The sequence below is a fragment of the Rattus norvegicus genome, chromosome 2 (assembly GCF_021556685.1).
Source record: "Rattus norvegicus strain SHRSP/BbbUtx chromosome 2, alternate assembly SHRSP_T2T, whole genome shotgun sequence".
Lineage (NCBI taxonomy): Eukaryota > Metazoa > Chordata > Mammalia > Rodentia > Muridae > Rattus > Rattus norvegicus.
Genome location: NC_141535.1, coordinates 58526285 through 58598373, shown reverse-complemented (window position 1 = coordinate 58598373; position 72089 = coordinate 58526285).

Here is a 72089-nt window from a genome sequence, read left to right as displayed (position 1 = left end):
GCATGTGTCTGTAACTTATTCATTTCACTACTTCGGCATCTGCTGACTCATTCACTCAGTACCCCTTCCCCCCACCCATTCACTCATTCTCTGCTTTATTCATCTAACAATGTTCTGTTGGAGGCCAACTGGGCATCAGGAATACAATAATAAATCGCACAAAGTTCTTACCCTCACGTAGCTTTTATGTCACGGTACGCAACGCCCTTCCGTGCTTTCTTGACTCAGCAGTCATTACTTGATAACTTACTCTTATACAGAGATCGTCAGTTCAACAGAATGCAAGAGGGAACAGCCCAGAGCACGTCTGTAGCCTTTCTCTGTCTTTTTCAGCAAAAATGTCTTCTCAGGCATTTGAAACATTTACACTGAAATCTGAAGAAAAGGACTTAACATTGTGAACGCTGCATAAAACTTACATCAAAATCAGGTGTTCAGCTGTGGATTCACCTCGGTGGGTGAACCCCCTTCAAGCAGACTTTTCCCAGTGGAGGGATGCTCTGCAAAGAGGCTCTAGTAATGCTGTGCTTGCGGCAAACAGCTGCCCAGATGAGCAACTGTCTGGGCTGGCTTCTGCCTTCTCTCTAATTCAGACACCATTTTTGTTACATTATGTTCCTATTGGGGACTCTTAACATATATCTTACCTTCTGAAAGACAAAACAGAACAGGGAGACGATGGATTTGTCAAACTTGGAGGTGTCACCAAAACAGAAGGGTTTGGAAGAAGATACTGTATTTAGTTTATGCTGCTTAATCATGCCACCATGTTTGGGGACATTTCTGACATCGTCAATAAGAGTCTACTGTGTTTGCTGGCCTTTGTCGGGAGGTGGAAGCAGTAAGCAAATGCTTATTGTCTGTTCTCTCTCACTTCACTGGTGAATTTTGCTGCCATGCACTGTAGGAAGAAGGAGAAGAAATAACAAATATTAGCTCACAAGGTGAAACTGTTAGACCTACCATTGTAGAATATTCACGGTTCTGAAGAAGCATTCACTGGAGCAGGCTATAGGAACAAGGGATTTTCAGAAAATTCAATAAACGAACAAGGCACTAAAACAGCAATTAGAGGGGGCTCTGGGCATAGAAACTGACATTGCTGGACTCTTGACTACCAGCCACTCTATTGTGTGTCATCAAATAGGTTATGGCCCTGAGTACTCAGAATGATCCTTCTAGAATTCAGTGTAGATGGTATTCCTCAAAGTTCTATTGTCCCAGGAGAGAGTGGGCTAGATTATCTCTCCCACATGAGTGCGGGATATTATCTATGTCACATGAGTGTGACAGTGGGCTCTGGAGTGCCCAGGATGTCTTACAGAAGACATGCTGGTACTGGCAGTTAGCAAGTGGGCTACTCAGTGCTGATGTGTCAAGAGCCCAGGTAGGGTAACACCATCAGCATTTACCATAGAGGTAGAGGACATTTGGCAATGTTGAGGAGGGCAAAAGAAGGATCATGAAGTGTTTTCCTCTCTGCATAAAGCAAACGCCTTCCTGAGGATTCTGCTTGTTATTTTCTTATGCCAACCTGACACAAGCTAGGGTCACTTGGGAAGAAGTGAACTCTTTTTGTTTGCTGATACAGCATCTCACTATTTAGCTCTGGGGGCCTGGTGTTCACTATGTAGGCCTCAAACTCACAGAGATCCACCCACCTTTCCCTTCCAAGTGCTAGGATTAAAGGCCTGCATCACCTCACCATACTCTGCAAGAAGAAACATTTATCGAGAATATGCCTTCATAGGTTGACCTTTAGGAAAAGTATATAGGACATTTTGTTTTGATTGATGATTGATATGGGAGGGTCCAGAACTACCATGGGTGGTTCTGCCTGTGATCAGGTGGCTCGGGTGGTCTAGTAAAGCAGACTGAACAAGCCCTGGAAAGCAGTACAGTAGGCAGCACCTCTCCATGGCTTCTGTTTTAGCTCCCAAGTTCCTGCCCTGATTTCCCTCGGGGTTGAACCTTAAGGTGGAGCTGTGATACAGACCTGGAATAAACTCTTTCCTCTCCAGGCCGACTTTAGTTATGGTGATTTATCACAGCCGTGGAAACCTTAAGGATGAACTGAATTGATGCTCAGTGAACAAGACTGGGCAGGTGGAGAACAGACCGAAGGTGGTACTTTACTAGCAGTTAAGGGATACAGAAAATGTGGTACATCTATACAATGGAATATTACTCAGCTATCAAAAACAATGACTTTATGAAATTCATAGGCAAATGGTTGGAACTGGAAAATATCATCCTGAGTGAGGTAACCCAATCACAGAAAGACATACATGGTATGCACTCATTGATAAGTGGCTATTAGCCCAAATGCTTGAATTACCCTAGATGCCTAGAACAAATGAAACTCAAGATGGATGATCAAAATGTGAATGCTTCACTCCTTCTTTAAAAGGGGAACAAGAATACCCTTGGCAGGGAAGAGAGAGGCAAAGATTAAAACAGAGACTGAAGGAACACCCATTCAGAGCCTGCCCCACATGTGGCCCATACATATACAGCTACCCATATAGACAAGGTGGATGAAGCAAAGAAGTGCAGACTGACAGGAGCCGGATGTAGATCGCTCCTGAGAGACACAGCCAGAATACAGCAAATACAGAGGCGAATGCCAGCAGCAAACCACTGAACTGAGAATAGGACCCCCGTTGAAGGAATCTGAGAAAGAACTGGAAGAGCTTGAAGGGGCTCGAGACCCCATATGTACAACAATGCCAAGCAACCAGAGCTTCCAGGGACTAAGCCACTACCTAAAGACTATACATGGACTGACCCTGGACTCTGACCCCATAGGTAGCAATGAATATCCTAGTAAGAGCACCAGTGGAAGGGGAAGCCCTGGGTCCTGCTAAGACTGAACCCCCAGTGAACTAGACTGGTGGGGGGAGGGTGGCAAGGGGGGAGGAGGGGGAGGGGAACACCCATAAGGAAGGGGAGGGGGGAGGGGGATGTTTGCCCGAAACCGGGAAAGGGAATAACACTCGAAATGTATATAAGAAATACTCAAGTTAATAAAAAAAAAAAAAGAGTTGTTCTCACTCTGGGGGCGGCCTTCCTGTCTGCTACACTGATGCTGAATAGCTCACATGAATGATAAGGCACAGGATTTGAGATTTTTGCTTTGGGACTGGATGTCACAAACTTTCCAGGATGAAAAGAACTTACTATAAACTCCTTCTCTCCATCTCTGCTCCATCCCTCCCTGCTTTTCTCTTCCTCTCTCTCTCCCTCTCCTCCCTTTCCCCCTTTCCTTTTGGAATACTTACTGTGTTGCTAGTCACTAGTTCTATTAATTTATACATTAATTACCTAATTGCTCTGTAGGTGATGGAACCTGGGAACTTACACAATGCTAAGCAAGTATTCTAAGATTTACCTGGATTGCCTCTCTATTTGTGTTTTATTTTTGGAGCAGTCTTCACCCTGTCTCTCAGATAAACACCAGATCCTGCCTCAGCCCCTTCCACCCTCACCGCCCCAGTGCTGGGATTACAGGCATGCACCATCAAGCCAGGCTAGTACTTCATTTTTAAGACAATAGGAAACTTTCCTCCTAAACTTACTCTATTGCCAGATGCTGACAGCCAAAGATAGTTACTCTCACAGCTCTACAGCCCTCGATTACCTGGAAAATCTGTTTACATTAATTCCATGAACAACAACAACCATCTTTCGTAGAACAAGTGTGCGAATGGCCTTAACAACTATCAATATTGATATTGATATTAAACTTACCAATATTTCCCCTTTTGAAATCTATTTTTTCTGTTGCATTAGGGAGGGAATGGAGGAACGGAGGAATACCAGTTTTGGTTTTGGGATGGCGTATTAGTTACAAATAATAGGAGACAGGTTGGTACAGAGATTATTGCGAGAACTGGCTTTTGAGATCATGGAAGTTGAGACATTATTCTCATGTTATCTGTGAGCTAGAGAGCATGGAGGCCAGTAGAGGAACTCAACCTGAATCCAAAGAATAGAGAACCAGGGTAATCAGTGGTAAAACAGCCTAGACCAAAGGCCTGAACATTAGAGCTCTGATGACCAAGGGCAGAAAGATAAGTGTCCCATCTTCAGAAGAAGAATTCCCTTTCCTTTGCCCCTTTTCTTCTTTCCAGGGTTTCCAAGTTCCCTCATAGACATACTAGATATTGTTTTACTAGCTGTCCACGTATTCTTCAGCTCATCCAAATTGGCACCTACAGTGAACAGTATCATGTATGGTAAATGGGAATCATCTTTGCTTTCGTAATTCGATATGACTGCATAGAAAGGCTCAGTGTAGATGCTAAGAAGCAGAGTCAGTGGGTTCCAGTGTTAGGGAGCGCATCCCTCCTCTTTCCTTTTCTGGGTGGCTCTTACCTTCCTAGTTCACAAGGTACCACATGCTTCACAAGGCATCTCCCCAGTGTCTCCTCCCTTATTCACTACTTTATATTGTACGTTGGCTTCTTGCCCCCTTCAGCCCTTTTTCTCTCTATCCAGGGGTGCTTTCAAACAGGTTCCTGTGGGTTCACAGAGGCCTATGTTCAGTTCTTAGTGGTTTTGCAAGCCAATTACCCAATAAAGACATTATAAAAATTAATCACACGAACACGCGTGAGTTTCATCTTAAACAACAGCAGAATGCTAAGAATTCATCGTCATCTGCTTCTCTTATGACGTTACTGCTCTACAGGCCCTTAGGCTTGCTTAGATCTGTCGTGACTGTACAAGGAAGTGGGAAACACTCATGCCCTGCTGCATCCTCTTTTCTCAGCTCTGTGTTTCTGCCACCTGTGTAAGTTTGAAATCAGCTGCGGCTGGAGCATGAATACCATGGAAGTTGGTAAACATTGTGAATGGAGACTGTCTCCCTCCCCCAGAGATCCTGTTAATGTTTACTAGCACACCACTGTTTATAGTTCCCTGGTCTTCAACTCAGGGTTTCTCAATCTTAGCATTACTGACATTCTTAGCCAAATAAATGTTTGTTATTGGGGCATGTTTTATGCCTTGTAGGTTACTGATCAGCATCTCTGGCCACCACCCACTGGATGTCCATAAGACACCCTCACTGTGGCAACCAGAAACATCTTCAATGTTGCCAAATGTTTCCAGGAGAAAAATTATCCCTGGTTCAGAAACACTGGCTTTGATGACATGTTCTTTCAATGTAGAGAGCTTGCTTTTCTCTCTTTATTAAACTTTAACAGGTATTTGATAAATATTTGCCAATGTCACTTCATATGCAGATGGCATAGAACCATGGACCAGTTTTGCAGATGTTCTTTTCTCCTGGAGCCAACCATGGCAGCTTCTTCATCACCATCACCATCGATGACAAGTCCTTAGGCTACATCTCTTTCAGACCATTTGCCAGGAGTGGGGAAATCAGTGACTGCTAAATGTCTATGCTCTGACTACCAGAGAGAATTTTATACATGAGTACTGTGTTTACATCCCACCAACCCCAGCAAGGTCCTTCCTTTATCTTGTCTCTTGGTTTTACAGAATCACTTTGGGGATTTATGTGCTGGGTTGGTGACTTCCTATGCCAAAACCACCATAGCATATGGAGGAAATTTGAGTGAACTTTACTCTGAAGTGTCTAAGTCCTGGCATCTTATCCAGGGCAAATGTTGGACCTGACATAGACAGGTCCCAGGTTTTCACTTGCCCATTTGCACTATGAAGCATGAGTGTTCAGTACTACGTACACTTCGGAAAGGTGAGAGAAGGCTTGAATGTTGTAAGGGCCATGGCACACTTCCAAAATGGCCAGGCCAGCAAGGTCACCATTGATGTCCAATGACAACTCTAATTGTATGTCCAACTTGAGAATGTTGGGTGTCCCTCTGCTTATAGTAGCTGGTACTCTGTGTTCTCTATGCAGGTCTCGGGACTCTACATTTTCCTATGGTCCTTCAGGTAGAATTGGATTGCTAGTTATGATTTTGAAGTGATCATGGATTAAAAGATATTGAACTCCCACAAGTTCTAGAATACATGGCAATGTGCTCAGATAATGATCTTTATTAGCTCTGTTAGGATTAATTGCAGGATTATACAATAATGATTCTGTGTATAGTAGGTGTATTTACCCTTCAGGTGATTAGTGTCTCCTGAGCACAAAAAGCTGCCAAGAGATATGCCTCTCAGAGGATCACCGAAAGCTCCCGGATGACGATTTCAGTGTAGTGGCTGGTAGGGCTCTGCAGTGAGAAGTGTCCCTCACACCCAAACCCGCTCAGCAAGTGTGTTATGAGTGCCGTGGGCAGCTATGGCTGACAAATGCTCCAAGCAGCTGCCACTACAGGGACTGCCAGAATAGATATTAAATGGAAAACATAGGCCAGAGTTAATGAGAGTTCATGGGTGGCTGAGGTAGCAGATCCATGGCCATGCCAGAGAGCACCCAGAACATGTTGCTCAGCCATAGACTTCAGCATTGCAGGCTTCTTGAAGAGAGGGTAGAAACCAAGGGGTTGAATGCTGTAGGGGCCTGAGGGTAAGATGTGCAGACCCAGCCCTCTCTCCTGTCACCATTTATTCAGACCTTCTGTTGCTGAGACAAATGGACAAAAGAAACCATTTAAAAGGAAGGGTTTTTTTTTTTGTTTCTGTTTCTGTTTCTGTTTTTTTTTTTTTTTTTTTTTTTTTGCTATCAGAAGTCATGGTTCATGGTCTTCTGGCTCCATTGCTTTTGGGTCTGAAGTAGGTAGAGCATCGTAGCAGAAAGATGTTGAAGAGTGAAGTTGTTCATTTCATGGTGTCTGGAAAGGGTTGGAGAAGATAGATGAGAGAGAGAGAGAGAGAGAGAGAGAGAGAGAGAGAGAGAGAGAGAGAGAGAGGAAAAAGAAAAAAGGAAAGAAGGAGGAAGAGAGAGAGAGTAAAAGAGCAAGAGCAGGAGAGTGGGAGAGCGAGAGAACGAAAGAGAGAAAGAGAGAGAGAGGAGGAGGAGGAAGAGGAAAAGGAGGAGGAGGAGCACTAGGCAAGATGGCTCCCAAGGACTAGGATGTCTTCTTAGGAAACTACTTCCTTCAAGCTGGGCACCCCTCTGTAAAGAATGAAACAATCAGTGGACTATTCCATTGCTTGATTAGATCTATCATGGATGATCCAATGACCTCTTGGTGAGAGGATCTAGTGTCTGGGTACTTGTTCTAATAAAGAAGAATGAAGTTATGTTGCTTGCAGGAAAATGCATGCAACTAGAGACAATTAAGAAAATCAAACCAACTTCAGGAAGACAAGTGGCATGTTTTCTCTTATGTGTGATTCCTAGATTTGTATATGGAAATAGGAACAAAACTCTTAGGAAACAAAGAAGTGGAGAGGGCTGAGAAAGGGGAGACTAGAAGGGCTGGGCATGTGCTTAACATATACTATATGTATGAAAGTGTCCTTACATAACACAGTGCTGGGTACAATGGGTATATACAATGAAAAATTAAAGCCTCACATGAACTTTCTACAGTAAACACTCCACTGGTTTGGATGGAACTTTCTTTTCCTTGTTTATCTGATAGTGTCGAAGGCTCAGGAGGAAGGTTGGCTCCATGTCGACTTCCACCAACTGTTTGAGGCAGTTGCAATCTCTGTTGGCTGCTTTTCTTTCTGTTTCTTTTTGTTTTCTGATGACCTATGACCCGTGCCATCACACACGGCTGTCTGTTTAGCAAGTCCGACACATATTCACATTGTCAGTTTCAGTGTCTTCAGCTGTATGGTTCAGAGATTTAGCAGACTGATGACAAATTCTTTTCACTTCTCTTGTTCTCTCGTCTGATATCCAGAGAACAAATCCCCAAAGTCGCTCATTTTCCTGGTGTGGGATGTACAGAAGTGTGATGTGTGTAGTAATAGAAGTGTGGTATTGATAATCCATCCCTGTGGACCAGTGCAATACACAGGTGAGTAGTAAATGTCATTCTGCCCTTCGAAGGATGTCAATAATGGCTTGAACAGCTAAGGTTTGGTACATCATTTTGGGAGCATCATCTGTGAGGTCATCTGACTTTAATGTCATAGAACAAAGGAATGGGACAACAATGGACATCCAGAGAGAACTGGCAGGTTCTGATTCTGCAGTTCCTCCAGATCCTCTGTATGGGTCTGTCTTTTGCTTGGCTAGGCTAACACTTACACACAGGAGTTAATTATATCAATCCTGTATTGTAGGGGCTGGGGCAGCAAGAGGATCTAGAGAGAGGGCAGTCACGTTTGTGGACTCTGATCCGAAGGATCCTGAACTGCTGGGTCCAGCTGTTGGTGAAGGGGGTTGCCCTGCTAGAAAGGCTGCAGCAAAGATGGGGAAGGAGTGGTGGCTTCCAGGGCAGATGGATGGTTCCTGTGGGTTTTCACTGAGTGTCTTTGTTGTTTAGATATGATGCTTATTATATATAGAATCTAGCTATCTTTATGGTCATTTTACTCTCTGCAGAACTGAGATGACTCTCATACCCATGTTCTTTGTGTAACTAAAGGTAGGGCAAGTAAAAATACTGCCTAGTATTGTTTTTGCCCCGCAGCTGTCCACAGATGCACAAATACACACACACACACACACACACACACACACACACACACACACACAAATCACGGATCTTTCCTGCTGCTACCTCCCCTCAAGAATCTACATCTCTCCCCAAAGTGAGAACTGTCAACATTAGTGAAGATTTTCAAGGGGAGATGAGGAGGGCGTCATTATGGAGCAGCTCCCTAGTCAACTCCATCACCATTTCTATGCTGTGCCTTTTCGTACATGTGGCTAGTGTCTCACTGTGAGGTATCTCCTGTTTCCTTTCCTTGTGGTACACTAAAGATTGTAGCATCTTACCCCACCAGTTGCTTATTTTTGGTCACACCCTTGCAGTCTTTTGTCTGCTGTCTTCCATTGCCACAAGAGGCTGACATTTTAGGCAACCAAGTGGATCGGCTCCTGGCATTGATTCGAGAGTCAGCTTTTTTACCAGCTCCATTGGTTGGTTAGGTGGCAGGTAACCTTGGACAGGTACTAGCTTGGCCTGGAGCTTTGCTATTTTTATTTGTAAAATAGGGGTAACAGATTAGATAGAGTTACAGTAAGAGTTAAACAAGTTAATAAATGGAGATTGGAACAGTGAGAGACTTGTGAATGCTTGCAGATAATCAGTCCTTTTTTTTGTCAGTATTTCTTTAATTTCTTTATTGCTTTTGTAGTTGCTGAGGCAAAATGTCTGATGACAGCAACTTAAGGGCAAAAGGTTTATTCTGTCTCGACATTTGAGAGTACAGTCTATCATGGTGGGGAAGGCAGGGGAACAGGGGTATGAAACAGCTGTTTGGGTTGTGTCTGAAGGCAGGAGGCAGAGAGATGAATGCTCTTCCTGGGCTTACTATTTCTCTTTTGCTCATTCTGGGACTCTAGCTTGTGGAATGGTACTGCCTCAGAATGGATCTTCTCGCTTCAGCTGAACCTCTGTGGAAATGCTCTCATAGGTGTGCTGGGAAAGTGTATCTCCCAGGGGGTTCCAAACCTCGTCAGGTTGACAATGATGATGAACCAGGACAGTACTGCCAACAGTGGCCCACCCTCCTACTATCTAAGACTTCTCCCTCTCTTATTTATGAATACTAGTTCAATGGCCAGTGTTTGCCATCTGTGGGCATCTTTGAAATCACAGATCTCTTATCCATGTGGCTTGCCTAAATATTTCCTCCAAATTTATTCTCTTTGAGAAATTTTGGTAAGTAAACATTGCTATATAGGTTGATGTGTTTTTATCATTATTTCAGAGGTGCCGTTGATGGATGTGAGGGAGAGTAAGGGATGAGCTGATGGGACAGACCTGGTTTGTTGGGGGTGGGTGGGGGCACAGGGGTTTAGGGAAGAGTATGGGGACCATTTAAAGGACAATTAAGATGCTCTTCTTAGCCACACCCTTGTGTTTGTCCAGCAGTCTTCTGTGCTATGGATGCCCAACCACACCAATCCGCCTATCAAGACTTTCCCAATCTCTTTACCTCTCCCTGAGGAGTGGCAATGCTTCTTCCACATGTAAAACTGGCCCGAGAGACTATCAGTGGATGTGACTGAGAGAATACTGTGGGCTCACGTAGAGGGGGGAGATTCCAGAAACAACATTTCAAATGAAAAGCCTTAGAGAAAGCTAGACAAGAACCACATAGGGTCTGAGGGACAAGGGAAAATTTCTCCAGGAAAAACCAGCACCTCCAACTCCAGAAAGCAAACACCTGTAAGGTAAGTGTGGGTTGGCTTGTGACCCCAGCCCCCCAGTTAGTTGGTGTCCCAGCATTAGTGCATGAGGCAGTAGAGCTCTGGAAGCCAGGAGAAGCAGGTGGCTCCTCACAGGGGTGCAGCATGGCCCATCTCTGCCAACCCTGCTGTTGAGCAGGAATGCATGTCCCTGCTTTTCAGAGTTCATCCACTGCATTAGTCACTTTTCTGTTGCTATAAAATACCATGACCAAAAGCAAGTTCTGGAAGGAAGAGTTCCTTTTAGCTTACGGTTACAGAGGGAATGAGTTCTACATGATAGGGAAGCATGGCAACATCTGGCAGGCAAGACAATAGGAGTAGGAAGCGAAGAGAATCACATCAATATCAAGCGAGAAACCAAGAGAAAAATGAAAGTTGTGGTGTGGTTTTGAACTCCCACAGCTCTCCTCCAGGGTGTACTTCTTCCGACAAGGCCACACCTTCTAAAATGTTCCCAAATGAAACCACAGGGGACCAAATGTTCAAATGTCTGAGCCTATGGAAGATATTTCCCATTTAAACCACCAAGCACAGTTCGACATGCCTTTAATCTCGCCACTCACGAGGCAGAGCCAGGTGCTTCCCTGTGAGTTTAAGGCCAGCCTAGACTACGTAGTATATTTCAGGCAAGCCAGGTCTACATAATGAGATCATGTCTCAAGACCAAAGACAAAGAAACCAACACACGCACGCACGCACGCACACACACGCACACACACCACATTCTTAGTCCACATTGCAAAGAGCAAGGTGTAAGGTATAGTCGTGCTGGAAGAGTTATAGAAATGATGTAGTAAACAGTGACATGCCTCTGTGACGTGGGATTGTGGATTCTCCATGCTGGGCTTTGATGGACTCATTGTGACATCTCCATTCTCCCCTGTGCCCCTCAGAAATAAAAAGGCATAAAATTACATTATATCACAGACTTCTGTCTCACAGATGTGCTCCTACCAGCTGAGGAAGGAATGGTCTACCGAGGAGGGACAAGTTGCTTGTCATTCAGAGAACCAACAGTGGAGAACATCATTCATCTCTTTCTCTTACCTTCAGCAGCTGCTCTGGGTCTCATTGACAAAGCATCTCGGGCCACTTCCAAGATGAGCCAAGGAAATGATGTGTGTGGGAAACTGACTTTTCAGGAGAAAATTTGAGAGAACTTAGAAAGCTCTTCCTGGTTTGCACTGGAAATATGGTCTCTAATACTGGACTGTGGAGTTTTGCAGAGCACATAGGATTGTAAAAGAATATGAACAGACTCTGAGAGAAAATTGTAAGAAAGTAACACAAGCAGATGAAATCAGCAATTGCTAAAGTATACAGTTTCCTCCTTCTTCCACATAGAAAAAAAAACCTATGTTATAGTGGTAAATGCTTATAATACTTGGGAGATAAGGCAGGAGGATTACCATGAGTTCAGTGCCAGCAGACTTTGTCTCAAAAGAAAGAGATACAGGAAGGTCTTGCACCTTGGAATGAGACTTCTTACTTTGAACAATTAAGAGTCACTATTGATGTGAAGGAACATGCAGTTTGAATGTTGTGGGGTATCCAGCAAAAGGAAAAACTTACTGGGGGGATTCTTTCTAGATACAGAAGTCCTTGGCATGGGAAGTTGTGGGGCAACAAGGGCATTGCACCTTCAGGCCAACACCCTTCACATACCAGTCCCTTCATCAGACCTGCTTTTATCAGTGGCAGACCTGTAAAAGAAGTGCTTTGAATCACAGGCTGTAAGAATTTACTTAATGTACGTATATGAAGATGGCTTGGTGATTTAATGTGGGACAAGCTACTTCACCCAGGTTAGCTTTTCAGAGTCAAAAATACCAGCTTCTGAAGATATTTGACCTCACCAAGGTTATAGCCACAGCCTTATCTTTCTCATATGTCCTCTGCACTTGGTCTTCTGGAGTCATGTGGACCAACCTATACCTGCCCATTTCTTCTCCTCAGAGGTTAAATTGCTGACATTACAAGGTTTTCTGGGCAACGTGGGTCTTGTAGGTGCCCGAGTGTCTTCATCTAAATGAGAGTCAGGCAGGTATCAGGCTAGTGGGGAAGTATTTTGGGTTGTGGGGTCACAGAATACAACTCAGGACACTATGACTACAGAGTCCAACAAGGAAAGGCTCAAGGGAGTTGAAACAAAAAGAAAGCCTGTCTTCCTCAACATGGCTTTTGAACTTGCCTCTGTGATTTTGATTTTCCTCAGTGAGAAAAGGAAGGAGCAACAGCTTTGGGTTGAAAGAACAGGTCCCAGGTGCCATGAGCATTAGGAGCCAGATAGGAAAACTGAAGAGAAAATGGAGAATCCTCTCCATAGTTGGCCTTGAGGCCAACATCTGAGACTTCCAGAACTTATCATACGCTTTTACCCAAGCATAAAGCCAGGGCCAAGAGATGTGAAGACATGAGTGTGTTGGTCATTGGAAAGAGCAGATTCTGAACAGCTGCCCCTCTCACAATTCCTTCAGAGGATTCATTTATGCTGGCTACTTGTCTCTGTCATCTGATCCTTCCCGGCTCTGCAGCACAGATGTGAAATGTGAAGACAGCATGCCATTGCGTTTCATTTTTAAAAGTGGAAAATATACAGTTTACCATGGGATGTTTAAAATACGAATGCCCGTGTCCCCACAAGCACCCAGAGCTTCCTGTAGCATCAGCTCTGGGAAGCTGAGTGTGCCTGCAAATTACTCCTGGCCTTAAAACTCTTACACCTGGCTGGAGTTTGGGGCTGGCTTGAGGGAAGCAGCTTGTAGGTGCTTGGTTCAGTTCATTTCAGAGTTGCTTGGGATTAGTGGCCATGCCTCACCCCCTTTACACTAGAAACCCTGATTTATTCCTTAGGATAATTTGCTGACTTAGGGCAGATATATAGGAGTCTTGTTTTAAAGGTAACTTTGCGTCTTTATTGAAAAACAATTACAAAGAATCAACCACATATATTTCAAGAGTTCTAATTGATGGGTTTTGGTAAACACCGACACCCAGAAAGCCAGTACTCTGGTCAAGGTTGTGTACACACCACCACATTCAGGTGCTCTTAAGAACTTATGCTAGCCTTCCCTACCTCCTCCCACCATTCCCAGATAAACACTGGTTCAGTTCTGTCACTACAGGTGAGGTTTCATTTTCTAGAACTTTATATCAACACACACACACACACACACACACACACTCTCTCTCTCTCTCTCTCTCTCTCTCTCTCTCTCTAATTTTTGGCCTGCTGCTTTTTATTGAGCATGTTTTCCTCGAGACTCATGTGTTATAGATTAATAGTTTCTTTTTTACCGCTGAATAGTATTCCAGTGCATGAACCCCAGCGGGCACTTGTTGTCTTTTCACCAGCTTGAAAACCAATTCTTGAAGATATAATTGGGAAGAGGAGATGAGACAAGGGGGTACTACTCTATTCTACAAACATAGCTTCATTCAGGAAGCCAGAATGGTCTTAGTAGGTGAGGAGACATGTTATGTCTCTTTTTTATAACTGCTTTTTGTCTGTGCACTGGAATAAAGATTCTATTTGCCAGCTTTCTATGAAGTTATGTGTGGCCATGTGACTGAGCTTTGGTTGACAGAATGAAAGCGGAAGGAGAGGGTGAAATTTTTTAGAAGTCTCCTCGAAGGAGGAAGGATTTACTCCTCTTCACATTCCTGCTGTCTGGAATGCTGCCATGATGTCTGGTGATCTAGCAGCCATTTTGGGCCAGAGAGAACCTTGAGAATGGCAAGTCCTTGTGGCAGAGAAATAATGAAGCCCAGGCTTGGGTTTCTGATACTGCAGAGTGCCACAGCAGACCTGAACTAATGACTTCCAGACTTGGTGACTGTGGGAGAGAAATAACTTTCCCTTCTTTAATTCCATCTTCTTGAAATGACTTCTCCTCGGTGCCCTTCTGTTGTTTACCATGGAGCAGTTCTGAGAGTACTGAGATGACAGAGTGAACACTGAGAAGGACAGAGAGAGCTAGAGTAAGAAGCATCTCCATGCTGCTGAGAGACTGATCATGTGATTACGCCCAGCTCTACAACAAGGGGAGATCTGATTAGAAGCGTGGTATCAGCTGGTAGAATTGCTTTTTGTGAGCTCCAGAGAACCACTCTTTTATTAATTATTTTAAATCTAAAAAAAAAATTTAGGCATAAAAATTACTTCCACGAACAGGTACCATCTGGTGTCTTGATTCATGCATGCACTATGTCATAATCAAACCAGGGAAAGCATACCTAAGTCTTCAAACATTATTTCTTTAAAGATATTTGAAGTTTTTAAAACATACAGTTCTTTGCCAACTTCTGTGGCCATTCTGCAGCATAGAAACACCAGCCTGACTTACAGCTCTATGTTACCCACTGGAAAGCCTTCCTTAAATGTTCCCTGCCCTTAAATTCTCCCTGGCTCCTACCAGCCATCCTTATACTCTCATTTCTCATGTGTTGATTTATCTAGAGTCCACATAATAGTAAGATCATGTGACACCTTGATGATATCCAGTTCCAACCCTATTGCCATAACCCACAAGACAAGATCTTATTTTTATGACTGAGTAGTACTCCACCCTACAGAATAAGTGTTCCAAACCTATCTGTTTTCTTTATCCATTCATTAGTCAATGGATGGAAACTTAAGTGAATTCCAATACTTGGCTGTGGCATGGAGATCATTCCTAACAGCTCTTTCCAACCATGCAGCTCACTCAGTCTTGTCAATTGATGTCATTTCACATTTTAGATTTCTTAAAGTTATAATGTACTTGACATTTGCTTATACTTAGCTTGGTGGTTTTGTGATCGGTGTGGGCTGTCCTAACTTCATTAACGAAGCATGCAGACACAAACACAGGTGTGAGTGTGGGCCCTATGAAGGTATTTTCTGCACACACCCAGCCTCGGCACTTCATGTGAATCCTTGTGATGGTTGATTCCTAGTGGAGTAGTGGCTTGTTATCCTCTTGTCCTTTATTTGAAGCATTTTACACACATATTAAAGGCATGCGTGCAGATGTAGGGTTTTTTCTTCTGCTAAACACAATGCTTCAGTGCAGGGGTATTTCATTTGATTTCCTGATTCAGTGATACAATCCTTCCTCTGATGGCATCCTTTGCTTATCCTGTTGTATAAAACATTTAGCAGAGTGTTGCCAGTTGACATGGGAGTAGGAGCCAGAGCCTTATTAAGCACAGCCTCCTCTTGTCCTTTCCTCACACACTCTGGTGTCCTGGAGCTCCACTCACACAGCGTGACTCACTGGCCTTGTGAACAGGGTAGGAACCAGATTCAGAATGTACAGAAGATCTAGAAAGGGAGCCGAGTGCTGTCCGCAGACCTGCCAAGGCAGGGACATCAAATCCATAGAATCCATAGGTCGTGCATACGGATGGCCTCCAAGACCTGCACACAGAGCCCTGCCTTGTCTTGATGCAGTGTCATTTTGTCTCCCAACCCCAGAAGAGTGGAACAGCTCATCAGAGAAAGTATCAGACACACCCACTGCTCATAGCCAGATCAGGGAGAGAGGAACAAAGCTAACCAGGGGGCAGACAAACACTACAGCTACCTTTGGAGGTTGCTTCAGATCAGTGTTGCCGTCCTAATATTTGCAAGTGGTTCATGCATATATATATATATATATATATATATATATATATATATATATATGCTTTACTGAATATGTTTACACATTTTAGTAAAGTCACATATAGTGCATATTCATGTATAAACATGTGTATGGGAATACAGAATATGTGTTTAATGAGAGTGAGTGTGTAGTTGTGTATAGTCTGTACATTTATAATACTATTCAGGCTTATGAATTCATATATAAGCTTATCTATATCACTTGTGCTTTCTGATTTACACTTCTTATTAGCATGTTCATTGACTGACTTTAGTACACACATAGAATGTATTACCACCATCAATCTCCCTCCACTACCCTCTTTTGTGTTCCTCCCATTGATCCTCTTCACTTTCCCAAGAAGTCCTGTATCTCTGCCTTAAATACATATATATATACATATATATATATATCTCACATATAGTATTAGCTTAGAATTCTAGATTCTGTACAAGAGGAAGCTCATAACATTCTCCTCTCTGCGGCTAGCTTAACTGCTCATGGTGATGACATATGGTTCTATGTTTTGGACTTGTGTCCCTAGGCTTGCATGGTGAGCACCATTACCTGTTCCTGAAGTGACATCATTTTATTCAAGGCTGAACAAAGCTTCGTTGTATATATGCATTAACTATTCATATAGCTAGCAACTTATTCTTTAAATGGCATCCTAAGTATTTTTTCTATAGCTGCAAAGATACCATGACAAAGGGGATTTATAAAATAAAGCATTTAATTGAGGCTCACAGTTGGAGGGTTAGAGTCCATGACTATCATGGCGAGGGACATGGCGCTGGAGCAGTAGCTGAGGCACATCTTGAGATACATGGGGTAGAGAAAGGGTTAAATGGGAATGGTACAGGCTTTTGAAGCCCCAAAACCCACCCCCAAGGACATATTGCCATCAACAAGGCCACACCTCCTAATTTTTCCAAATAACTCTACCTACTGGGATCCAGGTATTCAAATATATGAGCCAATGAGGAGCATTTGTGTGTGTGTGTGTGTGTGTGTGTGTGTGTTTGCATGCGTGTGTGATGTGCCACAGGAAAGCTTTGTATAGCAGGTCCTTTTCTTCCCCCTTTACCTGAGTTCCAGGCTTTGGACCTGTGTCCCTACGCTTGCATGGTGAGCACTAATACCTGCTAAGCCATCTTCTCAGCCTGATAATTTTGTTTGATGGTAAAATGGTAATGCTGAAATGTATTTTTAATTGTGTGTGTATGTGTACGTATGTATGTATGTACAATGCATGCAGGTGTTTGGGGAATCCAGAGGCACTGAATCCTTTAGAGCTGTAGTCGTGTGCTGCCATGCGAGTGTTGGGGATTGAACTGAGGGTCCCTGCTAGAGCAGTACATGCTCTAAACTGCCGAGCTATCTGTCCAGCCCATGCTGAAATGATTTCTCCTTGCCAGATCCCATGTATGCACTCAACATTTGAAAGTTATTTGACTTTCAATGGCTGTTTTACAAAATAGGAGCTATAATTCTTCACAGAGTCAGAGAGAAGTTCAGTCACTTGTCCAACACCACACAGCAAACATGTGGTAAGGCTGAAATTTGAACTCAGGAATCCTGGCTACAGGACCCCATGGTCTTAATGGATTTTACATCTTAGGAGAACTGTTCATATTTAAACATTAAAAGTCCAAATGCACTGTGGCTACTAAATGTCTTGTGTTGTCTGTGGAACTCAGTTCTCCACCCTATGGAAAATTCCTTTGTTATCCAATGATCTGGGGATGAGAGAAGAGACTGAACTGAGCTTGGGGTCCAGGCCTTTTGGCATTATAGCCCCACGTCTTCTCTCTGCCATACAGCTCTCCAGGAAGGCCATTGGACCATTCATCAGTGTTCTCTGGAAAAGACATCCAGCTGCCCACAAGGAAGGGAAATACCCAAGCGAGAGATGTCCCTGGGACAGTTTCATTTTTGGTTGTAGTGTTGTCATCTTTCATGGTTCAAGAGATACCTGTGGGTTGGCATAAGGCTACTTTATTTTCTATAGACATATTTTCTGATCCCATAGGTTATGGATTGTAGCAGTAAAATCAGAAACTGGGAACATTTCTCCAAATGACATACATGCCTGTTCTCTGTGTGTAGTTGGTCATGTGACCCTCAAGATGCTATGAGGTATCTAGCTCTGTCTTCAACTTTGGTGGCTACTTGGGGAATCAGAAGTCACCATGGCAGGTGCTGGTAGAATTGTGCTTGCGAACATGGGCTCATTTTTGCTCTCCTGGAAATGATTTCTTCATGAATGGAAAGGTGTATTCCTACTGAAGGGCACAGGGGTGCCCTTTCCCTAAGAGCTTGAGTGTTCACTTATTAAACATAGTTGTAATGCATCATACACATACACCTGGTCTACAAAGTAGGCTTTGGGAGAACTAGTTTATTTGTTTTAAAAAGAAGCCTAAAATTGAAAATCACATAAGATTACTCAGAACATTGCTGATAGCTTAGTGAAGTCAGACTAATGGTGATTTGTTGGCCCACTGTTCTATTTCAAGCCAACCCTATTTAGCTCGCCTACTTCCTTCCCCTGTTTGCCTTGTAGCCTTCTTACCAAACCCACCTCTGTGCTCTCTGAACATCTAACATGACTGTATTATAGGGTGAATCTCACGGAACAGTGATGTCTGCAGATTCACCACCTCTCATACTCCATGTGCTTCTTGAAGGTAGGATTTACAAAGAGTATCACTACTTGCTTGCACAAAGGAAGGGAGATGTGAAGAACTGAATTCTAAGACAGCTCCCATGATGCCCTGGTGGCATACATACCCTGCAAGATACTTCTCCTTGGAAGTGGATGCGGATGTGGATATGGGAATGCGGTGGCTGTTACTCTGTGATTTGGTTGTATTATATGGATAAGGCTAAGAGGCTTTGAAGACAAAATTCAGGTCTCAGATTAGTTGGTGTAGAGTTGATCTAAAGTGAGGGTGGGTCTGTCTTAATTGGGTGAAAGACTTTTAAAAAGATCTGTGCCCTTCTTCATAGAGGAGAAATGGCTCCAGATGGCTCTGAAGATGTAAACGGCCATGTTTTAATAGGGCCCATGGTGGGAAGCCCAAGGAAAGAACCTGAAGGAGACGTCAAAGGGTTAAGAATTCTTAGCCCAAAAGGAAGCTCTGCTATGTAGCCACAGGGAAATGAGCACCGCCAACTCCTGAATGGGCTTATAAGTAGTTTCCTCAGTCGAGCCTCCAGATGGGAACACAGCCAACCAACACCTCAATTCTAAGTCTGTGAGCCCCTAGGAGAGGATCAGTTATGCCTGGGCTGCTGAGATTTGGAGACCAGGAAGTAACGCACACCAGTTGCTCTCAGCAGCAGACGTTGTGGTTGTTTACCACACAGTGGGAGAAAACTAATATATTCTACAATTTGTAAACGCTTGTTGACATGAATAACAATATTATCATTGATGTATAATATTTAAAATTAATCTCGACTAATGTTTAAGCCAATTGTAACAAGGTAGACATCACAGAGAGCTGCCATCTTCCTTTGGGTCTTCTACCCATGCATTCAGTTTAACATACTGTCCAAATTTCCATGAATCCTGGCTTCTGGCTGTCTGGAGATAGGAAGTGCTATTCTCTCCAGCATCGTTCAGCATTCTTGAGAGATAAAATGGATAAAAATTGATGTTGAAATGAGACCACCATCGTTTTCAGTCTGCTTACCATGTACAGAGCTCAGGGTGATTAGAAAATGGGAAACACATGCGAAATGCTCAGGCCTCCTTTAGTCAAATCGCATTTACATAGATCAGTTTTCCTAAGGGACACTAAGTTAGCTGAACTTAAGCACTTAGGAAAAAAATAAAAACAAAACTAGACCCCTTTTGCTAAAGCCAAAGAAACCATGGATGAGTTAAACCGTATCAGACGTAATTGTTTGTTTTGAGAAGTGTTTGGTTTGGGGTGTGTGTGTGTGTGTGTGTGTGTGTGTGTGTGTGTGTGTGTGTGTGTATGTGTGTGTGTGTGTGTGTGTGTGAATGTGTGAATGTGTGTGTGTGTGTGTTTGCTTGTGTGTATGTTCGCATGTGTCTCTTTGTGTGCCTGCATCCGAAGGACAATAGAAAAGCTGGCCTTGCAAGTTCGTAAGCTGCCATGGTTGAAATCGAATCCATCGGACTGAGTCTTGCCAAAGCCATCAATACTGAGGATCACCCATGACCCAGGTCAGGGACTCTACTCACCCTCTATTCTATTCTCAATCACCTTAGGAAACTGTGCCAGTCAGAGGGACTGCAAACAAGGCTGAAAATAAAATTGAGCCCAACCCTGGGCTGGTGTTCCAGGACCTCTGAGTGCCACTCTAGATGGTGTTCCAGGATCTCGGAATGCCACTCCAGAGGCTTCTCCTTGCAGCAAACCACGTTGCATTGCCACCCTTTTCAATTTCATTTGCCTTTGGCTAAGCACAGCTTCCTGTTTCTAAGAAAAGAGACCCAGAGCCTTCTGATGGCCTCGCAGACAGTCTAGGAGGCGTTATGGATACCACACTCCTCTTAGCATACAATAATTTGATGAGTTAAGTGTAAATGGATCAGAGACATATGGACCATATTTTTGTGGGAAATACACATGGGTCAGGGACGTAAATAGGGTTGTTGTGGGGGTGGAGGGAAAGGGATTGCTTGGAAAAATGTGGTTTGGGTCTTGCCAATTGCAAAATGCTTGAAATAAATAATCTGAGATGTTTTGCCCAGCCTAGAGTGTGGCTGGGTTCACCCTTTCCTTCTATTTACATGCCATTTTCCTTTTCAACTCACACACCAATGCTGGCTTGCCTCTTAAGTGGATGGTTATAGATCCAACTATTTGGAAGGGCATCAGGTATGACTATTTGGAAGTGAGGCCTCTGTCCATGAAGGCCGGAGAGGTGTTGGGGAAGAGGTGAGCATTTGCAAGCCTCCTTCTAGGCCAAGTGCTACTGTGGCTTTTCTAGAATATTCCATTTGTAGAGGTGGCAAATCTAGGCTGTGATAGAGAGACAAGGGTAACTTGAGAAAGTACTTCAGACTCAGTTTTGTCATCTCTGAAAGAAGGACAGTCATACTCACTGTGGCCTCCACAGTATAGATGTGTGGAGTCCAGGGGTATGGCCTCTAAAGTTCTGTTCCTGGGATCCAGCCCTTTAATTCTAACACTTGTATGAATCTGGGCAGCTTTTTAGTCCCTTTGTGTTTCTTCAACCTGTGCAATGGAACATATTTGTCAGAGTTACACTGCAGTGACAGATACTCGATATAAATTCAAAGTAGAAAGCTTTAGTTTTTCACTCACAGTTTCGGAGGGTTCCATCTTTGATCAACCATCCGTGGTGTTTTGGGCCTGTGGCAAATCTATACATTATGACAAGGAGTGTTCAGAGGAGAGTTCTGTTGGCCCCTCGGCATTAGGAAACAAAGAGAAGGGGAGGAATTCAAATATCTCTTTCATGCTCAAGCTCCTACTCTCCTAACTTCCAGTAAGCCTCATCTTCCAAAGGGAATACCACCTCCCAATAACACCACCCATCTGCAGTGACAAAGCTTTCTACATTTGGGCCTTAGGGGAGTGTCTAAGAACTAAGCTATAATGTGGGACAGTATGAGGGTCCATTAGACAGGATTACCTTGAGGATTTCAAGTGTTCAGGGGCTGGAGAGATAGCTCAGTGGTTAAAATCACACATTAATCTTGCAGAGGATTCAGGTTCTGCTCCCAGCACCCAAGGGCAGCTTGCTTGTAACTCCAGCTTCAGCAGACCCTGTGCTCATGGCCTCCTTAAACACCTGCACCCATGTGTGCATACATGTAATTTAAAAAGAAAGGAAATCTTTAAAACGTTGGCGACTCCACAGTGTTTGGGTTTTTAGGGTTCAGATGCTCACCTCTACCACTAGAAACTGTGTGATGGTGGTAAGGCCTTAAATGTCCAGACTTTCATTCTCTAAAGTGTAAAAAAGGGAGATAATGGTAGAAACCAACTTAGAGTGGATGTGAAGTTTACATAGGCAAGTGAGGAAAGTAAGAACATAGGATATGCTAGCATTGTGTGGGAGCCGCTATCACCACTACCACCACCACCGTCACCACCATCACCAACACCAACACCAACACCACCGTCACTACCACCACCACCACCACTGTCACCACCACCACCACCACCACTGTCACCACCACCACTATCACCACCACCATCACCACTGTCACCACCATCAACACCACTGTCACCACTACCATAACCACTGTCACCACCACCACCACTGTCACTCCTACCACTGTCACCACCACTGTCACCACCACCACTGTCATCACCACCACCACTGTCACCATCACCACCACTGTCACCACCACCATCACTACCACCACAACTGTCACCACCACCACCACCACCATCACCACCACCACCACCTCCACCACCATTATCACAACTATCTACATTAAATAGGCACACTAAAAAATAATCTAAAGTTTACAGCCATATATATATCAGATGGTTCACAACCACCTATAACTGCAGCTCTAGGGGATATGATGGCCTCCTTTAGCCTCTGAGGACACCTGTACTCATTTGTGTACACACACACACACACACACACACACACACACACACACACACACACCTTCTTTATGGCTTCAGCGTGGGGGATGTCTTACTTTGTCATTTCCCCAAATGAACAGCAGAGATAGATCCTTTGGTCCAAAGCTGAGTGCACCTTATTTCCATCCTAGAGAAGAAGCTCCCTCACTCCATCAGGCATCCACAGAAACTTAGTTCAAGAGTCCAACTAGTCCAGCTCCAGTGTCAAGGAACTCCAGAGGCTCTGCCATAAGTAAGTTGCCATCTTTCCTGCACTTTAGGGGAACACTAAGAATAACAGTGGTCCTGAGGGTGTGGCTTGGGCCTTTGCAGGTTGCTCTGTGGAGGTTTTTCAGAAGTGCAGTCAGAGATGTGCTCCGACCTCACGGTAGTAACTGGGACAACATGACAGTGGATAGTGATATGGTGATGGGGTCTTAATGCTGGTACTTGTGCTGGTGACTATGATTGCTTAGTCCGGCGTGACTCTATAAGGAAGGGCAGGCTGGACCTCGGCATGTGATAGCATTAATGGTGATGATGTTTGGGATGGTGGTGGTGGGTTGGTAGTGACATTGGTGTTGATAGATATGGTATAGGTATAACAGTAAAAGTTCAGTCAAGAAAGCAGACAGAAGGAAACATGGAGGAAGGGACCATTTTTTCCCCTTAAGACCATGGGAATGTTGGCTGTCTCAGCATTTGATTAGCAGAGCAAAACAACTCTGAACAACATGGAATGGAATGCAGGATTTGTTACAGTCACTAGATTTACCCCAATTTGAAGCCCACTGCCTATGTGTTTGTTGTTAGAATTGCAGTTTCTACCAGTCAGGGGCTGCAGATGGGACAGGGAGTTGAGTGAGAAGTGGTCACACTTCCGATTCTCACTGTCCCTTGCCCTGCTAACACAGGCAGCCTACTGGAAGAGTCAGAACCCCGGGCTCAATAAGGACTTGGTCCACAGCTTAACCTTGCTCCAGAAGATTCTGCAGCTGGAGATGCTGTGATCTAGCCATTGCCTGTGTTTATTCTGGAGTTTGAGCCAACACGAGTGAGTGGCCATAGTTTAGGCCTCCTCATCAGATCTCTGGGTATGGTCACTACTGCTTCACTTTTGCCCTTCAAAATTCTTCTTTTTAAAAAATTTAATTTAATTTTAACTTATTTACTTTACATCATACTCACTGCCTAGCCAACACCTTCCACAATCCTCTCTCCTTTCCTCCTCTCCTTCTCCTCTGGGAAGGCATAGAACCCCTGGGTATCCTTCCAACCCCCAGTTAACTTCTAAGTCTCTTCCAGGCTCAGCACTTCCTCTCCCACTGAGGCTAGACAAGAGAGCCCAGCTAGTAGAACATATCCCACGTACAGGTATTGACTTTTGGGATAGCCACTGCTCCAGTTGTTTGGAAACCACATGAAGATCAAGCTGCACATCTGCTACATATGAGCAGGGAGCCTTAGATCCAGCCTGTGTATGCTCTTTGGTTGGTGGTTCAGACTCTGAGAGCCCAGAAGGTCCAGGTTAGTTGACTCTGTTGGTCTTTCTGCGGAGTTCCTAACCCCTTGGGTACCCACAATCCTTTTTCCTATTCTTCCATGAGAATCCTCAATGACAGTTGCTCAACTATGTTCACAACAGCTTTATTCATAATAACTAGAAACTGAAACAACCTAGATGTCCCTCAATGAAGAACAGATAAAGAAAATGTGGTACATCTACACAGTGGAATACTATGCAGCTATTAAAAACCAAGACATCATGGATTTTGCAGGCAAATGGATGGAACTTGAGAGTATCATCCTGAGTGAGGTAACCCAGTCCCAAAAGGACATTCATGGTATGTACTGACTTATAAGTGGATATTAGCTATAAAATATAGATACCATATTAGACTCCACAGAACCCAAACTAAACAAGAAGAAAGGTCCAAGCAAGGAAGCCTGAATCTCACTTAGAAGGGGGAATAAAATAGTCATAGGATGCAGATGGAGGAACCTAGGAGGGGGTATGGAGGACTCTGGATCAGGTACGGGGAAGGACAGGAGAGATGGCTACTCCACCAACAATGGAGGAGTGTTTCTCTTTCTTCACATCCTCACCAGCATCTGTTGTCACCTGAGTTTTTGATCGTTGCCATTCTGACTGATGTGAGGTGGAATCTCAGGGTTGTTTTGATTTGCTTTTCCCTGATGACTAAGGATGTTGAACATTTCTTTAGGTGCTTCTTGGCCATTCAATATTCTTCAGTTGAGAATTCTTTGTTTAGCTTTGTACCCCACTTTTTTTTTCTGGAGCTGAGGACCAAACCCAGGGCCTTGTGCTTGCTAGGCAAGTGCTCTACCACTGAGCTAAATCCCCAACCCTGTACCCCACTTTTTAATAGGGTTATTTGATTCTCTGGAGTCTAACTTCTTGAGTTTCTTGTATATATTGGATATTAGCCCTCTATTGAATGTAGGTTTGGTAAAGATCTTTCCCCAATCTGTTGGGTGCCATTTTGTCCAATTGACAACGTCCTTTGTCTTACAGAAACTTTGCAATTTTATGAGATCCCATTCGTTGATTGTTGATCTTAGAGCATAAGCCATTGGTGTTCTGTTCAGGAAAATTTCTCCTGTGCTTATGTGTTCAAGGCTCTTACCCACTTCCTCTTCGTTTAGTTTCAGTGCATCTGGTTTTATGTGGAAGTCCTTGATCCACTTGGACATGAGCTTTGTACAAGGCGATAAGAATGGATCAATTTGCATTCTTCTATATGTTGACCTTCAGTTGAATCAGCACCATTTGTTGAAAATGCTGTCTTTTTCCCACTGGATGGTTTTAGCTCCTTTGTCAAAGATCAAGTGACCATAGGTGTGTGGGTTCATTCCTGGGTCTTCAATTCTATTCCATTGGTCTACCTGCCTGTCTCTGTACCAATACCATACAGTTTTTGTCATGATTGCTCTGTAAGACAGCTTGAGGTTGGTGATCGTGATTCCCCCAGCAGTACTCTTATTGTTGGGAATAGTTTTCGCTCTTCTGGGTTTTTTGTTATTTCAAATGAATTTGCAAATTGCCCTTTCCAATTCTATAAAGAATTGAGTTGGAATTTTGATGGGGATTGCATTGAATCTGTAGATTGCTTTTGGCAAAATGGCTATTTTTACTATATCAATCCTGCCAACCCATGAGCATGGGCAATCTTTCCATCTTCTGAAATCCTCTTCAATTTCTTTCTTCAGAGACTTGAAGTTCTTGTCATATAAATCTCACTCACTGATAAGTGGATATTGGCCCAGAAGCTTGGAATACCCAAGATATAATCCACAGACCACATGAAGCTCAAGAAGTTGGAAGACCAAACTGTGGATGCTTTAGTCCTTCTTAGAAGGGAGAACAAAATATTCACAGGAGGAAATACAGAGACAAAGTGTGAGAATGAGGGAAAGGTCATCCAGAGATGTTCCCACCTGGGGATCCATCCCATATACTATCACCAAACCTAGACAATATTGTGGATGGCAAGAAGTGCATGCTGACAGGAGCCTGATATAGCTTATTGGGCATCAATGAGAGGAGAGGCCCTTGGCCCTGTGAAAGCTCAATGCCCCCATGTAGGGGAAAGCCAGGGCAGGGAGATGGGAGGGAGTAGGTGGGTGAGTTGGGGAACACTCTCATAGAGGCAGGGGGTGGAGGAAAGGGATAGGGGGATTCCAGGGGGAAGGGAAATTGGGAAAGGGGATATCATTTGAAATGTAAGTAAAGAAAATATCCAATTATCAAAAAGCCAATAAGAAAAAAAACTAAAAATAAATAAATAAATATTGTCCTTATTAAAAACAAAACAAAACAAAACAAAACAAAAACAACAACAACAACAACAAAAGCAACAAAAGACTGTGGAACAGCCCCAAACTTCACTGATTGCAGGAATCCCAGCTTCTCCAGTAGAATTCAGGCAGGACTGCTTGGAGACAAGGTTCAGTTACGGTGGCCTGACAACAAATGTTGTACTCTGTTCTATACAGGGTGTTTATTTTTAACATGGAAATATTGTAGCAGCTCCTGTCTGGTACAGCTTACAGCTAAGATTTATTCATAGTGAGATTCTTTGTATTTAATAAAGTTTGAAAAGCTCTGAGTTTAATGGCTTTCCCACTCTCCCATCCAATTAGATTATCCAGTAGTTCTCTGTGTGTGCTTAGGAGAAGGAGTTTGGGAAATAATACGATCCTGTAGTGAAAAAGAAAAGTAAGGACAACTCTAGGCTATCCTTTCTGAGGGAGGGAAAAGTAGATGAATGGGGGACAGAAGGAACCACAGTCAAAACAAAAGTAGAATTTCATTGTTTTCTTGAGTCATAAGCATGGACTTCTCCATAGGCACGATTTTGTTCTGTTATGTTCTTTTGTCCACTTTTGTATTCAGGTTTTGTAAGATCACTGAAGTTCCAGGAAGAAGGTGAAGGACTAACACTGCTCACTGTTCCAGCTTGTGCTGTGTTTATCTCATGACAGACCATTCACTTGGCTTAACCTCAGACTGACCTTTCTGATTCCAGACAAGGCAGCAAGGCTTTGCTTCCAAGCTGGCTGGCCAGGCATGAGTTTCCATTCCCATAATTTGTGTCCATGGTCACACGTGTGGTGCTCTGGAGTAACTTTTAGTGATTCCTGGATTAATTTACTGCTGTAAGGTGTGCTTTGTACTTTGGGTCTTTAATGAATGGTACTCCGTACCAGGTGTTGAACATACATATTGCTCACCAACATTATACATATTGATGAGAGGAAAGAGGGTAGGGGATGCTTAGAGGTAATTTTCAAGTCCCCTTTGCCCTGTTTGCAACATGATTTTATGTTATTAAAAATTTTTAACTATAAACGTCATAACATTACTTAAATCAGTGGTTCTCAACCCGTGGGTTAAGAACCCTTTGGGGGTTGAACAACCCTTTCACAGGGGTCACATATCAGATATCCTAGATATCAGATGTTTATATTGTGGGTCATAAAAGTAGCAACATTACAGTTATGAAGTAGCAATGAAATAATTTTATGGTTGAATGTCATCACAACATGAAGAATAAGGATCCCAGCATTAGAAAGGTTGAGAACCACAGGTCTAAACAGAAAACTAAGGGACTTTGGCGATTCTTGTTCCAATGATTGGACTGAAGAGAGACTCTATCACACAGACAAGCCTAAGCAACACTTAGAGGCAGATCACAGAAGAATGTTTTTTTCAGAGTCCTTGTGGGGTTTCTGAGGCCACCACAGGGCAGACTGAGCTTGACTGTGGCTGGACTGGGGTTGGGGCTATCTCTGTCATCAGCCAGTGCTCAGGTTGTATCTCTAGACTGATTGCATCTGCATTTGGGTATCAAGTGCTTTACCGCCTTGTTTGTATTGGATTCAGCTCCCCTGAGGACAACAGGAGATGCTTAATATTTTAGAGGTAGCACTTGGCGGTGCCTGTGCCTAGGGAAATATACTGCCTCTATCCAGGGCAGCTAAGTCTGTGTCCCCAGTGCTGTCTGGGCAGAATTGCCCCCAGGATGCAAGTTATTTCAGTTGGCTATGGGGCATCTAGAAACATGAGCTCCTTCCTTGTGCTTATTGGAAGTAAGTCAGAGGAGTTGACAATAGAAACTTCTTTTGGTAGACTCTAAAATGAGTCAAAGATTATATGTCTACCTAGCTAACCAAAGGAAAAGGTGAAATTAAAAATATAAGATCAACCTAGATTAAAGAAAGAGAGTAGAGCAGAAGACAAATAGCACAGCAGCATATTTAGATCTGAATAGAGCAATGATCACTTTAAATGATAACATTTATATTGCAGTAGAAAGCTAATAGCTATTCAACTGGATTACAAAACTGATGTATACATTTTACAAACAAGAACACACAAGCCTTTAATCTCTGTCTATAAAGAGCAGAGCCCTTTCCAAAAACTACATGGTTGTATGTGCTGAGAGCTAATCATTCATCACTATGCTTTGAGCCTATGTCACTTAAATGGTCTCTTCCCTGAACAAACCGTGTGGCTTTGGGCAAATGAATCAGTTCTGTTCATCTGTACTAAGGAGATGATCAGCAGCCAATGAGGTAAGGAGGTTAAGGGCTTAGCGTGGAGTCTTGCATGTAATGTCCGTTCCGTGTTAGCAGTCTGCCCTAGTTAGCATTACTTGGTGACTTGACCCAGAGTAGGATCATCTGAGAGAAGCCTCAACTGAGAAATTGGTCAGATCATACTGGCCCGTGAGCAAGCTTGGGGGGAATTATCTTCATTGTTACTCAATGCAGGGGGGCTTAATCCACTATGGGCAGCACCATCCCTAGGTAGGTGGTTCTTGGCTGTATTAGAAAGCCAACTTTAATGTGAGCCTGAGCAAACCCCAAGTCAGTTTTCTTGTCTAGTTTCTCCTTAAGTTCCTCCTAAGACCCCCTCAGTGATGGACTGTGACCTTGAAGTATGAGGCAAATAAACACTTTGCTTCCCTAAATTGCCTTTGGTCAGAGTGTTTAACCACAGCAACAGAAAGGAAACCAGAGCACATTTGTAACAACTGCTGATGCTATTACCATTTTTTCAACACTTGATTTTAGCCAAAAGGCCTAGTGGTGGTATTGTTACAACTCTTATTAATCTCTATTAGGAAAATAATTAAGTCAGAGAAAAATATTATATACATAAAAATGTCTATGTATCTTGTCAGCATTGAGAAACTAGTTTGCATGTCTCACAAATTCACCCATTCAACAAGGATGTATTGAGCTGTTACTATCTGCCAGGCATCAAATCATGTTTGGAATATATCAGTGTTGTGGCATGAATGTGAAATGACTCTCTATAGACCACCATATTTGAGCCTTTGGTTTCAAACCAATGACACTGATTTGGAAGATTGTGGAACCTTTAGAAGGCAGAGCCTTGCTAGAGGAAGTCAGTCCCTAAGGGTGGTGGAGCCACAGGCTTTTCCACCTGTGCCTACATTCCCAGAAATAATCACCCCGAGACTTCTTATTTATGAATAAATGCCTAGACCAGTAGCCTTGGCTCATTTTCCTAGATCATATCTCAATGATTCCATTTAAACTAGTCTAAGTCATGCCATGTGGCTCATTACCTCTTCTCTGGTTTCATGGGGATGTCTTTCTCATAGTTCAGGGTGAATTCTTCCCACTTGACTGTCCCCAAAAGTCCTCTATTTGAAGCTGAAATCCCACCTATTTATTTCCTGCTAAATTACTAGGCCAACAGCATTTTATGGACAGGTGATGCTTCTATACATTGCCCAAGAGATTCTCTCTACAGGTGGATGCTGGGATTTGGTCCCTACTTCTGTCTTCTCTCTGCTTTGTAAGCATGCCCCTCCCACCATCCCTTGTCTTCTAGATGAGCTACATCTGCTTGAGCCCTAAGTCAAAACAAACCATTCCTCTTGCTCCTTGTCAGATATTTGATTACAATGAGGAAAGTAATGAATGGGATCAGTAAGCAGGGTAGACAAAGTCCTCAGCTTTCAGGAAGAGAAGTGTGTGGCTAAAGTGAAGCAACGATTCAGTAAAATGTTGTCTAACGTTTTGAAGTATACCAATGAAGACATAAACTAGCATCATGTAAAATGAAAAAGCAGCAGCAGAAGATACAAATGGCTCAACCATATGTGTGGGCAGACAGACTGGGGCGGAGCCTTTGAAAATGGATGTGCCTGCTAAGAGCAATGCGATTGTGTTTTGGCTTTTGAGTCATGGGAGGTTCCATGTGACCTATCCATATATAAGAATCCATATGTATTTGCAAGCAATTGAGAAAACGAGCTGGCACTAAGTCCGGATTCTTATGGTTTGGGAATCAACAAGAGGCAGAAGAGACAATCGATTCTGTGACAGGGATATTCCCAAACAGAAGTGACTCTTACAGTCTGAGCTCTTCTGTGCTCAGGGACCCATGGAATTCCTGCCAGGGAAATGATCCTCTGCCAAGGAAGCCTTAGTAAACTGATGAGTTAAAAAGGGCCACAATCCCTGAGAAAGAAGAGAGTTCGGAGTTAAGCATGTCTGAAGTGGCAGCAGTTTTCCATTCTCCTCGGCAGTGTGCGGGGTTTAAGAGGGAGAAAATACAATTTGGAGGTGGGAGAAAATGAAAAGGGGGTGTGGCTGGAGAAGGTGAGCATGGTAGAGGTGTACCAGTAACTTATTTTGTTTCTTAAACTTTAATTTTGTGCTTACATGTATTGATCATTCAATATTAATATGCTCCGTGTGGCATTTCCACCACTGCATATTGAACTGGGGTCCGATGCAACTTGAGATCCACCTCCTTTCCAACCTGAATAAATCACCATTCTGGTGAGTCACCATTCTCCATTCAAGTACACTGTGTGCTCCTGTGTGCGCGCATTCACAAGTGCTTATACATGGCCACGATAGACCCGTGAATGCCAGAGGACAGCATTGAGTTCCTACTTTCTACTTTGTTTGGGACAGTTTTCTCTTCCCTCCCTCCCTCCCTCCCTCCCTCCCTCCCTCCCTCCCTCCCTCCTTCCTTCTTTCCTTCCTTCCTTCCTTTCTTTCTTCCTTTCTTCCTTCCTTCTTTCCTTTCTTCCTTCTTTCCTTTCTTCCTTCCTTCTTTCCTCCCTTCCTCCCCTCCCTCCCTCCTTCCTTCCATCCCCTCTCTTTCTTTCTTTCTTTCTTTCTTTCTTTCTTTCTTTCTTTCTTTCTTTCTTTCTTTTTGTTGTTAGTACACAAGGTTCCCTTTTCTGAACAGCTATTAATGAACCCAGACATGAGTTCTTTGGATTCAGCCTCAACTCCTGTTTGCAGAGCAAATGTTCAGCCTTAAGTGGGTTGCATGTGAGTGATAGCAATTTTAAAAACACTGATAACTAATATTTAGTTTGAAGGTATTTGCTGTTCTGAGTTCTGCCTAACATTTAATAAACCTATGTATGAGTGAGCATACCAGGGGTTCTTTGTTATTTGGGAGTGCCGTGGAGAAGGAGAAGTACCCATAGGTGACGGTTGTAAACAGATGCATGCAGCAGCAATACATGTAGGCAGTCAGATAATAGGCAGACCTAGAGTGCCTGGAAGAGAAAATTTAAAGGTGATGTGGCCAAGAGAATGCAAGTTCCTCAGGCTTTAGAAGTTTCAAAGAGTGCTACACATGCGATGGGCCTCAGTTTGTTTAGGTTTTCTCTTTAAGGATGGTGTCTCAGGATAGTCACAAGAAGACCTGAGAGGTCCTGGCTAGGATGTACCTTCTCCATGTCAACTCCCTTAGGACCTTGAATTGCTTCATTGCTACCACCAGCTATGATATTTCAGGAGCAGACACCAATCTTCCTAGGGCCCTGCCTTAGGAAGGTAAACTCTAGACTTAAAGAAGGCTTGCTCTGCCTTGGGAACCTAAGGAGAGTGACAAGAACAGATCTGCCCACCAATCTGGCAGGTGTAGATGACACTGTGGTGTTCACAACAGGGAGCAAGCATGTCAATAAGTTTAAAGGCTTCAAGAAGAGGGCCTGAGTAGGGCAGTGGGTAGGGTTGTCAGTAACATCCTGTCTCTTTGCACAGATGGATCCCTCTTTAGAGAGTGTGTCAGTGGCTCTTAAGAGTTCCTAGAACAGAAGCCCTGTATGGCACAGAAATGACTCTTACAGCTCTTCTGTGCTCAGGGACCCATGGAATTCCTGCCAGGGAAATGATCCTCTGCCAAGGAAGCCTTAGTAAACCAATGAGTTAAAAAGGGCCATAATCCCCGAGAAAGAAGAGTGTATGTTGGGAAGGACCCTGCCTATGTCAGGTGTTGGCAATTTTGAATGAATTACTTGTATAGAATTAAAATCCCAGTGATACAATGAACTCGAACTAACTGCTTTTTAGTTTCCTTATATGCCAAAAATTCTGTCAGTGACAAACTCCTCCATCTGCTTGGCAGGAAGTTGAAGGTGTCCTTACCTCCTGCTCTGGCTCAGGTGTGTGGTGGAGGAAATCTGTACTCAGGGATCTTCCTAAAGACAGTAGATGTAGGAAGAAAACCCCACGTTCAGGACTCAACTTGAAAGACTTGAGGCTGGCCAAGGGTGGGACAAGAAAACCCTCAGAAGTCAACAGGTGAGCAATGGTTAAGCAAACTTTAATGCCAAGCAAGAAGGCAGCTTGGTAAACAGGCAGCTCTGCTCACATCCTGGATGAGTGCTTGGGATTAGCATCTTTTCAGAGAGAAGCCAGGAGCTACCTCAGAGGACGTGGGGAGGGGAATGAAGCATCTTTTATTAAGGATCTCAAGAAGACCTGGAGAGGAAGTTTGAAGACAGGCTAGGAAAGGTGTTCTGGGCCATCTCATAGACCCTGGGGGATGTCATAGGCTATTGGATGGAAGGGATCCCAGATCTGACCTAAATCCAGGAATGCACTTTCCAGAGTGTGGTCCCAGATCAGATAAATCACCTGGGGATGTGCAAAAAGTACACATGTCCAATTCGCATCCAGTATTTAGTGAACGAGAAATATGGCCAGAGCCAGAAATGTGTGTTTTACCAAGTAGTCTGAGGACCCTGGTTTATTGGCTCTCTTGGAGAAGCAGCAGCAGCTAGCCTGTCCTCCTGGGGCCTATGCCAGGCACTAGGGTATGTGAATCTTCAGAAGAATGGCCAGCTAGGGCAGTGTAGAAGATGTCAGGGTATTTTTCTTCCAGTGTCTAGAGAAATTTGTGAATAAGTTGAATTAACCATTTGGCCTGAAGAATTCCAAGGAAAGTAATTCTCTTTTACCATCTCATTCTTCAAAGGTTTCAGAAATTTAATATAATGTTATAACCCAGACCTTGATATTTGGGCAAGGTCCTCTAGGTGTCTGACCAGAGCCCTTTCTTTATATTCAAATCTTGAGATAAGACAACCAGACAACTTCTGTCCCAAAAACATGGATCCCAAAGTTCATACACAAAAGGGGGGCATGGAAGGGAAAGGTTTGCCTAGGATGTGTGTGGCCTTGGCATGCCAGTGGCCCTGAGTTTAGTGTGTACTCCTGGTTGTCTGGAGAAGCCCTGTGTCCTCACACTCCGTAGGATGTGCAGTGATGCAGAGAGTGCATGAATCTCAGGAGTGGGACTTGGTTCCACTCCACTTTCTCATTATAAGCTCTATGAACTTGGGCCAATTCTTTATTGACTGAGTCTTTACTAACTCTGACTCATCAAAATATTATTAACTTACTCCTGAGGGCAAGCTGTGTGGTGGTTCATCATAACCAGAAGGCTGTGGCAATGTACAAGGGGACCCCTGAGAGGTGGCAGGTCCCAGACATAGAGAGGCATTGCAGTTCTCCTTGTGACAACACTTTGTCAGAGTCATTTTGTGTTTAGCCAGTTTTGCAGGGTTACCCTTACAGTCTTCTGATGTTGAGCCACCCCGTGCTTCCCGGAGAGGGAGGTTACTTCACTTGTGGGTGTGAGCGCCTGAGATGAAGGCTGGTTTGGCACAGCTTCATCTATAGGATGTTTACACAAGTCTCCCAAGGCAGCATCGTTTTACAAACTGGTTATCACAAATGGTGTTGCTTCTACTGAAGGCCAATGGACTCAACTGGGCAAATGATGCCTAAGCTATGGTGCCACCTACAGGGATAGGGTGGGGACTCATGCCTAGGTGGTTGGAGTTAAGCAGTAAAGCAGCAGATGGGCCAGTATGAGCAATCAAGGTCATTGGGTTTAAAGGCAGCTGGGCGAGGCCTTTCCCTGACTATCTTGCCACTGATTGCCTTCTAAATGTCCAATATTGGCTAATGAGGAAGGGATGGCTTCAGGCCATAGTTGTAAAACTGTCAGTCCTTCTGTGTGTTAAGGATGAACCAGGAGAGCTTCTAGTCTTTAGGGGTTTGTGAGGGGTGAGACCTAATGGGATTCAGAGATTCATTTTTAGTTACCAAGCCCCATGAACGTGATATTTTCTATGGTGAAAAGAGTCTGCAGATGCATTTGATGTGAGGAGCATGAGTGGAAAAACCCAAGTGAACCATCAGAGGTTCATAAAAATGAAAGGGGATACAGAGTAACGTAGCAGGGTCACATGACCATGGAAGGATCGTGATGACAGGTGGAGATTGAACTCACTGTGGTTGACTTTGCAGATGGATGGAGAAGTGGAGCCAAGAGCCATGGGGTGTAGACAGCTTAGATGCTGAACAAAGGCAAGGCAAAGAATTCTCTGCCAGAGCCTCAGGCAAGTGGTAGAACCCTTACACAACTGTAGTCCAGTGAGAACCCTGTCGGCCTCCCAAACAGAACCGTCAGATCACAAAATAGGATAAAACAGGCCACTAAATCGGAATAAGTTGTTACATTAACCATAAATGAAACTGGTCATTGAGGTTCTGAACAAGTATTCAGGCTAATCCTGTCTGTTGGGCTTCCAACAACAAGGAGTTTGTGCAGTCTTTGACCATGGAGTCTGGGGTTAGAATGTGAGCTGGCTTTCTTTTAGTGGCTGGCCACACTGAAGGTTCAAGATCCTGAGGATCTGAGGTCAGGGATGGGAGTTCAGGCTAAGGGGTGGGGTACACCTACACTTTGGGGATGTTTTCAGGGTGCCACAGGAAGCCTGTGCAACAACATTGTGGGTGGCATGGAGCGCTGTGGCTTTGGCCCAGCTGCTAGGTCAGGGCTTGTAATACCTATCAGAGAGGCTTAGCGTCTTGTTTGCACTTGTCCTAAACATTGCATCTTTCTTAGTTCTTGAACATCCCTTACTGTCATAGATGGAACCCAAGATTTAGACTTGATACTGTCCCAGCCAAATTACTTACGGATTATGTAATTTGGGCAAATTACTTAACTTCTCCAAAATGCAGTTCCCCCATTTGTAAACATGCACTTTGCTGTGTTGTTAAAAGCAGGGCTGTTAGGAACTATAAACAGTACTGAAGAAAGCACCTGCACCCAAGGCTGCTGTCGGGGAACATCTGGAGTGTCCTCTCCAGCTTGTGAAATGGTCATGGAGCCATTTCCCTGCTGGCCCAGGAGAAAGCCATCACCATTTACAGGTCTGGGGCTTCTGAGGATATAATCAAACAGGCGATTCGCTCCCGGCCCCTCTGAAATAAGATATGCAGCTGTAGTCTGGATCCAAGTTTCAGGGAAGGGCAGGTGACAGAAAGTTGCCAAGCCCAAGGCTGTAGATCTGGAGTTTTTGAGAGGTAGCAATGGTCCTCTCAGGGAAGGAGATCTGAAGAGCTTGGTGGGTCTTGGAGATAACCATTTTTTCTGGTCTGTGGTCTTACTGGAGAATAGATACCTTCAAGCCTCCTGCTAGTCCCTGGGAAAACCATTTCCCAAGTCTCCCCAGGCCTGATAAGAATTTCTCCATCTTGGAGCTTGCTTTCTGTAACTATATTTATGGGTTTACATCTGAAGCAAGCAGAGGCTTTAGGTTCTGACTTCTGAGTGCCCTTTTGTATCTGTCAGCCAGCAATGAGCTCACAGTAGCTGGAGCCTTCTGTCGCCGTGCTTCCTGGGAGCTTCCTAGGAAGGTAGATCTGAAAGATTCTTGGCTTCCATCTCTGGCCCTTCCTTCCCCAGGTCTGTGGTCTCAGGCCATCCAAAGCCCTTAGGCTGGACCCACCACTCAGCAGACACCTCTTGTACCTGCTCCTGAATAAGCAAGGGTGTACTTGGTATTTAGTGTCCCAAATGGCTAACTTCCAGTCCTTTCTGACCCCCTAAATGTGAACACTGTGGAAATAAGGGAATGCGTAAGTCCTTGCTTTTCTTTGGATTCTTGTTTCCACTGAGAACTGAATGTCGCTGTTCCATCCGACCCTTCCGGTCCTCACCAACTGCACTCACTAACTACCTTCCTGATGTTCCCGGACGTTTCAGCCTCACCAGACCATGTTTTCTCCTCACCGGGCCCTATTTTAAAAACATAGAAATAAAATCTGAAACGTTATCTGCCAGGTACATGGTAAGCTTCTCCGAGTAGACAGCAGACCCAGACTCCACTGTGGACGCTGCCGGCTGGCTCTGTGCCTTTGACTATGTCTCAGGCACCACCTCAAACTGAGACCCGCACCAAACTACAAATTGCGATATGACCCAGACTCTTGGCATTGCTTCACAATGGGCCTTTGGAATGAAATGTAGCTGGGCCTGTAAAACGCCTAGGGCCTTTGTTCCCCTCTCTATAACCGCTGCTGGGAAAGGCACATCCAAACTAATGCACCCCAGGTGTTTGTTCATAAATCCAAATGAATTGGAACTTGGAAACACATGGGTTGTAGTGGTTTGAATAGGAATGGTCCCCATAGGCTCATAGATTTGAATGCTTGGTCATTAGGGAGTGGCACTACTTGACAGGGATTAGGAGGTATGGCCTTGGAATAGATGTGGCCTTGTTCGAGGTGACACACTTATCACTGGGAGTATGCTTTGGGGCTTCAAATGTCTGGGCCAGGCCTAATGTGTCTCTCTCCTCCTGCTGCCTGCTGATAGGGAGGTAGAGCTCTGCTATTCTCCAGCACCGGGTCAGCCCGTGCACTGCCATGATTCCCATCCTGTCAACAATGAACTGAACCTCTGAAACTGTAAGCCAGCCCCAGTGAAATGTTTGCCTTCATAAGAGGTCATGTGGGCATGGCATCTCTTCATAGTAGTAGAACATTGACTAAGGTGTCAATAAGATTTCCTTTTTTTTTTTTTTTTTTTTAAACTTGGAGGCATTTCTTTTACTGTTTGTGTCTTTGGTGTTCTCTTGAGGCTGTGAGTTTTCCAAAGGAACACATAGGAGAAGTGTGTGTACAATGTACTTGAAGTGAGAAAAAGTAAGGAGAATTATTTGAACAAAACCTGAATTATCTTGGGTATCCACTTATCATGTGTTTCTTTTGTGTCCCAGTTACCTCACCTAGGATGATATTTTCTAATTCCATCCATTTGCCTAAGAATTTCATGAAGTCACTGTTTTTAATTGCTGAGCAATACTCCATTGTGTAAATATACCACATTTTCTGTATCCATTCCTCTGTTGAAGGACATCTGGCTTTTTTCTAGCTTCTGGCTATTATAAATAAGGCTGCGATGAACATAGTGGACCATGTGTCCTTGTTATATGTTGGAGCATCTTTTGCAACCCCTTAGGAAAAGCAACAATATCAACCAACCAGATCTCCCAGAGCTCCCAGGGACTAAACCACTAACCAAAGAGCACACATGGACAGACCCATGGCTCCAGCCGCATATGTAGTAGAGGATGGCATTGTCTGGCATACATAGGAGGAGAAGCCCTTGGTTCTGTGAAGGCTCGATGCCCCAGTGTAGGGAAATGTGAGGCCGGGGAGATGGGAAGGGGTGAGTGGGTGGGTGGGGGAGCACCCTCATAAAAGGGGAAGGGGGGGATGGGATAGGGGGTTTCCAGAGGGAAGCCTGGAAAGGGGATAACATTTGAAATGTAAATAAAGAAAAAAATTAAAGCCCCCTGAATTATTCAGAAGACTTTTACTGATGGAAGATTAGAGGCTTCAGAGATAGCTCCGTAGATGTGTTCCTTGCGATGCTACCTAGTGTGCGGACCAGAGTTGAAGCAGCCAGAAGTCACATAGAAAGCTGGGCAGGAATGTGCTGCCTCTAATCCCCCCTCAGTTAGGAGGCAGGGAACCGGGACCCTGGGGTCAAGCTGGCAAACTAGAATAGCTGGAATCAGTGAATACTGGATTCGGAGAGGCCCTGATTAATGAACAAGGTGGCGAGCACCTCCAGGCCTCCAGAGGCCCAAAAGTTCATACATATGCATCTGCAGTACACACACATGTGCACTTGAATATATGTGGACGCACATACATACCACATACATGAAATATGTTTCAATCACTAGGCATTCATTATGCTATATTCTAAGATGATAGTGTTTCATCTGAACTAGTTTATGCGTTATGTACTGTAGCATTCAGTGATGAGTGAAAATGTGAGATTTTCCTCTTTGAGTCTTCTGTCTTTTTCACCATTGATACAGAGGCATCAGGCTGCTCACAGCTGAATTGGGGCAGATTTTCCTTTAAAGCAATGATCCTAAAGTTAAGTGGCTTTGCAATCGAGGGGTTTGGCGAGGTCTGTCTGAAAAATCTATCAGAAGTGATTAGAGGCCAAAGACCTTGAAAAACAAGAAATCAAAGTCTTACCTGCATGGAGGCGTGGACGGTGGCTGGGGTAATTCACATTACTCTTGTCCAGCCGTGGGTAAGAGTTTGCGAATTCCCACCTGCTTCCTTCCACCTTTGCTGTTACTTGCTTCCTCTTTGGGTGGCCTTTCTGACCAGGCTATGATGGAATACCAGTGTAGTTTGCATTTGCACCTCCCTTGGTGGCTAAGGATGATGAACATTTCTTTTCATAAGTTTGTTGGCCTTTTGTACTTTAGAGATCTGTCTGGTTATCTTATTGGATTATTTATTGAGTGAGCAGTTCAGTTCTTTTAGAATTAGAGTAATGGAAGTGATAAAGAAACACAGCGGTGTTCTATTCAGCCATAAAGAAGAATGAAGTTAGGTGTCATTTGCTCCAAAACAGATGCGAACGGAGATGGTCATGTTAATTGAAGCAATCCAGACTCGGACTGATATCACATCTGAGGGCATTAAGCTCCATATGGGTACATATGTGGACATGAAAGCTTAAGTGAAACTGGAAAACCATGGGAGAGAACTGGAGGGTAAAAGGAGAGGGAGAAGAGGAGGGTTCATGGGGTGGATATGGTCAAAGCGTATGAGATAGCTGAACAAAATTGTCTTTATGGATGAATGTATGCCGATAAAAATTCTTATCTGGGCAAGGCTACGAAACTCTAAAGCTGTGAAATTATCTCATTGCTACATCATAACTGTAATTTTGCTACTCTTGTGAATCATAATTCAAATATCTGATATATAAAATACCTGATATACAACTCCTGTGAAAGGTTATTCGACTCGCAAATGGGGCACGATCCACAGGTTGAGAACTATTGCTCTCAGTGGAAGCCATTCAGGGAAGTTTTGATGAAAGCAATCAGACCTGATCCTGATGTGAACTTACCTGTGCAAGCTTGTGTAGGCAACTGGTCTTCATCATGTCAAAGGCTTGAGACACAGGATCTCAAGAATGCTCTCTGGTGTGCACAGTCTGTGCAAAGAAGCATACAAAATTCTCCAAAGCCCTCTTGCCCTCGAGGTGCTTCTAATCCAGAAACCCCTGAGGCTGACTTCCTCCTTCTCTCCTCCCAATATGTGATCAATTTCTGGACCTGTTTTTTTTTTCTTAAAAAATAAAAATCCAATTCCTAAGGCTCAAGGGTTTCAAATAGCTCTGGGCAAATTAGGGCTCAATAAATATTTCATAGTTAAATCCAAAATAGCAACCTGGCTCCTTCTTAGCATTAAACAGATTGAAAAAGTCTCCATGGTAGGAAGCAGGGAAATGAATATCATAGCAATTGGAGACATATGTGGGTATGGCAGTTTGGCCCTCGCAGGGATATCAAAGGCAGACTCCTAAAATGTATCCAAGGAGAACCTGCCAATATCAGCACTTCATCCAGACGATCTGCAAGGTCTGGAGTCAGAAGCAAAGTTTGCATTTGGAGAAGGAGAGCTTGTACCTTCCAGCCCTGTTTTAGGCCCCAGTCTAAATAAACATGTTAATAAACCATCACTCAGTAATAAGCGTAGTCTAAGTTCAATAACTGACTCTGACTTGATTCCAAGGATCAGGACCGGAAAATGCTGATGGAGGCAGGCCCCATCTGCGTACGATGACATGGGCGAAGTAGAACTATCCTCGAAGAAGTTAAGATTTTTCTCATTTATGAGTGGCCGCTGGAGACGCAAACTAAAGCAGAGCTCCAAAAAGCCACCCATAGGAACTCATTCCTCTCTTGATTTGCTAGGAGTCAGTCAGCTTTGGCGCTTGATGAAGAAAGGCTGAGGCATGAACCCAGGAGGGGAGGAGGCTTTGGAAGGTACCAAGTTGTGACTTCCTCACTAGCTCGTTGATCACCCAGAGCCCAGGCTTCTCTGCCCATTCTGTCCTGCACAGGCCTCCGAAAGTTTTGGCCCATTCTAAAGAATTGCTAAGGCAAAGCTGGCATTTAGAAAACCCCATTTTATGGGTGTCTCAGTTACTGATTTCTGGTCTTAATTATGGGCTGGAGAAGTGATGCATGTTTTCTAAGATTAGCTTTTACACTAGCTACTGTAGCTGGCTACTCTCAGTCTCTCACAGAAGCAGCCTGGCAGCTGGAGAGAGATGGTTTCCTACGATGGGCAGAGTCATCCCAGTGTTTGGGGAAACCTTTTGCAGAAATAGTGATTTTCCTGTGTGGTTTATGTGCATCTGGCTAATGATTTTGACTTGGAAAGGGAAAATAAACTAAACTAAATGTAGCAATGGGTCAGTTCTTTTCATTTCTTCCTTTTTCTTTTCTTCCCTTTTCTTTGTTTCTTTCCTTGTTTCTTTGTTTCTGTCTGTCTGTCTGTCTGTCTGTCTGTCTGTCTGTCTGTTTTCTTAGGTCCGGAAGCTAATGGCTCCATGAAACTGTAGGAACAGAGGATCTGTTAATTCCAGATGTTCCTTTGTCCAGCACACATAATTGAGCCCCTAGACTGTTCTTTGCCAGACAAAGTGAAGAACGGCACAGCAGAGCCTCCCCCCATACTAGGTACTTAGTCTTTGCCTGGTTGTTTTCACCTTATTTAAATTATTGCAGTGTAAATTATGGAGACCAATTATACAAGGTGTCTGTCATCAGATTACCCTATACAACAAACTACTGCAAAATCCAGTGGCTGTAAAAGCTATCAGTATTTACTAAACCCAAGAATCTGAGGGTGGTAGTTTAGGGCGACCTACTTGGGCAATTCTAAGTCCAGCCTGGGTTCACTATTAGCAGTTGCAAGGTTCAGCTGAATTTTAATGGACTTGGCTGTGGTGTTCTAACATCAACTAAGTTCTCCTCAGACTTGTCTGGGTGTTGGCTGGCTGTGGGCTGGTTCTTGATGGGTTAGAGTCTTTGGTCCAGATGCTGCTTGTCCTCAAAGCCCAGAGTCAAGCCGTCATAGAAGAGCAGAAGGAAAAGTAGAGGGACTGGAATGCTGCCTTTAGAGCCCGGGTTTAGGTCACATCTGCCCATTGGCCAAAGTAAAAGATAAGGAACATGGGATGTGTTCTCTTTTTTTGATATGAAGCCAACTGACCTGGCAAAGGCTTGGAGACATCAGCAAATCAGTCTATTAAGATGCTATTGACAATATGGCTGATATTTCTTTGTAATCAATAGACAAGATATATATTATATATTTGTGTGTTTAAGCATGCATTATCATCTTTAATAGATAAATAATATGGCTGATATTTCTTTGTAATCAATAGACAAGATATATATTTGTGTGTTTAAGCATGCATTGTCATCTTTATAGGTAAGTAATTACCAATAATTACCTTTAAAATGAAAAATTTTTATAAAACTACTTTTGTAGGAGACAAGTCAGGTCAGAAAATTTGAGTTTCACTAATTTAGTGAAAGATAGAGACCAAGGGACCTTGGCTTTTAAACAGACAAATTTAAACCTTGTTTCTTTTAACAAGAATAGCAGGGAAATACTAGAAATAATTCGAGAGCAGGATGAAAGTTGAAAGCAATATTTAGGCTGAATTATGTCAAGACCTTAAAGAAAGAATCCTCTGCTTTCTGAGCTATTGATTCACTGTTGCCAATGGGTGGATAGAAATATAATGACTAGGTTTAGCTGCCTCAAGGACAAGAGTATAAATGAATGTCCCTGATCAATACCCTGGAGGCTCCCCCCGCCCCTGGCTTTGATAGTTTCTGTTACATCTTGGCACATAATATATGTTTCCTGTAAGAAGAACCAAGGTGAAGTGGTGATGAATAATCTGTCTATCCTTGTATGTATTCTTACACTCAGCAAATGAATGTGTCCTCACTACCTGCTAATGTGTCTGTATGTAACTCCATGTTATTCAGAGTTCAGACGCATGTTCAGATAAACTTTCTTATCCATTTTCATGATTATTAATAAAAACCCATCATAACAGAGCTATGACGCCTAGCTTATGATGTACATTAGAATTTGGCAATGATTGTAGAAAACCCCAATGCCTCCAGTTTTTATATCTAGGGTGTAGGTATAAAGATTTTAGCCACTGCCCTCTTCTAGATAATTCCCCCCTACAGCCCAGTTGCCAGTCATTGAGCAAAACCTTGGCTCATGTCCATCTGCAGTGTGTTGTCTTTTCCCTCTTGTTGGGTCTTTTTGCTTTGACAATGTGTTCTCTGCCAATGCGTCCCCACCCCTGATTGCTAATCCTCCCCTGAGCTGTGGTTTTCTCAGGAAGCCACTACAGGCAAACAACAGTGTTTTGCATTACCCTCCCTTGGTGTCTGCTGCCCACTTAGGGCTTTCCTGGTGGCTACCACGCTCTCCTCACACACAAATGAAGTTGGGGTATAAAATCATGCCCTGTGCCCTTGAAGACCAATGCACCAAGGAACAATGAAATGATCCTGGGGTCTCTTGCATTTTGGCACACACCAAAGGCCAATTTTTAGGGGCTTTGTTGAGGAATCAGCAGGATAGTGATGGGGAAACAGGATGCCATCTTTCCTTTCTTTACTGTGTCGAGTATCAAGCAATTGCCAGTGACTTTTCTTTCTGATGATTGCTCACATTTTGGTGTTTTTGTCTTGCTCTTACTGACGATGACAAAAATGTCAGCCTACCTCTCAGGCAGATAAATCCATTTTCTATATCTCAAGTCCGTAAGAGGAGTGTCTTTTCCTGCTCCCAAATGGAAACAAACATGATTATTTTAATACTAGGTTCCAACTCTGGAGGAATTCTGCTTCCTTCTTTTTGTACTTTTCCCTTCTTTGCTTCTGATGAGGCAACTTGTGGATTTCAGGTTATAGAACCAGCTTTTCCTCTTCTTTTCCAAAATTGGAAACAATCCCAAACGTTCAAAGAAGATGGAAGACCAGTATGACGAATTTTTCTTCTGAATCCTTTCAAGAGTCTCTTCCCTGTAACTCTAAAATATTACGGACAGCATCTCCTTCAATGAGACATTTTCTTACATAAAGAAAACATGACCAATGCTGACTGCACCTTCCTATTGTCTAACCGTCACACATCGAGTTATGCCAATTGTGTTAATAATGTCCCCAAAGCAAGGATTGTCTACTATTCGGAATTGAGATGCCATGCTCAGGTTTCCTTCAGGTTGGGGCATAGTTGACTTCTATTGACATAGAAGTATTGTTTTATAGCACGTCTCAGTTTAGATTTGCATGAGGCTTCCTTGTAACTGTCTTCAGATTGTGTGTTTCAGCAGTGATGTCACCGAGGGCATAGTTTGTTCTTTTCATTGTCTTCTGTCAAGTGGTACCAATGTCACTTAAGTGAGCAAAAGTGATCAGGATTTTCCAAGATGTTTTCTTTCCCCTGAACAACTGATTCACATTTCATGAGGAGGTGTTCTGAAACCATGTGAACATTTCATTTCTTATCTAACATTTGGTTTATCTACCCACTCATTCACATTGGTTTAGTCTTAATGTTTTCTACTCTAGTTGATTTGTTTGCGTTTTAATTAACTATTTATTCTGGTTTGGTCATTTGTACTGGCTTCTTTCTTCTTTTCACATGAAACCCATCCTTCTCTTCAGTGTCTTCTGGAACAATGAGATGCTTCAGTTCTTGTTGTATTTTCTGTCCTCCAGAGTTGAGAGCAATTAGTTCTGTAAGAAACCCTGGTCTCTTTAATAGAAAATAGGATTTAGGCACGAAGCTCCGAATGGGAAATGCACTCATTGTGAATGGGGCACTGCTGCCCCAGACCCTCCTAATTGCCAAAGGTTGAGACTGCTTGTGGCCACATCAGGTTCTCCCTGGAAAAACCAGAAGCTCACATGCATGTCTTCAACTCTAAACCAAAACTGGGAATCATCGTAAAGTTCTCCTTTGGTGTTTATAATTCTTTCTTCAATTATGGCTTGGACTTCAATTATTCTTAGACTATATAACTGATCTTCCATATCTGGCTGCCCCTTCTTAGTGCTTAAACTCTGAGCTGCTGTGTCTCTCCCCACTCCCACTACAGAAGCACAGTAGTCTGTCCCAGCCAACCACTTCGGGGATGAAGTGTTCAGGGAGGAGTGAGCCCACTTTTGAGTCACCCATCAGCAAGTCCCCCACTGCTTTTTTAACACAGAAGTTCTAAGCTCTTGCCAACTTCACCCATGGGTCAATCACTAGAGTCACCTCTTTGTAGAATCAAGCAATACTTTCCACAAACTGGAATGATGTGTTCTTATTTGCAATGTAAGGACAATAATAAGCTGTACTTTAAAGTCTGATCTACACCACTAACATTTTCTTTTCTGCTTTGTCTTGAAAAAGTAATAGTTCAAGCCCTGATGTGTAGCATTTGTTCATTTTCAGTGTCATACTCTTACTGTGGCTGATTTTAAGTCACCAGTACAAAATCACTGAATGTGGAATTGGGAAAAGATGATATATCCATGGAGAACACACACACACACACACACACACACACACACACACACACACACATACACACACACCCATACACACACCACACACACATACACACACACACACATACACACACCACACACACACATACATACACACACAAATGTGTGTGTATATTCTGTTATATACAGTCTGTGTTAATAATCTTAGAGCATAGGCAATAGAAAAATACAGTAACTAGAATGTGATAAATATTTATTATTGTTGTTTGAAATATAATTGTAAGACTATGCCGTAGCCCATTTGTGCTTCCATAACAAAACATTACAGGCTAGGTAATTTGTAAACCACAGGAATTAATTTCTCATTGTCTGAGAGGCCTGGAAGCCCAAGGTCAGGTGCTGGCTTTCTGTGTCTGGTGAGGGCACTCTTGTGTCCTTGGTGTAGCATGCTGATAGAGGTATTTGCTATGTCCTGTGGTGAAAGGCAGAAGGCTGGAAAAGGCTCTAAGGTAGTAGAAGAGCTCCAACCTCAGGACATAGTCACTTCCCGGAGGATTCTCTGTAACACCACCAGAGTGGGGGTTAAATTTTAATACATAGCTATTGTTATTCATACTATAGCAGTTCACATAAATTGATTTTCGATAATAGTTGTATTTAGCAGTAGGGTCGCAGAATTGCCTATTTATGGTTTGCTTTTGAAAGCAGTGGCAGTTCACTCTGACGCCTCTAGTTACATAGCACACTGAGTTGGCAACAGGAGGCTGACACCCTGGTGAGCAGAGAGGAAGTGAGCCTGGGAAAGGAAGAGAGCTCACAGAGGATGCTATGTGCAGCCCTGCCTATGGAACTGCCAAGTCCTTACTGTGCTTAGAGCTAAGACCCTCTAAGAAACATCAGAAGCATGTTACATTCTCCGGTGCTCTGCCTGTGGGTTGAGCATTGTCTTGCTGTCAGGGAATACCCTTGGACAGAATAATGCAGGAAGTCACCAGCAGTAGAACTGTCAGCAGAAGCCCTCTGAAGGGGACCTAGGGGACACGAGTGAGTTACGAGTGGTGTCTGTCACACCAACATCCTTCTTTATGGAACTCGTCAGCTTCCTTTCTAAAACAAAGGAGGACAGTGTCTATTGCCCCTCCTTGGGCTTCTAATATAATTTGAAGCACATGCTTGGTGTTGGAGGCAGTAGGAGAGCTGAGCGGGAGGAGCTGTAGGCTTGGCATCTTAGGGAAACAGTGTTGAATGTCACTCAGGACCCCCATGGATCCTTACCCCTATTTTCTGATGGGATGAATGAAAAGAGGACAAAGGCTATAGACACTAATGGGGTTCAGTGGTCTAGCCCACCTGAGAGGAGTCTATACTTCTCACTCTGTATCCCAGAAAGCCTGTTCCACAAAGGAGTCATCCTCATGTCTGATTACTGCTCCAGTGTTGGATTTCCAGAGCTTCATGACACTCATGTTATGGTGTGGTCTGGTTCAGAGAATCACTTTCTGTGACCTCCTCCTACAGTAGGCATGCTCTCCCTGCAGGTTCTTGACCCAGATACTCATAACAGTTGATTTTCTGTGACAATGAAGCAACACAAAGGGAGACATGGAGCAGCAGAAGCATGCAGGTGCGTTTAGCTACTGTTAGGGCCCAGTGGAACCAGCACATAAGTGGTGTGGAATATGTAGGCCAAGGGGGTGTCACACTTGCAGATGGCCACATTCAGATATATTGCTTCAGCAGAGAGAATAGCTCTTTCCCCTACTCCCTCTTTTATCTCAGAATTGTTTTTAGAGCTGGTTTATGAGCCACAGAAGATAACCACGTATATTGCATTCTCCTCCCAGCTTGCTTTTGGACGTGGACACTACTTACCAATTTTATTTACCAGCTTCAGCCCAGGTGGCCTTTTGAGAGTTTAATTGCTTAATTTACTCACCAAGGTTGAAGATAATAAATGCTATCAACAGGGAACTTTGTATATTCCAGGCACTGAGTTGAGTGTTCTACATGGATTCCTCCTTGGAAATCCTATAAAGTAGCCCCAATTAATCTCCTTTTTCATACATTGAAGTGTAAAAAAAGAAAAAAAAACCCTTAAAATTGTTCAGCTAGTAAAAAGTGACTCTACAATGCAAGTCTAGCATTAAGACCCGAGTCTTAATTGTTGGTGAACTCTAACTATTGGTGTACCTCTCCCTCTCCTTTCTTCTACTTTTTCCTCCCTCCCTCCCTCCCTCCCTTCCTCCCTCCCTCTCTCCCTCCCTCCCTCCCTATCCTTGAATGTGTGTACATATTTCTCTGTGCAAGTATGACGGCATGTATGTGTATACATATGCATATGCATACGTGTGCAACCTTGTATTTTGCCATTTGTCCTTTTATTTTAGAAACAGTCTGTCATAGGCTTGGAACTCTCCCAGTAGGCTTCACTGGTTGGCCAGTATCTTAGTTAGTGTTTCTATTGCTATGAGAAAATGCCATGACCAAAAGCAACTTAAAAAGGAAAGGTTTCATTTCAGGTTGGAATCTGGATGCAGGAGCTGATGAAGAGGCCATGGGAGATGCCTTCTGGCTTGCTCCTCATGGTTTGCTCAGCTGGTCTTCTTATAGCACTAATCCCTGGTTGGCAGCACCCACAGCGAGCTGAGCTCTCCCACATCTATCAAGGAAATGCACCATAGGCTTGCCCACAGGTCAATCAGGTGGGAATATTTTCTCAATTGAGGCTTCTGCTTGCCAAATAATTCTAGCCCCTGTTGACTTAACATAAAAAAATAGTACACCCAGTAAGAAAAGGAACCACCTGTCTCCTTTTCCTCAAAGTTGGGATTATGAATACTTACTATTTGGCTTAAAGAAAAACAACAACAAAACACAAACAAAATGTGTGGATACTGGAGACTAAGATGATGTCGGCACACTTGCAAGGCAAGCATCTTACTAACTGCGCTAGCACTTGGTGAGCTTCTGATTAAGTAATCTCTAATAATATTAAGTGGCTGTCACTGTTCTAGGCACACGGAAGAAGAGAGACCCAGTATCTTTTCCTCTTGGTATTAAATTTCATTAGAGGGCATTGAAATAAAGGGGAGCAGATAAGAGTTACCACAAATTAGAATGTGATTCAGAGAAATAAAAAAAGTCTGAGGAATGGTGAATTGGATAGCTTGGTAAAGGTTGACATTGTAAATGGAGGATTCTGTCCTGGTCATCTGGGCAGATCTGAAGTCAGGCAGGTAGTAAGCTATGTGTTATCCCAGGAAAATTACTTTAGGCAGAGATAAAGGCAGTGTGCTATTCCCGAATGTAAAGACCCCAAGGCAGAAGCATGCCTGGTGGTAGAAAGGTTATTGGCTACAATTATGTATGATTTGTATGTCATGTCTCTTTATTTATGCTGGAAATTCATCCCCAATTAAAGGTAAACTCTTTAGGAGATTATTAGGCTAAGGATTCTGTCCTCATGGATCAATTAGTATTTTCTAGAAGGGCTTGAGGGAATAATGTCTTTGTCCCCTTTTTATCCCATGTTCTACTATGCAAGAGAACAGCATTTGCCTCCTCTAGGGGACCTAACATTTAAGGTCCTGTCTTGGAAGCAGTGACCCAGATCTTATCAGACAGCAAGCCTGCTGACATCTTGATCTTGGAATATCCAGAATCATGGGAGAAACCGTGTTGTGTTCCAGATCCCCTGGTCTCAGAGTGTTGTTGTCATGGCACTAATAGCCTAAGACAAGGTACAATAGTAGGGGGATTCTGGAGGCATTTTATGGATTTTGGTTTTTCCTTTGGGATGAATGGGAGGAAAAGTGCAGGATGCTGAGCATAGTCATGGCATGGCCAGACTTCTGCTTCCATAGAATCACAGATATGGGGGTTATCTGTATCTTGGAAGGGGCTTAGAGACAGACAAACCCAGGCCCTGCTGCAGGCAGGGGAGAGAAGTGAGGGGGATTCAGAGCTGGAAGGTAATGGATACATTCAGAGATTGCATTCAGTGTTACAAACTCTGTTAATCTTTTCTTCAAACTGAGCAAAGCAAGATTTAGCTAAGTCTCTCCAAGGTGACACACTTAGGAGTAGTGAATTAACCAAGAGGGTGCTCATCTGAGAAAACAGAGTTTTCAATAGAATTTGGATATAGGACTTTGGGAGAGGAGACTCCCATCTCAGATTAGGCTGAGATAGATCAGGAGAGGTCAGGAAGCTGGGTATAAGACATAGATAGGGGAGAAGCAAAAAATGGGGCAGAGCTGGGCTCTTGTGGACACTGGCTTTGGTTGACTCCGTGCATAGTTCGTGCTAATGCACCTATCACATTTGGAGGCACAGATCAGAGATGGGCAGCTATGGGACAGGGCTTGGGGTTCATAGCTGGGAAGTAGCAGCAGACCAGAGCTCCTAGCAGTCCCTGTGGGCCACGAGAGTCAGGCACAGATTCAGGTTTCTGTCCTGGTTTTCAGAGATTTTTGTTTTTCTGGGTAAGGGTTGTCCTTCAGCACAAGATGGTACTCTATACAGATCCAGTAGGAACTACTGTAACTCTACCACTCCAGCCTGAACACAACATTTTTAGGCTGACTTCTGGGTCTCATTAGCTGCTCAAAGGGTTTTAATTAGTGACTAACATGGAGTTAGGGGTTATCTGTCAGTTTCATTTTATCATGCTTTCTCTTTCCTGTTAGCATGTTGAGAGGAAAGGTCAGGGAGGCATTAGATTCTAGAATGTCAGTGCAAGGTCAGGAAGGTCCAGGGATCATAGAGTTGTTGGCAGTTTTCATGAGCTCCCTCCCAAGCTCCCTCTTGGACATGGAGCTGGAAGACGGAAAGAGAAGAGAGAATAAACTAGTGAACCCTTTGTCAGAATATTGCAGAATTAGTCAAGGTCAGTGCAAAGGCAATCTGGCTTCTTACATAGATGCCACGTGCCAAACATGAATAATGGGAATGGAAATGTAGAACAATAAAGCAGCTGCTCTCTAGCAAATGAGTTCTGGAAAAATGGTGACACTGAGTACATGAGTGGTCCTGAAGTTGAAGGAGATGTGATAGGATGTTTGAGATAGAAGGAATCTCAGGCATCTTACCTAGGTCTCTCATTGTAATGATGAGAGACAAGAGCCAGAGAGGCCCAGTGACTTACCTGGCCAGTGTCCCCTAGCTTGCTGATGTTATAGAGTTAACCAGGATTAAAAACTACGAAGCACATAGCAGGATGGCCTTTTTGGTCACCAATGGGAGGAGAAGCCCTTGATCCTGCCAAGGTTCAACACCTTTTCCCCCTCACCCAGTGTAAGGGAATGTCAGGGCATGGTGGGGAGGTAAGAAGGGGTGGGTGGATGTATTGGGAAACACCCTCATAGAAGAAGAGGGTGGGGGAATGGGATGGGGGTTTATGGATGGGAAAGGGGATAACATTTGAAATGTAAATAAAAAATATCTAAAAAAAAGTAAAGCAGGAAGCACGATTAGACAAGTAGTGCTGAGCACATTGATGAAAAGGGGAATCCATGTTTTCAACTGTCTGGCAGTTTGATGAAGGAGGTGGTTATTAACACCCAGATAAGCATATAAATAATTACAGATGGGCACAAGAGCCATGAGGGAGACCAACACCGGGACGAGATCAAAAGTATCCACATATGCTGGGACTCTGTGTATAGGGAGGCCAGTGAAGATGTTCTGAGGCTACTGACTGCCCTGGGTTTTCCCGGTTGGTAAAGGATGCCAGTGTATACAATGGCACAGCCTTCAGCAGTCATCCTTTACCCTCACCTTACCACCCATATCTACTGTGTCAGCACAACTCTATCAACTCAGCCTCCACTAGCTATGCTAAGAAAAGTCCCTTCTATCCTCCACACTTGTGATCCTTCCCAATATCCATCTGCCCAAGCTCTTGAGACAACCACAGTGGCCTGATGCTAATTTTGTGGTTTAGGTCTAGAATGTGTCCTAAAGTCACATGTATAAACGCTCGGTCCCCAGTGCAGCAGTTCTCAGGGATTTTGAGAAGTGATTAGACCCAGGGGCTCTGACCTCATCAATGGGTGAGTCTGTTGGTGTGCTCATAGTTTGAGGAGCTTTTCTAAGGCAATGGAAACTTAGGAGACGAGTCCTATGTTGAAGGTTCTTGGGGATATGCCTTGGGAACTCTACTACCTCTCATTGATTTTTTCCTCACTCTTTTGGCTTCTTTCTCACTCTGAATTGAGCAACACTATCATGTTCAACCACAACACAGGCCAGAAACTTGAGGCCAAGTCACTATGGAAATTAAATCCCTGAAACCATGAGCCAGAATAAAGCTTTACTCTTTTAAGTTGTTTTCCTCAGGTTTTTTGTCATAGTAACAGAATGCTGATCTGCCTGTGTATCCTATCACTTGTTTTCCACAAACTGCAGACTGGTCTTTTGAAACATAAATGATATTGCATTGTACACTCAAATCATGCCTTCCATGTGGAGTGAAGTTCACGTGAATCTCAACTGCTTCCCCTTCTTAATCTACCGCCTTTCTATTGCAGTCGCACCGATACTCCTGCTGTTCTGTGTGCGCACCAAACTTGCCCCATAGCATCTGGCAAGACAACACTAAAGCAAGTCTTCTCAGTGCTTTATTCATCTACATAAAACTGACCATTAAGTAGAGTGACCACATTTTCCTGGGTCAGTATCAGTACTTTCTCTTCTCAAGGTTAATCTGGTTTAGACAATGAATCCTTTTGCCAACTTATCATTAATGGGTTGAAGGTGATGGTCTTCTGAATGTATCTTCTTTGTCTCTTTCCTTCCTCACACATATTAGAGTACCCATTAGGCACCAAACATGTACTAAATGGAGACACTTGAAGCAAATAAATTTGGGTATGCCCTTGAGCAACATTTAGATATCTGCTTAAATTCATTGTGATATGACATAGACATTCTTGGGTATGGTGTTTGCTGTTTGGTAGACAAAATGGCCAGCTGTTGGATTAAACATTTTGCAGTTTACCCAGATGTTTGGCCCCACCTAGACATGGCCTAACTTCCCTCTCCCCACCAGTTGTTCTTAGCACCCCCCTTTCCTTCTTTGTTCGTTCCCATTACTCAAGGCTTGGCAGGTCTCAGGCATGCACCATGCCAGAACTTCTTCTCATGGAACTTGATTAAGACCAAGGCTTTGGGTCTCTCTTGGTTTCTGACAATTCACTGCATAATTTTCTTGTTCTTTCTCTGTTCTTTCCAGACTCAAGTCAGCCAGGCAGGATCTAAATTAGCTTCCCAATGGCCCTTGTGTTCCTGCCAAAAGTGTTTTTGATTACTTGGCCTCTGAGCCTCTTGCATTCTGGCTCCTTGGTGATGCCCTGGGGAAAGCTCAGGAGGTTTGCTGGGCCCTGAAGTGCTGTTTGTCTGCTGGACTCCCATGCTGCTAGACAAAGAACCCATATACCACATGGGAGCAAAAGCATCCACATGTGTGGTTCTGAGAGAGTTGCAGAATACTTAAGTTTGTCTTTGCAATGACATACTTCTCAGGGGTCTATGACCTCTTTGGGTTTTGCTGGATGTGGGGTTGGTAGCCAACTATATAGGGTGGCATAGGAGAGCCAAAACATCCCCTTGTCTTCTACCAGCTTGTCTTTAGCATATATTGAGTTCTTGGACTCTCGAATAAGCTTTTAACCCTTTACAGATTTTCTTCCTGATAAAGAATAACTTTTTTTTGCTAGAAAATGAATTAGACAACAATGCACCAACTAATACATCATAGCCTTTCACCTCTAAGAATAGAGGTCTCAGAAGACTGAGGAAGATTAATGAGAGAGGAGGAGGAGACTTCAGGATCCCAAGTTTTACAGTATATGGGAAGGCCTCTGGACAGAGGCAGGGGGGATTTCAAGTATTAGGGAGGGCCTTGGAGGAGGTGTCAGGGGACAGGCAAGGTGATGGGTTATGTCTTAATAATATCACCTGTGGTGTACTAGGGAAAGCTATTGACCTCACTTAGCGCATGACTCGAAAAGAAGTATTGGTGTGGCAACAGTCATCCTTCCCTCTGAGAACACTCCTGCTCACAAGACATCTCCCAGGCAGAAGAGAGATAAGTGTTCAGGGAAGGCTAACCGCACATGTAGCTCCAGGAGAGTGGCCTGATAGAGGACATGGTCCTTCAGTAGATGGAGTGTCTCCCACATTTCCTCAAGGGCACCGGGGCTGTTTGTAGAGAAGACAGAGCTTAAATCCATACCTCTTAAGAGACTGTAATGTAGGGAGACTGATGACTTCCCCTATGAGTGGAGACGTGACTTGATCTCAGGCTACAGGCAATACTTTATTACAAGGCATTATTGGGTCCAGATGTTGCATGTTCCATAGAGAATGAGCCTTCTCACCAAAGGCTGCTCTCTGCTAGTGCAGAGAGAGAGCCTGTGGAGAAAGACTGCTACCCATGGAAAGCCATCTAAGGCTGAGAAAGGCTGCTCTGAGACATCTACAGACAAGAGTGGCAGGAGTGGTAGTCCTGTAAGCACACTGGGGAGTTTGGCCTTCCCAAGGGACAGGGGATGTAGAGGAGAGAGGAGGCTGTAGATTCAGCCTTTCTTTGTTTGAGGAAAGAAACAACCAGGGGATAATCAACCATGTAAATGGAAAACACGTTTCCTAAAACAAGGTCATACATCAACATAGACAGGGCTCATGAGATACCTACGTGCGAAGATGAAACTTCATAAGGTCACACATATATTGTTCACATACATTGATTGTTCAGTGCCTTTATAGGTGTGAGTGTGTACATGTGTGTACATATGCAATCTGTATGTAAAAAATCTACACACATACATACTTCTATAAACCTTTCTTCCACAATCATGGAGTCGACCCCTCTGAAAATTTTAAGGTCAATTAAATGCTTTCTTTTATAACTTGCCTTGGTCATGGCGTTTTGTCACAGTAATAATTGTGCAAACTAAGACAGTCACATATAGTTATGTACATACATACTCAAATTTGGAGTTCATTTGCTATCTCTACCTGTAGAGTTATACAAAGCCACATCTACAATGTGGAGATGGACAGGCGCTGAACCACAATTGTCTACCATCATCCACTCCTTTATCCAGCACATTTGTCATATAAGCATGGCCTCCTTCTCTTACTGACACAATTTGTCAATCATCACTTGGCCTTACAATGCAGTTACATTGTAATTCATATTTAAAAGGAACACAACTGAAGATTGATTAGCTCCGGGAGAGAGAAAAAAGTCCTGACCCAAATACCAATCTCTATTACTCATTTTAAAGCCAGGGAAGTGAGGGGTGTAGTAATTTGAATTGTCATTTGGGTTTATTTACATCTTTTGAGTGATCAGAAGAGCTCGATGCTGGCTCTGTTACCTTCTTTCTTTTTCAGCATAGGTGAACAGACTTACGTAAGCTTGTGGTAGCCTTACCATGGAAGACAGACCCAGGTATGGGACATGTCACCATCCTTTTACCCCTCTTGCCTGTGCACACACGACATCAGAGCATTCGTCCACACACCCGTGCCTCGTGCTGTGTGCTTATGTGTCTGTGTATTGGTGCTTGAAAATCTATAATGAAATCAAGGAGGGAGTACTTAGTCCTACTGATTGAATAATCTGTTCAGCTCTAGATCTTAAAGTCCATGAACCTGGGGTTGATACTCGACACTGGCATTTTGTAAAACTGACTGCCCCTGAAGGCCTCATTTTGTATGCGTGCTGTCCACTCCTCTAAACTCTGTGCAGGAACCTCTAGGAAGGAGTCTGTTGTTAGCAGGTCTTTAGGCCTCTTGCTGCCAGTGAGCAACTCTGAGTTTACAGAAGTACACTCTGAGTTTGTGAGGAGTTTTGGTAACTGAATATTTACCGGAGAAATCCCTTCTGTCTAAACCATACGATTGAAAGACTTAAAGGGATGTGCTAGGGTTCTTCCTGGTAAATTCCATAATGCCCCCTGGATCATTGATTATTGACTATTCAGGATTGCCCAGAAAGGCAGGCAATATTTGGTCAGTATGACACAGCTGTTGGAGAGAACTCAGGAGTTCGTTCATGCAATCTCTCCCTCCCTTCCTTGATTGCGGATGCTCAGTGCTTTCTTGCTGAGGAAGCTGATGGTTCTGAAGCTTCTACTAGTAGCCTGGCCACTACATACTTCCTACTGTGCCTGGCATGACCTGAGTAAGATCTTTTATGTGCACAGAGAGCCTTGTGTCAGGCCCACTTTATAGCTAAGTAAACAAGGAAGTTTTTTCAGAGTCACACTTATGGTCTTTTATGGAGTTGGAGTCAATTGAGGTCTGTCTGTCATTCACACACGTGGTTTCTGCTTCATTTCTCAAAAGGGAACGGGCTGAAGTTTTAACAAGTAGTGTGTGTGTCTGTGTGTCTGTCTGTGTGTATATGTGTGTGTCTCTTTGTTTCTCTGTCTCTCTGTCTCTCTGTCTCTGTCTCTGTCTCTCTCTCTCTGTGTGTGTCTGTGTGTGTAGCCCTATTATTACAAGTCCAACTATTTTACTGATCCTCTTTTTCCTTGCCTCACTATACAGCAAAAGTACAGGACAGCTGGTACTCTCAAATCCTTTAGCTTAAACTTAAAAAGAAAAACCAAAAACCTCTTACTCCTTGATTTCTCCCTCCCATACGTACTGAAGCTTCTGGAGTCAGCTCTAGTTAGTTTGCTTACGGGTGAATTTTGGTGACGTATGGACTACAAAGCCGATCTTTAGAATTTCTGTCAATTTCCTTGGAAACAGCAGAATTCTTTTTGAAGGATTTTCCCCTCTTGGTGAATACCCTTTAGTGGAAACCTAAACTCTGGGGTTTCTTGCCAAGAAAAAAAAAACCCCAAAAACCTGCAGAGATGACTTTGCTTGGTGACCACTGTCCTTCAATTCAGACAGCCTCCTCTTGTCCTAGCCCCAAGGTATAAGTAGAGAGAGACAGAGGAGACTGGCAGAGATCTTGCTGACAGCTCTTCTAAACTTCCAGAAAAGGTGACTCGATGCCTGGAGGAAACTCTGTCTCAAGGGCGGCAGCTCTCCTGTGGATGAGGATTCCTGAGCAGTGGCCCCTTTGACTTCCTGCATCTCTGTGTCTTTCCCCCCTCCCTTGTTCACCTTTTGGGGATGCACTAACTGCTACAGATGAGAAGAAAGCATGGCTTTCCGCTTTCTGGATCCCTGTGTTCTTGGAGAGTCCGACATGTTCTTAGATGCCCATATGACAAAATGTCTTCAGAAAGTATGGATGAAGTCTCAGGACTGGGGCCACAGAAAAGTGTCAGGCCAGGAGGTTTTCCACGGGAGACAACATGAAAGCAGGCTCCCGATGGATGAGAGGGAGCACAGTAGACAGAGGACCAGTGCAGACATGAGACATGAACAGCCGCACTGCTGCTGCTGTGTTTGGAAAAGGGTTAACAGGTGGCTGGAACGGATTCATCGCACCATCTATTTCCATGAAATTTGTAACGTGTGTTCTTGGAGGAAGAGAGAGGTAAGGAAAACAGAGAAGCCTGTCCCCTGTCTCATTTGGCAGCATTGACTCTCTCTCTTGTTAAAAGTATTGAATTTATTTATTTCCCATCTGGTCTTCCAGACTGAAGGCCAGACTAAAAGGTCTCTCTCTCTCTCTCTCTCTCTCTCTCTCTCTCTCTCTCTCTCTCTCTCTCTCTCTCTCTCTCCTCTCCTCTCCTCTCCTCTCCTCTCTCCCCTCTCCCTTTCTCCCCATTCTCCCCTCTCTCTCCTCTCCTCTCTCCTCTCTCCCCTCTCCCTTTCTCCCCATTCTCCCCTCTCTCTCCTCTCCTCTCTCCCCTCTCCCTTTCTCCCCATTCTCCCCTCTCTCTCCTCTCCTCTCTCCCCTCTCCCTTTCTCCCCATTCTCCTCTCTCTCTCCTCTCCTCTCTCCCCTCTCCCTTTCTCCCCATTCTCCTCTCTCTCTCCTCTCCTCTCTCCCCTCTCCCTTTCTCCCCATTCTCCTCTCTCTCTCTCTTTCTCCTCTCCTCTCCTCTCCTCTCCTCTGCTCTCCTCTCCTCTCCTCTCCTCTCTCCCCTCTCCCTTTCTCCCCATTCTCCCCTCTCTCTCCTCTCTCTCTCTCTCTCTCTCTCTCTCTCTCTCTCCCCCCTGCCTTTCTCCCTCCATCTCTTCCCTCTCTCCCTCCTCCCTCTTCTTCCTCCTTCCACTTCTCTCTTTCCCTCTTTCTTTTACAGTACTCTTCTGGGGGGAGATTTATAAGATAAAGCTTCCATTTGCTTTTCTTGAATTTAAAGCCTCTGTTATCACTAGTGTTTCATTCATTGCTCCGTCCTCCAACCTCCCTCCAAAATAGAGCTAGGATGGATGGTCGCTAGTACATAGGATGGCGGCCACTACTGTTTCTTGGAGACGTATGAGGCTCCTTCAGTGACTCTGCCTTTCTGGTGCATCAGCAGCATAGCCTGTGTGATGCCTAGGCCTTGATCTTTCTATTGGACCACTAGTCCCTGCATCCATTTCTGCATCCACTCTGCCTGTTTTCTATTGCAAGTTCTTTCTTGTGACCCCCAAGGTGACATCCAACTGAGTGGGTGGGGTGGGAGGCAAATGCAGGCACTGGAGAGATAAGAGAGGATTGTTCTGACTGAAAGGACAGACCAGGGAAGAGACATATGAACTTCCATTGTGGGAGTTTCGATGCAGTCGACATTTGACTTCTCGTAAGCGAGAAGACTGGGCAGTTAGGAGTCTTTGCCTTATTTTGTCAGGGTCTATGTGGAGTTTGGGTGTTTTGGAGAGTATCAGTTTCGCTGCATTCTTATGAGAGAGAAAAAGCAGGAAACAACTCTGGTGCGAGAACTGGCAAAGGCTAAGACTGTGTATCCACGTTTTCCTCCGTGCCAAACACAGATTCCACGTGCAGTGTATCATTGGCCTAGCCTTGGGTCGCCCTGGCATCCTGTGACCCTTACTTGATTAGCTACAACCAGTAACCAGCATGGCTGTCATGTGACTGTTGTTCTCAGAACTGAGATGGACCAACCAGGAGGTCCCAACCAAACCCTTGAGCTTCGAGAGTGAGGTTCTCAGGTCTGGCCACACTAGAATAAGAAGGGGGTGGATGTGGGAGTGGGGTGGGCTTACTGTAGACTAGCGAAACTGGAATCTTTCAGTGTGGGGCCTGTCTGGACATCTAGAATATTCCCATCTGAATATAAAATGCAGAGCAGATAAGGATCCTTGTTCCAGGGTGGGAGAGGAAATAGAGCCTTTCCTAAGAATTAATTTGCTGACCAGACGACAGAGTTTGCTAATGTAAACCTAATGTCATTCTCCTCTCACAGCAGGTTGGGGCCTAGAGCACCCCCTCCCCCACCTCAAATTAACAAGCAATTCAATTTTTCCTTGACTCATTCGGAAAGGAATATTGAGTTCAGAAACCAGAGAAAAAAGTCTAAAGGATGTTCTCTTTCTTCATAAATGATGTGAGGACCCTCGTGAGGACTAGGGATCCTTTCTTCCCCTGTCCTGTTCTACCCCCCACTGAAATTTGAGAGCAAATTTGTTTTGCATTAGAGATAATTAAAGTCAGATCTCAAATCTATGTGTTACAATAAGGCAGCTGTTTATAATAGAAGTGCCCTGGGCTTTCTCACAACTTGTGTTTCCAAAGCCCGGCAAAGGTGTTTAAAGGGTAACAACTTAAAGCCACCAGTCCTCCACCCCCAAGCAGTGCTGTTTCCTCTTCCTCCTCTTTTGAGGAGAGGCCAGAGGGTTGGGGAAAGGGGCCACCATGGGAGCATGCCTTAGCCTTCTACTCTCAGTTTAGGAAGATCCCACTTTTATCTGCATTCCCTGGTAGGATACAGTGGGAACATTTACACCATGGAAGTCGGCAGATATTGCAAATTAGGGATTTGCTTTTCTCACTGGAAAACAGGTGGTTAACTGTTTCCCAGCATGCCTCACGCACAGGTGGTCTCTAGAGAGTCCTCAAGTGAAAAATAGGAGCGTTTTCAGAGGAGGTTGGATTTCAGTGCTTCAGAGAAGATTCTGAAGTCGGTGGTGTTAACATGGCTCTTTCACAGAGTGGCTAAAAGCCACCTCAAACTTCATGTATCTAAAATCAAACATTCAGATTCCTAGCTGCTCCTCCGACAAATAGATTTATTCCACATCTTCTTCAGTTCCATACATCATCTTTTCACTCATGTGCATGAAAAATCTTGACGTTGTCTTTGGCCCTTCTCTTTCTCACCTCACAGGCAGATCGAATAGATCTTAGATCAATTCAAGATAGACCCCACACTCATGAGTCTCACTAACACCACTTGGTCCAAACCACCATCTTTTGTCAAGAGGATTATTGCCATGACGTGCTGCCAGGTCACCCCGCTGTTACTCTGGTCTGCACAAACCTCTGTCACAGAGAACTGAAAAGAACATGTATGTACGATCTTATCTCACCAAAGCTCAGAACCCTCCTGGGCTTTCCATCTCACCCAGAGTGAGGGCAGTCCCTTAAGCCCCTGGTGTTGCTCTCCTGTCTTTTCTCGCTATTCTGCTAATGTTTATGCAGTTCCTTGGATATTGAACAGGTCAAGGTGAGTCTTCCTGGTACATTTGGGCATGATTGCTCCTACTTAGAACCTGCTTGCCAAACTTATCTAACGGCTCCCTCCTCTACTACACACCTCACAGAGGTCTGCTCTGTTATCATGCTATTGTCCTTCCTAGTCCTACAACACAACAGACCACCCTATTTGGCACTTCTTGTCTATCTCCATCTCTTTATGTCTTTCTGTCGCCGTCATTACCACTAGGCATGTCTTTGTTTGTTTGTTTGTTTGTTTACTCTTATCACTACTGAAAACTAAGCTGTATGCAAGCGGGTCTTTGTTCATGATGTTTTCTGGTATGTCATCAGGACCAGAATGTTTGTTATAGGAAACAACTGCTATCAAATGAATGAATAAATGTTTGTGAATCATGCGGATGAGTGTGTGCGTGTATTAAGCCATGCGAAGCTCCAATACACAATCCCCTTTGATGGCTGTCATTACTAAGTGATTACTAAGTGATGTTGGAGATCAACAATAATTTTACTCAGCTCTTCATTTTCCAGCTGATGCCTTTGAGATGAAAGGAAAGATGACTAGCTCTGGGGACAACAGGAGATGGGATCACATCTCTCTTTTACGAGCAAATAGTTTTGCAAGTGGAGCACTAGATAATATCAGTCAGCGTGAGCGGGATATTGGTCCTTCCCATGTGTTATGGGTTTTGTCTTCAATCCCTGAGAAGACTAGGATAAATGCTTTCAAAGAGACTTTCATCCTTTTTGGGTAGGATAATACTTTCCAGAACACCCGGGCAAAGAGCAGCTCCTGTACCACCATCAGCAATATATCCTTCTGCACTGGCCAAGTCAGGGCAGGGAGCACGTTACCTTTAAGCTTTTTAGGCCTTCAGCAGAAAAGCTAGCATCTCTCTTTAGGAGCCTGCCTTAACTAGAGTTTGTGAGCCCACTATGCTTGGAGCATGGCTGGGGTCACATGACTTTATTAATGCTGAAGTTTCATCTCTGTGACCGTTTATGTTACCAAGCTCCCTTCCTGGAGCCCTGGGTACAACAGATCTCACAAACTTTCCTTGTGATGAAAAATGGGGTATGTTGATTTCTTGGGGGGGGACTCCCATAGTACAGTGATTTGGACTGGTTTTGTCTGAAGTTTCCAAGTGAATAATGTTTGATGTGAAGTTATTGCTTAATAAAATTTACTAGGAGGGAGAGAGACTGGTGGGGGACGTTTGGATTGATTTTCAAACGAGTCACGATTTGAAACCAACTCAGGCTTAGGACTCCAGTACTGCTGATGCCAACAAAGCAGTGGGGGTTCTTTAACCCGGGGCTTGGGTGGGGGGTGTCTTTGGATGTGCTATTGCCCTGACTTATCTAAAGGCACATCTGGCTGCAGCTGGACAACTGCCTCTTAAGTTGGTCTTTCATGGTCCCATATGGGTGGTATCTTAGTTTGAGTTTTATTGCCATAAAGAGGCACTATGATCACAGCAACTCTTATGGAGAGAAAAATTAAATTGCAGCTAGCTTGTGTACAGAGGTTTAGGCCATTTCCAACATAGCAGGAAGCATGTTAGCATGTAGGCAGACATAGTGCTGGAGAAGGAGTGGAGAGCTCTATCTCTGAAAAGGCAAGAAGAGCAAGTAAGCCACGGGGCCTGGCTTGAGCTTCTGGAACTTGAAAGTCTACCACCCATTGCACACTTCCTCCCACAAAGCCACACCTACTCCCACAAGGCCATACCCCCTAATAGTGCCACTCCCTATGGGCTCATGGGGACCATTTTTTTTTTCAAATCACCATGAAGAATGGTTATGAAGAATTTTTCCTCAAAGATGTATATAAATCCTTTTACATAGCAGATTCAGTTTTCTGAAACATACTTTATAGGTATTTTTTCCCCTTCATTGACTATTGAGATTATATCAGAATATGAAAGGTCTCAAGATTAGTCTATGTTGTTCAGAGTCAAGTCCGGGGCTTTGTCTGCAGAGCTGTGTTAACCTTTGCTGGACTCATTCTGTGCTCCCCGAGGTGGTGAGTTGGATTTTCCTAAGTTGATTAATTACAGTGACGTATGCCATGGTCAGTTATTCTCTACAGCTTGGCCAGCCATGAGTTTCTGTTATGGTCTCTGCTGTAAAAATAAGTGTTTTTGTAATGAAGGGTGAGAGGTGTGCTTATCCACGGGTATAGGGAACCGTGTTTAGCATACAGCTAGAAATAAAGCTACTTTTGCAAAGTGGCACTAGTAAGTTCTCCTCTAAGGTCTACGACTCCCCAGCCAGGGGTAGTTGGCTGGGCTTACAGTTTCAGGTGTGAATCCCTTCCTATTGAATGGCCCTTAAGTTCAACTAGACAGTTGTTTATTTCCTCAAGATAAAAATGCCACGATTGCACCACTGGGAACAGCTTACCATCCAAGCATTGCTGTGGTCCTTAGACTTTACAGCTGAGCTGCTGTTCCTCCCCTAGCAGCTTGCACAGCCACTTTGCTACTGAGAGCTAGTTCTTGGGAGGAAATGTCCAATTCCGTTGCATCTTTGAACCATCAAGTCATGAGTATGAAGTGTGTGATGTCATCAGCAATAGGGCCTTCCCCTCAACTTCTGAGAGGCAACAATGGGCAGTGGCAACAGCCTGTATTGTTTGTGGAGCCTTTTGCTCTCCCATGAATGACAATTCAAATAGAGATTTACCATTCTTGTCCCAGGGGCTTTTGATAAGTCAGCTATGGCTCTTGGGGAGAACATTATCACCCCATGTGGCATGATTCCATTTAAACTGTGTGTGTGTGTGTGTGTGTGTGTGTGTGTGTGTGTGTGTATGTGTATATATGTATGAATATATATGTGCATTTACACTTCCCATATGAAACCCTCTGATTTTCCCATCCCCCACCTCATTATAGTACCCAATGTCCTCCTATCACTTCTCTAGAGATGCTCCACCCCATTGTCCCTTTGCTTGATTTTAGGGTTACCAGGTCATATAACTCATATCCAAATATTTAGACAGAGCATCCACAAACAAGAGAGAACATTTGGGATGTATTCTCCCTGCCACTGGATTATTTCACTCAGTCCTTTATTTCCTATTTCCTTTAATTTGTCTGCAAATAGTGTCTTACTAATTAGGCAGCCCAGATTGTCTTCAAACTCATGACCTTCCTGCCTTTCCTCCCTGAGTGGTTGGATCACAAGTATGTACCATGTGCCCAGAAGCTTTACTCATAATTCAAATATTAAATATGAAATTCCATTCTTTTGAGCCTGTCTGGTTTTGCTAATGGACTTTGCTAGCAATATCTTGATGCTATTCAAGTCTAGTCTATTCAGGTTTTTGTCTGAGATTTACTCTTCCTTATGAATATTAGTTGTCCATTTGTTTTTATGCTGTGTAGTATTTAGTATTCCACAGTTTATCTGTTCTCTCAATAGATGTTTGGGTTGTTTCCAGATGTGGGCTACTGTGAAAGAAGCTGTTATGAACATTTTTGTACATGTTTTTTGGGCAATATTTGTATTCTTTCCTCTCAGGTAAATACAGGGGATTGGAATTGTTGAACTATGTCATAGATACTCTTAGTGGTTGGGTAGTTTCCCAGAGACGGCAACCATTGTTTCTATGTTAGGGTTTGAGTGGCTGCACCATCAGCATTTTTAATACTAGCTCTCCATGTGAGCTCTTTGAAATATCTTGCATTTCTTAGTGAGCAATTCTTTAAACACTTCCCCATACCTATGAATCAGTGATATATCCTGGTTCATAAAGACTGTGCTTATGTTTCACCCTCTAAAAGATAATTTTCATAGTCTTTCTCATTATTGTAAGGTGTATGCATGATAAGAATAGAAGCCATATGTCAGATACACTTGTTGAGACTCTCGTCCTAAGCTCTGATTTGCTTATAGATTTTGGTGGAGTGTTTCAACCCCACCTAAGTCTAGTATATTCTTTTCTTTTCTTTTTTTTTTTAAACACAGATTTGTCCCTTGTCAAAGAGATCTTTGCTTAAGTGAAGTTCACAGAGACTTTTCCCCAGTGCTCTCTTCTGGAATCCTTGTTTTCTACTGGTGTTTAGTTTGTGATCTACTTTCTGATAATCATGATTCTCTTCTTTTTCTTAGAGAGTGTCCCTTCCTCGCTCCATTGACGTAGTTTGTTTCTCTTCATGGGAATCTGAGTTTTAGATGTTATGAAATCTAAATCATGGTTGTATTGTCGGATGCAAGGTTGTGTGCAGTCACTATAATTACTAAGGAAGGTCCTAGTGCTTTAGAAAACTGTTCTGCAAACTTTTTGAGGGACTGTTTGTTGATAATCTCCTCCCGTTTCATTCTAGAATTTCTCAAAGTCAGCTGTTGGTCTTCCATGACTGATTGTCCACTATTTTGGGAAAAAAAGTCTTTTTATCTTCTTTGCTTTGTTACACACTTACTGGGGAAGTCGTCAACATCAATGCCCTGTTTTCCCAGGGACTGTTTCATGAGCTACCACTTTTAGTTTCCAAGAACCTTTTGTTTCCTTAAGTATTTTTTATGGTCCATGACAATCTTTTCTCTGCACATACATTTATATAGGTTGAGTCTTTATGTTTGTGGAGCCAGCTGTCTGTGACTACTTTCTTTTTCTCTGGAGAATAATTAGCGACGTGGCACTTTGCTGCTTCTGCATGTGTTTGGATGGATTCCTTTATGGTGCCTTTTCTTTTCTAGTAGATTCAGATTTTAAGCTCAGGAAATATGCAAATGATTATTCACCAACACTCTCCCCAAATTGCTACTGTGTTTGCAGCCCCCACAGCCCTGAGACCCTACTATGTGATGTAGGAGTGCCCCTGTGCTATTCTTTCTTCTGTTTACTTCTAAGTATACTCTTTCAGTGTATAGCCACCTTGATACATCAGAATTCCTGTGGAGAAAAGTTAGCTCATCACTGGCAAACCCCACTATCCTTTAGAACCACATCTGCTTCTGGGTTCTGACTTGGGGAATGGCAGTGACACCCAAGTCTAAGGGGGGAGGAAACAGAGTCATCAGTAAGTCCCCCGACTTCATTCTTTCGCTGAGTTCTGACACTTCCTTCATTTGTTGTCTCCTCCTTAGCCCCACTGCTATTGTTCAGGTTGGTGCTATCACTCATCTGTGGTTAACCATACTTTCTTCCCTGGCATTTCTGCCTCCCATCTCAACAAGCCTCTTCCAATCCATTCCCACACCCTGCTGGAATGCTTTCCTGATGTTGGAATTTGAACTCTAAAATGGCGAGACTATTCACCACTGTATTCCCAGCTCCCAACCATAATGCTTTGCCCTTAAGTAGACACCCATTAAACACAAAGTCAATTGAATAGATGAGCAAGTAATTCTGACCCTGTCACTCCCCACAGAACCTGTCAATACATCTCCCTCTTCAGCCTATCTGTCATCTACATATTAAAACCTGGATAAAACCTAAATTTCTTATAACATGATCTGTCACTGACTCAATGTCATTTCCTACCTCACCTAGCTCACTCCTTTTCTCTCCTGTTAACACTGATAACACTGAGTAATCTCTTTCCAGGAAGCATCAGCTCCGGGATCTCAGAACTAGCAGCTTCTCTATCTGCCTTAGATAACTTTCTGTTCCTTCTGCAGGAGTCATAATCACTTTCATCAGTCGCTGGTTCCTCTACCTCTGGGTGCACAGGGTATACACAATTTCAAAGGAACAAGATGATCCCCTGTCTGGCCAGTGTGTGAGTGGAGTTGTGCTGAAGCATATTTAAGAGCAGGAATGCAATGCTTTACTTTGCTCTCTCAAGACAATTGAGCGATAGTTCATGTGGTGAAGTCTTTGTTAGCCTGAGTCTTTGAGCAGGGGTGAGGTGGAGCAGAGCTCCTAATGGTGAATTATTGATATAATATGAGAAAGAAACATTGATTGTTTTAAACTACGGGGATATTGGGGTTCTTGTCATGACAACATAAATTGCTAATCCTGGCTAACATCCCTTCAAACAGCCAATTATTAATCAGTTTACTATTGATCTGAAGCTAAGGACCCTATTGTTGTATATTTTAAGCTCTTTTAGAGTAAGGACTTAAAAATGAAATATTTTGAACATCTATATGTACCTGGAACCATGGTAAAGATTTTACACATGTTACTTAATGTTATTTAGCCTCAACCCTATGGAGAGGTATTAGGCAATTTAGTCAATATAACTATATAATATTACAGAAACCCCAGGAGTTGTGAGTTTTAAGTTTACACTCATTCCATGTCACGGTGCCTTAAGTGTAACAAAGAACTCTCTCTACCAGAAGGTTCCCATGAAAGCACACACTCCTGTCATGAACCTAGCAAGGGACAATAAAACAAGCATTGAACAAATATGAGTCAAATAAATAAATAACCAAAATTGGAAACACATTATTTTGTATCTGATGGGAAATGGAGCATTCTTTAGAAATTTTCCAGTTCTTGAGGAAAAGCCAATGATATATAACACAGTCTACAACAACAACAACAACAAAATAACTCTTTCTGTAGCAGGTTCAAAAGCCACTGGGGAGAACAGCTAGTCTAGCCCAACTCTTGATGGCAAGGCTGCCTTCTGGAGTAGGTTTCTTAATGGTCTCTCAATATTTACTAAAGAATGTCAAGACAGGCCCATTCAGCCATTAGCCATAATTGTTAGCTCCAGAATGACCCCCCCCTCCCCCAATGTATTCCCTTGGAACTATATCAGCGGGATATTCAGGCAGCAAGGGCTGAAAGTCAGGACCCACCAGCTACAGGTTTCCTCCTATCTGGAAGAAACTATAAGAGGTGCATTCTGAGAGGGTATGTTCCCTGGTTGTTGTGAAACTCAGATTTGGCCATGATCTCTCTCCTTTAAGCTGTTACACTTGTCTCTATGTTGACTTAGGCTCTCTCCTTTTAAAAAAGAATGTATTTATTTATGTGTCAGAGTGTTCTGCTTGCATGTATGTATGTGTATTATGTGCATACCTTGTGTCTGCAGAGGTCAGAAGGGAGTGCTTGGTCCCTAGATAACTAGGGTTATGATAACTGGTTGTGAGCAACCATGTGGGTACTGGGAACTGAACCTGGGGCCTCTGCAAAAGCAACAAATGTTCTTAATGACTGAGGTATCTCCCTAGCCCTCTTTGCTGACTTTTATAGTCTTAAGGTTTACTTGCTACTTTGAACTCTGTTGCTATATAACATTCATTTGGTAATTTTGCACGTCCTATATGTAATATAATGAGTACACATGGATATCTGGGAAGGTTAATGGCATTTGAGCTGTCAGTTTAAATATATTTTCTTGAAGGATGGGGCTTGTAGAGCTTTGTGTCAATATCCAGTTTTACATGTAATTTGTATTTTGTGCTATGTATTTTGTATCGCCCTTGGGGAAAGTAGTCACCAATACTGTCTTAGCATTTTGGGGTTTTTATTCAAATATCCTTGGCTAAGTACAAATATTTAAGAGCTGATTTGAGTAGTAAAATTCCTAAAGTTAATTGGTTCTTGAGTTTTAAACAGCAAGTGATAGGTAGTAAGGGTATTTCCTTTGTCATAAGAAAGGTGAGGTAAATAATTTTGAAAGAAGATCTTAGCACGGTTTTCAAGAGAAGGGGACACATGAAAGCACACAGAGCCACATGGAGAAGAAGCATCAGGATGGCTCAAGAGGCACAGTGTGAGGGGAAAAACAGCCCGGAGAGTCCATAGTGGATTTTAGAGGGAAACAGAGGCAGGGCATTGTAGAACCGTTTAGCGTTGGTAAATTTGAATCATTGGGGCAGGCACTGGGCCACAATTTTGGGAGCTTACAGTGATTCAGGAGCAGGACTGGCTTGGGGGGTGAGGGTCAGGTTGATGAGAATAAAGGAGCTTCTTGGTTACATAGGAACATGGTGTGCAATGGCAGGTTTTACTATCTCTAGGAATTAGGTGATACTTGGAGGGTGGGCCTTACCCTCAAGATAGAAGGGCTTCATAGAATAAGATCATAAAGATTACATGATTAATACGTGAACGCATAGAGCTGATTTCCTTATAGTGTCTGGACTAGAAAACTCCAGGGGCCCTTTCCACTGTATCACACACTCCTTGTTCCAGCGACCAGCAACCAGAAACTTGGGCTTAGTATTACCGTTCATGCTTCATTCAGAGCCTTACCCAGGTCATCCAGCTGGAAGCTGATGGATTAGAGACTTAATCTGTTGCAGTATCTTGGGTTTTACTGCACCTCACGGAGGAGCTAGTTTAGCTCCACTGGCTGCTGGAGGCAGCTTCAGCATGGCTAAGGCACTTGGAATGTGAACAGTGGTAATTAGGCCTTTGAGTTTAGCCCCAGGCTGAGCAAGCGAAAGGAAGTTCGAGTCTGGACTAGTGTGCCCTGGCTCTGTGCTTCCTTTATTAGACTTTGGTGTCAACTGGAAGGGTTGACACCCTCCTCCCCCCACATCCCCATCCTTTAAGCTAAGCTTCCAATTTGGGCATTCACCAAAACCTAAGGCAAGGCCTGAAATCCAGGGTTTCTTCAGATCTAAAGTGTTTGTAGCTGTTTGAGGCTGCCTGTAGCTGCAGTCAGTGGGATTAGGAGGTAGCCAGGCTGTGTGCTCTTGGAAGTATGAGTATACTTGGGTGCTCAGAGGAGCCCAGTGGGAGTGGATCTAGGAGCTTGCTTGCTCTTTTTCTTGCCTTCTCCCCAAAGGTGACTCCCAGAGATACTCTGGGAGACTGAAAACATTAGCATCTATTGAGTGTGTATAAATGGGGTTGTTGAAAACTTAATGTTTCTTTAAATGCATGCCAAGAAGATACCTTTAAAGGCTAAATGGGGTGCTGTTGAGCCATTTAACAAGCCCAACAAAGGATGGTGCATCTTAGGAATGAGATTGCCACACGAATAGATTTCAGTTGGGTAGAGATTCCAGACCAAGCCTGCTAGCTTTGCCTAGTCTTGTCATGGCCACCTCCTGTGTCCTCCAGTCAACACATTAACCATAAGAGCTGGTACCTGTAGATGGAGAGATGGCTCAGAGGTTAAGAGTGTACTGCTCTTTTACGGGACTGAAAGTTGGTTCCTAGCACTCACATGCATAGCTCACAACTGCCTGTAGCTCCAGGTCTGAGGGGAACTCTGAGGGACCTCTTTTTGGAATCCACAGGCATTGCACACATTTGTGCATGCATATAGATACAGATATGGATACATAAAAATAAGTTTTTAAAAAAGCTTTTTGTTATCTTTTGACAAGACATCCAATAAAGAAATTCAGAAAGCTGGTGTGTCCCCCTCCCCCCCTCTAAATTATTTGTTTTCCCTTGGGTATTCTTTTGGGGCAATAGGAAGGTTTGGGCCTTGAGGACTCATATTCCTGGTTAAGTTTATAGAAAAAAATATCCCAGAGCATATAGCAGCTGCACATCTGATAGGGAAGTGCACAGCCTACTCTTGTATTCAAATTACACCAGCTGTGTAAACCCAGTTTACACAGGCTCCATCTAGTTTGAGAATTTACATTTGATAGGACAAACAAGGATGTTGACTTTCCCTTAGGTGATGGCCTGTGGTGATGTCCAGGCTTTTGAAGGGGCTATCTTATTAGGCAGGGTTACCCTATGTGTCGTGTCTGTCATACATACCACCCCCACTTCTTAGCACACTCTATACTCACAGATCTTTGACATCAGTTCCACAGGAGGAAGGCCTTCCCATTGGCAGGTTCTGTGGAAGCAGTGGAGAGCTTAGTAATGGGGCCATTACCCTGGCTGGCTAGTGTTCCAGGATGGCTGTAATAATCGATGGCGGTTGCTTCCTTCTCCTAGCTCCTCACCTTTCTTCTTTTCTTAATTACTTAAACTGGAGGAGATAGATCTTAGTTACTTCAATAATAGAGCTTAATAACATGTAAGAAAACAATTTTGTCTATGAAAGTGATTTAAAACGCGATGAATTGGGGCTTGGTGGGTAAAGCCACATGACCTCAAGCCTGACAACCTGAGTTTGATTCTTGGGACTCACAGAGCAAAAGGAAAGGATGGATTCCCACAAGCTGTCCTCTGACTTTGAAGTGTGCTCTATGGCACATGATACACTCCTCTTTCTTCTCTGAATTTGTCCCTATGGACCCAAGCATGAAGGAAGATAAAAGATGAATGAGACAGAGCCTCCAAAAAAGCCAGAGCCATTCTTCATAATGAGATAGGGAGGAATGAGCCATTGAGAGTACATGTGATGTGGGCTATTGTAGCAACTACCAAACTAATGCAGCTACAGATGCTGGGGTGGGGGACACAAGTGGTAGAGCAATCCGGGGCTAGAGATAATGAGTTGTTGAGCACTCTCCCACTGAGCCACATTGCCATTCCTGAGAAGGAGAGTTAATTTTATGTGTCATGTTTCTGGTACTGCTGTTTGGTCCAACACCACTTCAGATATGGCTAAGAAAGTATTTTGTAGATGTGCTTGAAATCTGCCATCAGTTTATTTTAAGGAAGACAACCCTTGAAGCTATCCATGGGCCTCATTTAATCTGATGACAGCCACAAGAGCAAGAACCGAGGCTCCTATGGGAAAACATTCTATCTCAAGAATTGCAGTATCAATTACTGTTAAGTTTCTAACCTACTGGTCTACCTGACAAAGTGATCAAGTGACTTGCCAGCTACAACAACGGAGTAGGCCAATTCCTTAAAATATGACTCTCTCTCTCTCTCTCTCTCTCTCTCTCTCTCTCTCTCTCTCTCTAAATATATATTATCTATTTGTGAATGAACCTTGTAAATTATACCACTTCTAGTGCGAAGGCTTGCAAACAGGTTCTTTAAAATACCAGTAGACCTGGCGACAGTACAGGGCTGAATCTACTTCAGATTAACATCCCAGCAGCTCAGTCAGGATGAGAGTCTGGGAATTCCTACAGAAGGAGTACAGAAGGTAACAGGAGAGGCTGAGAGGGGAGATGGGTATTTGAGGCACATTTGTTCACTCCCTCTTCATTCATTTTGTTGTTTAAATTTTTTTTTTAATTTAAAATTTCTATATTAAAACACAGTTGGAGCAGAGAAGATGGTTTGGTGGGAAAGCACTTGCTTTACAAACATGTAGACCTTAGTTTCAGTCCTCAGAAAACTAGGTACAGTGCCATGCATCTCTAACCCTAGTTCTCCTATAGCAAGATGCAAGGTAGAGACAGGTCTTGGGAAGTCTGTGGACCAGCTAATGGAGGACAACTAAAAAGACATCCTGTATCACACAAGGAGGAAGGTGACAATGGACACTTGACGTTGACCTCTGACCTCCACACCTGCACCATGGCATGCACACATTGGCACTTATAGACACACACACACACACACACACACACACACACACACACACACACACACATTCTCTCTCTCACTCAAAAAAAACCCAATAGTTTTAATTCAGTAAAAATCATAACCATGAAAAATGAAAAGACAATTTGTAGAATGCAATATTTAAAGAGATTTATACTCAGTGATTCTAAATATGACCAGACAATCTCCATAAATAGATGTAAAAACAGGAAGTACCAACCTGCTAGTATGCTGATTTTTTTTTCCCCAAAAGAATAAGGTGCCTAGGAATTTATAGTAACTTCTGTCTTAAGAAAATGTCTTTCTGTAGCTAATTTTTTCTCCAGGTCCTTTTCAAAGCGATTCCTCTGTTCCTTCAGTTATCCAGTGTGCATCTTTTAAAAATAAGAGGAAGGTGTGTGTGTGTGTGTGTGTGTGTGTGTGTGTGTGTGTGTGTGTGTGTGTAGGAGAGGCAGTCACTTGGGAAGCCACTGGGAGAACCATACTTTCTTTAGCGTATCTAGAGAAGTATAGAGAAGTAGGGTCCAGTTCCTGGACTCAGGGGATGGAAAGGGAATTCTCCTTATTAAACAGTAAAGCCCTAGTCAAAAAAAAAAAAAAAAAAAAAAAAGACAGGATTCAAAGACCTATTTTTGTCACTTTTTCCTCATTCCCTCAGATCATCAGATCTATTAACATAAAGCCAAGTTGCTTTGGGGACATTTTCCCCTCTGGTCTTTTAGAAAGGATTTTCCTGGCCTAAAGCTCTTCCCTATGTGTAGAGATGCACGATCAACTTGAGTTCACATCCTTTTTTTTTTTTTTTTTTTTTTTTCTTTTTTCTTTAGACAGAGTATAATTCAGGAACTCACTGTAGTCCAAGCTGGCCTTGTAGTAAGTCTTTGCAGTCAGTCTTCCTATTTTAGCCTCCTGAGTGCCAGGCTGGGTGACCATGTCTTAACCTTTGAGTTCCCTCTGGTGTGATTGAGGTTCTCAGGATTAGGGGCAGGTCTCTGGACAAAAACTTTTCTCTATGGTTACATCTCTTAAAACCAAGTGGGACTTCTCAAGAGAGCTCAGCTGCACGTAGATGGGTGAGTTGAAGGTAAGGCTGAGAAAGAAGCTGATTATACTTGGTTCTCTTCAGAGAAGCTTCTCTGTGCTCCATTT